Below are 71,056 nucleotides of genomic sequence, written 5' to 3'. Positions count from 1 at the left end.
CATCTTCATTTTGGCCTTGCAGGATACAGTCATAGCAATAGGTTTTAACCCTAATCATGTTTTGGCTATGTGATATCGTTATATGATAGGATTCTATCATCAATATACCAGCAATTTTATATAAACAGAGTATTCTTGATATAGTTGATTGCTAGAAATCAAATTGTAAAATTAAGTTTTGTTGTATAGTCTGCCTGTAGTTGTATCTTCATTCTCTGAAACTGGAACAGAATACTGTTACATTCCCAATGAATATGGAGAATAGAAGTTTGGTGTATTAAGACTTAAGTTGGCTCTTGTTAGTATCTTAGTAAAGCCTATTGACTTTGTGGAATTCTGTTTTCCCTATCCCTCTTGATATGTCTGGGAGTAATTGGAGACTATACTTGATGATTGGGTGAGCAATTAATATTTCTCACCATGCTTTCAAAGGAGGTCTTGATGAGTTTGATTTCCCATTGTGCTTCATTTACAAAGGTTGAAGCACATAAGAGACTTTAGAATCTCAACCCTTTCTGTATAGTTAGATTGATCTAACTACAACGAATGCTAATATGTCTCTGGCAAAGCTTTTCTAAATTTCACCCCCGCCCTTTCTCCTATTATTGTTGGTCATTCTCTCTGGTTTGTGTTTTCTGTTTCACTGTACCTTGCTCATCTTGCATGCTAGTCTGCCAGGTGCTAGGTCTTGTGCATATTGGCTTCCATAAAAAATGCTGGTGCTGCTCAAGGTGGCTGTTTTTTTTTTTTTTTTTTTTTTTTTTCTGTTTCTTGCTATTTTTTTTTTTGTTTTCATCCTACAGTATTCTTATTAGAGACCGGGCCACTATTCTCTGCCTTTACTGTGATCTTATGTAACAAACACTTCAGTACTAGTTTAAATTCTGATCCTTTCATGTATCTGATCTTTCAATGGAAGAATGAAATGTTGCTTTTATCTTTTCACTTTTATAGGAAAGTCAAATATTTTTTTAAAAAAGAGATTAACATGTATCTTGGGCTATTCTTGGCAGAGGAGTGGAAGATTATTATTCGATGTTTATGACTTGTGAGTTACGGAAGAAGAGAGATCCATCACAAAATTATATTAACAATGCTGGGATTCCTTGTAGTACCCACTTGGAGCTGTATAGTGACTATAGTCACCCTTTTTATGGATGGATGGCAGCATCCCTTGGAATTCTGGGTCCATACTTAAGGTGAGATACATCACCCATTTGTTTTTTGAAATGTTGATAAAGTTATTGACCGAGGTGTCTGATTATTTAGCTGTTAGATGGACGATTAATTCTGCACATTTTCCTTTTTCCTTTGCTTTGTCGTAATTTTAAATATATATTCATCACATATATAAAAGGAAATCTATACTTCAGAAAAAATCACAAAGCAGTATCTATGCTTCACAGTTGCTTTGTTTGTTCAAATTTCTGTAGGCATGCTCACTCGGCAAGTATGGTACTTATAGTGTGATGCTTCATCTGGCATGTGATTGAGAGTACTTTTTGTCTCCAATCCTTTCATCCTGTATTCTTGTTATTGGTCTGTTTTCTCTGTACATTCTGCTGTGCTTTATTTGCCATTTTTAAAGATAACTTTAGTTGATTTTAGAATCTCAATGAATGTTTAATAGGTATTTGGCTTCTATAAGACTATGATTCACATATTTGGTTAAACTAACGATATGAAAGATGTGTATGTCATGTATGCCACATTGACTCTTTAATCAAAATCCATGAGGATATTAGAAGTCGGGGTAAAAAAAAAAAATGCAAGAACATGTATAGAAGTTGAAGATGAAATTTATGTAAAGATATTGTGTAAGACAATTGAAAACAAATAATGAAATGTTATTTTATTTTTAATTTGATTGTTTTAAATTTATTTTTTTAATCTCTTATTTATTTCATTTAAATGCAAAATGAAAATAGCATATATTACATTACGGGGGACTAAAACCCCAAATATTATATATATATATGCTATTTCCATTTTGCGTTAAAAAGTATTGAAATAAGAGATTAAAAAAATAAATTTAAAACAATCAAATTAAAAATAAAGTAACATTTTGCCATGTTTTATTTACTTCAATACACCTTTTTCATGAGATGCTTGTGTGTGTATCTTTACTTTCAATGGAAGAGAATACAAACACTTGTTTTTAGTTTTAAAAAACACAAAGTATATTGTTATTATTGAAGTGATCAATGCTTTTATAAAAGTTAATCAAATCACATATTCAATCATATTGCATAACAAATAGGAAGTGGAGAAGGTGATAGGATGATTCTTGTAGTTTTGTATTTATTTTGGATGGAAATTAGGAATTAGGGGTTAAGGATGTCACACATAGAAAAAAAAAATTCCTGTTATAAAATACAACATAATAATTTCTATTTTCTAATTCATCCCTAATAGAATCTAAACGGGACATTAGGATCGTATTCACAGCCATATGGTTGTTCTGGCGGTCATCATTGGATATGAAAGTTCAAGTTGGACTGGCAACATGTTTCAATTGATTTTTACTTGTAATAATAGAGAAATATGTATATAAAAAAAGTAGATCTTTAAATTTTTTAGAGAACTAAGTATTTTAGGTAACTGTATTATTTGTATATAAGACACCAACTATAATTTAGGTGCATAAAATAACACCAATTAAGTTTGCTTATGTTTTCAAAAAAAAAAAAAAAAAAAATTAAGTTTGCTTATACAACAACACCACACTGGGTATGCCATTAATATGTCACCATAATTTTTGGAGTCCAAAGAATATATTTATTTTTTTGTGATGGCAAGACAGGCTCGAGGCTTCGGAAAGGGAGTGATGGAATATTATGGTCGTTGTGTAGGTGGGAATTTATTTGAATTCATAGCGATATGCAGTTGTGTGTATCGAAATAATTATTGGTGTAGCCGGTAGCCCTATACACCTATCTTAGTTGGTGTTATTTCGGGCACTGAAACTGTAGTTGATACTTGATGTGAGAACTAATAAGGCGAGTATTTTGATATACATGTGCGAGGCATGATTCTATTGAGGTGAGATTCAAATAGATCACTACTTTATTCTCTATTAAATGTTTTGAATTTTTAGAGCATTCTAACAAAGTACACTTACATTTTGGAAAAACTCTAAGATTCCATAATAAATTGGACACTTCATAGCTCACATATGGATTTTCACCAAAGATGGTAAAAGTCTAATATATTCTATGGAACTTTTGGAATCATGCTCCTGACCGCAGGTATTAGTCAATTTCGGCTTGCTCATTGTTAACCATCCATTCTATTGGACATTCTTTCTCAATTGTTTAGGTTTGATACCACTGTACTGTGATGTGAAATCTTTGTTAGCACATTTGTGAAGATTGTATTTATTCTTATACCATGTTGTCTCATATTCACCATGTCTCTAAATGAAAACCTTATTTCTACCAAAAATTGTCCCTAGCCTTATTTTTCATTTGAGCGGAGTCCATCATCCAGCCATACACCAACTTTTTAAATTTTTTTTTAATTTTTTTTTTAAAAATATTTATATACTAATAATCATTTTGAGACTAAGGCTTGTTGCTATTGTATATACTATGAAGTATTAATTAACAAACCCCTCGAACTTCACCATATGTTTTTTACATCCCCAAAAGTAAATTTCTTTCCACTACATCCCTTTTAACATATGTCAATAATACATTAATACCTCACATTTCCACTTTAGAAATTGTGCACCCAAAAGATATGTCTTTTATTTAGGGACAATGATTATTAATTTTCATCTGTTTTGTAAGCCGTAAAATTATGTATGTAGTGTTACAACACAATTTACATGGGAATGTCCATGATAATGCTTCTTCATTTGATATATGTGCTTTGGCTATGAGTATCCACCCGTTTTTTGTAAGGAGTACAATTACAACAAAACTTACATGTAAATGTCCATGGTAATGCTTCTTCATTTTATGTATGTGCATGGCGATGTGTATCCACTGTTTAACGTTGAAATCCCTGTTCTTTCCTTTCCAGCGTTTGTGGTGCTTTCGTTCTTGGTGCATATAATGAATGATACCTGTACTATTAATCATGTTATAGTCGACCAAAAGTCTAGTCAAAATCACCAAAGTTATGGGGGTCCCGACCACTACTCGTCATGGCATGATGTATATTATTTACATTTGATTTATGTTAGTCCAATGGAGCAAATTTGGACTTCTTGAAGATCCTTGATTTCCTGTGATCTTTCTGTTTCCCTTGGGAATAATTAAGATAGAGATTTTTGCAGTGGGGACAGGGGTTGGCTTTTCCTCAGGTTTAGGAATTTTCTCATCAGTTTTTGATATGGTTTAATAATAATCATGCAAAGGGACGGCTCTTCACAGTAGTTGAAAAGGTGCAATAACATAATATAGTAACATCGCCGCTTGGATTTTTTTTGGTACTAGGATATTGTGCTAACCATTACTAATTTGGTAGGCTATAGTGTATTTTGAGGTTAGTGCATCACATCAACCTTTTGAGGTGCTTATGTGGTGGCAACTTTCTGCCACAGACATTATCTTGTGCTTTAGTAAGTGACAATTTTTATGTTGATTTACTCCACCTGTTTCATAATGTACTTTATACCTATATAGTTATAATGGACTTTATCAAGAAAAAATGTCACATTTTCAAATTATATTAAAAATCAAAACCGAATTGTTACCGTTTCCAGTTTTTCATTCCATCTATGTTTTTCTCTTTTTCATACCTCAATCTCATTTCTTTTATCTATAAGTTCATTTATTAAAACACACTTGTTTGTGCCCAACCCATATGTGCAATTTACTCTGGAGCAAAGGCGGTATGCTTTTACCTTACGCATACTTTATTGTTTTCATCTGCTGTTAAACTCCGGTGGTAAATGCATATAGCCCATGTGAATAACTCCCATTATTCTTAATGATCCTATGAATTCTGAAGAGGGTGAAATACGAACCAGTAAATCAAGAAGACAATGATACATCTATTTATTGCATGATAAGGAAGCATGGTGAAGCTTTATTTTGTCTTGATCTACCAAACCGTCCAAAATACATCCTTATAAGCTTTTTCTGATTTTATGGAAAGGTTTTTCTTGTGAGATAAGCTTCCTCTTTGTTTTCAGGAATTTACAGCAAGTAAATTTACAAAGCATTTTGAATGTTTCGCCAGATCCACTCCTGCCAAAATTGTAAATGGGGACTCAGTAAGTTGTCACTATTCACAATATCGTTTCAGTTACTGCTGTAAGGTAAAAAAACCTGCCTATATGTTGCATCTTACAAACTCATAACAATATCTTTAATGCACTATTATTTCTGCTGTGAATATATTTTGAAGATGATTATGGTGAACTAAAATTTTCTGAGATTTATAAAGACACTTTAGAATAGGGGCCGATTTCATCGTTGTGATAAAAATGTTTTCCTCGGTTGATTGTAAACAAATGTTTAGGTATTTGGTAAAAGATAATGGAAGTAGTTATCTGTAAATGCCGTATATATTGAGTGTATAGTGAGGTACATGTTCCCTTAGATGTTTAATTTGAATTGTACCATATTGAAGAGAATATATACCACTATGTGAGAGGGAGTGTTATGATTAGAAGAATCATCTTCTGTGGACAAATATTAGCAAAAAAGATGGCATTGGCTAGGAAGGATTCTTTGCTTGTTTTGCTTATTTTAACCATAATTTGCTGTCAAACCTTGTTAACTAGTATCCACTGTACTCGATTATAACAAGTATCCACATAACTATGTATATATTTTTTATGTATAAATCAATGGTTAAAGTGGATTATGTAAATAGTACAAAAAGTCTTAATGGGGCATATATTAAAAACGAAGGGAGTACGTTTATTTATACACTTACCCACTCCATCTCTTTTACTTTATCCTTCTTTTTCTTATACTTACTTTTGTATATTTATGTAGAACAAGAGTGTATAACTGTATAATAAGTGAGTCAAACTTTTAGGGAGGGATTTAAGTGAGTATATCTTATTGTGACATAACTGACATTTCAACATCCAAAATCTAAAAATTTAAACATTAGCGTGCGCACACTCACACACACACACACAAAAAAAAAAAAAAAAAAAAAAAAAAAAAAAAAAAAAAAAGAGGTATTCCCTTAATTAAAGTAGTCGAACGTAATATGATTACCAATTTTGTCAACTCAAGAATCAAGGCCATTGCTACTAAGCTTTCTATCTCTTGAATCTTGATTGATACTTTCAATGTCAATTTTTTTTATAAAAAACTAGAATCTTACAAACTTCCCAGATTATAGATGGACCATAATTGGAATTCTAGTAATCAAAGGTTTAGCGATAATATTATGTACCCCAAATTCTCTAACATTATGAATGGCACCATAAGTACTCTAGTTGCATTCAAAACAAGGCAAAGAAGGGATTATGAAAGTTACTTAAAAGCCAAATCTTGCAACATTTCTGTAAGACCTTGAGAGGATGAAATAAGGTTTCCTAAATTAGCCCATCCACTAAATAATGGAAGGATTCTTTTTTAGCTTTTTCCTGGAGAATTAAATGATACACTTGTGAGTGAGACTAAGAGAGATGATAGTCTAAAGTTTGGGATGTATGATTGTCCTCTAGATGTATTTCAACCATATTTAGGCATTCTAAACATGCTCAGTTGATGCTTGGGTTTTATTTGGTTTGTTTGGAGGAGAAAAAGGGGGGGCGAGAAGAGAGGAGGGGGGGGGGGGGGGGGGGTTGAACATGATAACTAGAGCTTATCCTTTTGAGCATATTGCATAGTCTCGAAAAACGGATATATACCACCGGCATGCCCAAGCCCAAATAAATTAGTAAAAAACGCATGAATAATGTGTTGACTTTACAATTTAAGCCAGTAGTAACTAGTAAAAACTAAAAAGCCGAGAAGGCCTTGAATGATAAGGCAGGCCTCCAGCTTTTGTCCTATTGGAGAAGCGATATTGTACTTGGAATGCTAGGCTTAATCATCCAGGAAATTATCAATATTATGTACGGTATAATTATGGAGCAAATGTTGAACTTGTTCTCTTTGAATCTTTGACCTTCAGTAGGCGGATACTTGTGAAGGTGTCACAGCCTCACAAGTTATGTACTCAGTCTTAGTTTTTCTCTGGCATTAGGAAATTATCTTTTACTTTCTCTATGTAGTTGAGGTAAGTAAGGAGCTTATTATGACTTCATGTTATCGGCGTAGGAGTGCAGTCAACTTGATATAGTTATTCACCTGCAAGCCCTGCTTTTATGCGATCTGTTCTTCCACTCAGTGAAATACTATCGCACTGTTCAAAGCCTGAACATGTTTTGTGGTAAAAGTTTCTTGGAGCTTTTTTTTTTTTTGAAAAACCATGTGCTCTTTGAAGTTTGACAATGTTTCAAACTAAAGTAATTTAATTGATTGTGTTCTTTACCATGCATAATTGTTAGTGCTCCATTTGTTCTGCAAATTTGTAGTTAAGTACATGTGGTTTGGCTTAAATTATCATCACTATATGTTGTGAATGACCAGTTCAATGTAAAAAAAGGGTTCATTCTAGTCAGGAACCTGATGAAGTGAGCTCTAGAGGGGTAAATCGTAGCTGTATTATCATTAAATTTTTTCTAAATTATATTTGTGATGTAGATTGAAGTTATTATTGGTAATCTTTAGTGAAATAAGTTTATGATCTGAGATTGATTTATTCAACCAATAAAAGACTCAGATTAGTAATATCTCTTTCTATTGTGGTCAAGCATAAGAGCATTGCAGTAGTGTAGAAATTTTCTAGTGGTGATTTTCAGAAATTTCTTAATACTAACTCATCTACTCGTGTTTTAGGTGTGTTCGGAAAATTTATAATGGTGAGTAATTCAAATTTTTGGATCATCAAGTTGCCGTGAAACTGTTATATTAACTTTGTGGGGAGATTGGAAGCTTGTTGCTCAAAACTTTCACTCAATTTTTATCTTTTTAGAAGTGGATGGTAAAGTACTATGATATGCAACTATACTTTGTATTTTAGCTAAATCTGTCGAGTCTTATGGTTGCCCCGAGCTGGAGATATTGGCGGATAAGGAAATAGACTTGGAAAATGGATGGAGTCCCATATTGCATGCATGCATAGTATCTTGACATAAGTATTGCATAAAATAAACGCAAATGGGTGAACATAGAATAGAAGTAAAGAACTGACTTCATAGATCAAATGCATGTTAGAGGCGCTTGAACATGCAAGTATACAATTATTCTGGCATGTAAATGACCTAGTTGTGGAGTAAATGTCCAGCACCAGGGCTGCGACCTGGGGCTGTGGGTCTAAAATCATCTAAGCGGCCAGGGGATGACGGTGGACCTGGCGGTAACTGAGATTCATCAGTGACTTGAACTGGAACTGTATGTTGGAGCTCATAAGCTTCTGTTTCGCTATCTGGTTTGTCATCATGCATGTTTATGTGTTTTTTTATGGTTTCCTTTGTTTCTTGGTGAATATGAAACTTTTGGAAATCTTTGGTATTCCCTAATCTCAGTTGCCTGCCTAGGACAAACTGAATTTTTTGGTGGAAAAGCATTGCCAGAATGAGCCAAACAACTATCAACTTACTGCAGCCCATTTCAAGCTTGAAGTTAGGGAGGAGGAAAAGGAAGGTTTAGGCTCTTAAGTGTCTAAGCAGAGCAAGATGCTCTTACCTCTCAACTTCTAGTCATATTTATAGTACTTGAACACTAACCCTTGAGAGTTGAGACCATCATACCAGTTCCAGCCACCTTGGAGATTCGTTTACGTATATTTTTTATATGTTTGAGTGGTTAGGGGTGGGGGCCATGATTTGATTAATGCATGCGTGATGCACTTTGTTCAATGCTTGACTCTGGCTATTAATATATGTGATGTTTCATACTAAGTTGTATATGTAATGAATATTGTCATTTCTCGTCCATTTAAACAAAGCTTGAAGAGTCACTATGCAGACGTGACAACTTCCACTATGATGTTTACTTTTAGTTCCTAGCTGTTTGGAATTAATTAGTTAAACAATTACCTTTCCGATCATCGGAAAAACTACTACTGGTTTATTCTGCTTGGGGGTAAGGATTGTATATAATGTTATTGGGATTGTTGGGAATTGGGATCCATGGTAACTTAGTAACTCAGTGACTGCTTTGCAGCAGCTTCATTTGAAGTGCCAAGATTAAGGTGTGGTAATAAGTATCGCCTTGTCCATGACTAGGAAAAGCAAATGGGAAGAGTCGTGTGATGGAAAAGTCGTTACCTAGTAGTAGTTAGTTTGCAGGGTTAGTGAGTAACAATTGTGGGAGGTGAAATAGTAAATTAGATTTGCGTTTTTTATTCCCTCCGTTTCATATTATCTAGAGACTTGACCAACTCTTTTAATTCCATACTGTCTTTTTATAATACAATACCTTTACAGTACGATTTGTCCTTGCAGATTACCTATGCAGTAATACTTGAGGAATATATACCAATTTGATAACTACTTAATTGTATGGGTCTTTGGTTGCTCTTGAAAGATGTATAGTGTAAGGGGTCTTTGGTTTTTATGGTGGCTATAAGTGGTTTTTATGGTCTTTGGGCCAACACATGGTGGTATTTGTTTCCACCTTCATTTTTTAAAGCCGAACCTTTCCCTGGGAGAAAAATCTGTCAGTCTGCCAGACTTCTCAACTTCTTAGAAACGTTCCCAGTAAGCATGATGCCTCAATTCCACACACCCATTACTCCATTACTCTACATTACTACCAGGCGAGTTGTTAAAGGTGAAGTAAGAGGGTATTATCTTTGGAGATTTGATATATTTTTCAGATGAACTGAAGTCGATTTTTAATGATTTTGGTATATATGAAAGGTCTTTGTAAGTCTTATCATTACTACATTACATATTTTGAAGTACAAAGTATAAATTTTTGTGCTCTATTAAACATTTATGCTCTAGCTCACACCTTGTTAAGATACAATGAAGCCATTCTTCATTTCACTATTGATGCATATACTTGGTGCTGTTTGCAAATTTCGATGACATCACAATCTGAAACCTTTTGAACTTATGCAGGATAGATTTTCGGAAGAGAGACATTGGTGTTGCATGTATCACAGTACTGGGACTGATGATATACTTACTTGGTGCCTTTAGACAGCTGAACAAACTTTCTAGTCAGGCTTCCAGCTTTCCAACTAAAAGTTGTCTGAGGATGTTGAAAGTGTCTTAAATTTAAAGTCGACTTTGGCGTTAAACCGGCTGCTGTATCCAGCCGCAAAAACTCCCCATATGGTAAAAGGTATCATTTTCTCTGTTAAGCACAAATATTGAGTCGAATTTTGTCCTGGTCTTTTGTTTATTCGGTTGAATATGCTATATGCTTCTGTACTGTCGGATATATTATAAAGCTGGCAACTTGCGTTTTACAAGTACAATTTTGGGAGTTCACATGGATCCTTAGAGCCTGCTTCACAGAATACATTACTCTGTAATTTGTTGGTTGAGCGTGTAAAATAATACGAACCGTCAAGTAGTGTGTAGAGAAACATATAATATGTTTGTTGAGGTGGCGGGAGTGTTTTATTAGTCATCAAAGTTCAATATTTATTTATTTGTTTGTTTTTTAATATTCTTGTGATTTTTTTCACTTTCTGTTGGCTGATTTTACCACTTCTAGGAGCTGCAGGTGAATTCAAGTTGACAAGAAAGTAGAATGAATCACTTGTCATGTGACCATGATTTGCTGATGTATTGTTGAGGAGTTGCTAACTTTCCCTGATATTTGGAGTGCTTAGCATCTTCAGCATCATAGCTGGTTTTGTGCACTTCCCTGCTTTACCATCATGTGTTTGCACATTCTCGAAAGTAGTTTCATTGCACGAGCTTATAGTAGCTTTGCAACTACATTGAGTATCTTGTTTTAGACCCAGTCCGTCCTCAGAGTTGTTCATTTATTCTAATTATCGGGTTCAAGTCAAGTTGGATGAATCTTGTGGTCCATTAGGTAGTCGGTAGTAAATTATGCTATGGAGTACTTGTTTTGAACTTGTGTAATTTTGGGGGAGTTCTCGTGTCATTGTAAATGCATGTTTTGATATTCGTTGAATAATTATGAAATTTCTTCCTAATACTTTAAATTCTCTACACAATTGTGCTTGTTTGAGCATGGAAAAAAGTTCAGTTTAGAATTTATAAAAAAAAAAAAAAAAAAAAAAAAAAAAAATCCTTACAAATGTCCTAGAATACTGTAAATTCGTAATGTATGATAGTGTTCAACTATATTCTATTCTATGGTACAGAATTTTCACGTAACAACGCAATAAATTAGGTTGATTTTTTTTTTTTTGGCTTGCATTCATTTTTCAGGTTCAAAACAATTGGCAATCTGTAATTTACGGAATTGTCTACAAAATACAACAGAAGTTTATACAATTCTGATTTTCACAGTAAAAACCTATGAAATTATGTGGTCAAAATTTCAGAATACTTGCATGAAACTATAATCCTAGGTCCTAACTACATAGTTAAAATACAAGGGGCCTTTACACTGTTGTACACATTCTACACGCTAATGGACTGCTACAAAATAACAGAAACAGGAGGCAATCAAAAGACTACTTAACTGGTTACAGTAAGTCGGACAGTTCAATCAACAAGGAAGCTTCATGCCTTCGGTCTCAGCTTCCGGGCTCACTCTATAAATCAACATTATGTACACTATCACTTGTTAGCTGATAACAACCGTTCAATAGTCAAGTTGAAGGAATTTCACATAAGCTGTCCCATTGAGGGTCTTATTGACATCATCCCAATTCTTGATATGCTCTCTCAGATGACCTTTGTGTATCTTTACTTGCCGGCTTGTTAGGTTCATATGTGGTATCCCAAGAAAGTCCTGAACGTCCACTAGTTTCTGCAAAAGATGAAGTAAAAAGAACACTTCAGAAGCGGCAAAGCATAAAAGTGAGAAATTACACAGTAAACCTCAAGTTTTACCAATTACATATCGTACCATTCGTACTCAAAAAGACTAATTGTAAACTCTTTTCACATGGTACCCTCAAGATTTGCAGTAAGAATGATCATATGACATTAGGTTGAAATAATCAACTTAATATTACCATCCACCCTATACCCAAGAGCACCTTGCCATCACCTGTTTACCATTTGATCGTCCGTGTATCAGTTAATTTAGCTTATGGCAGTTTTGACCATTGTACTGACTACTGAAAAGGTGAAGACATTAAGATCCAGCCATATGATCCTCTTAGAAGATATTGTAATTCATGACAGCAAGTCCTTAAGTCACTCCCATTGCAAACGAGGAAGGTACCTGTTATGCCTTATTATCCAACAGGCAAGCTAACAGTGATGAATGATAATGTCCATTGCAACTAAGTTGTTTTACCTTCTTCACAAGGAAATTCATTGATTAATGATGGTCACAAGTGTATAAGATGGGAACCACAAAAACCAATAAAATTTGACTTTGATGATACAAGCATTTTATGTCAAGGTTTTTCCTGATTCTCAATTGCAACAAAAAAAAAAAAAAAATGGGGGTGTGTGTGCGTGTGTCGGGGGGGGGGGGGGGGGGGACCACAAAAACCAACAAAATGCTAACACTGTGAACTTCATAATTATTGCATTCATTTGAATTCTTGTTACACAGAAAACACTCGGTTTAGTTCTTACAGTGTGGTTCTTGATAAGATCTTCGTAATATAGAGTAATATGCCTAGTGCTGTTGAAGTTGGCTAAAGCCTGGGCCATTGTGAACTCTGCTTCCTTCAGAGCAGATAATAGTGATGTTGAATTGATGAGAGGTTTGTATTTTGAAAGAGTCTCAGCCTACAAAATTATCAGCTGCAGCAGATAAGCTTTACATAACTCGGACAAACGGAAAAAAAAGAAGGATCAAGGTTCATACCTCTTCTGGAGAATGCACATGAGACTTGTGGGTTCCATTTAATATCTTAGCATAGCGGTCAAAGGAATTTGCAAGTACTGAAATATACCGGCGCAGTAGATTTCTTCGGAAGAGAAATACAGCAGACACACCTCTTCTGTTAAAATATTCAACTATCTCTTCTGGATAATCCATCAGCCCCTGTAAATTTAGAGCTGAAAATCTGAGTCAGTATGAACTAACCAATATCTATTTGATGAAAATCAAATCACCAAAAAGCATCATAGCTACAGATGGGCCAATATTTTCCAATTAGACAATGCAAAAGAAAGATAGGCAACAATTAACAAAATGCTTCAGCTACCATTACAAACACCAGTACACCACCACCATTTAGGCATCTCAAGATGGGAGTAAATTATGCACAATTATTCTAGTAAGCAAGTACACATTGGGTTCATTCGCTTGGTAGGTACATCTTAAACTAACTACTGCAAAAGTGAGAGTGAAAACATCCGCAAATGCTTAAAACAATATCTTGGCATCAAGCCCATGGAGATGAAAACAATATCTTGACAAGGACACAAGAATACAAGACCTATCACTTTTTTTACAAAAATGAGTTGAGATTCATATGAATTGATGTTTCTTTCTCAAAGTTTCAGTAGTTACATGAAAGAAAGGATGCATTATCTTCATATAAAAACAATTCAATCAGCCATATTGATGATTTCATGCATTATCTGGAGGCATATTGATATTGATGACTTCATGCATTATCATCATATAAAAACGATTCAATCAGCCATATTCATGACTTCATGAGTATTGAATGATCTTCATTAGTACAAGTTAATCAGTTACATATGCCACCAGATCTGCAGCCCACCATCTTTCATTCTTTCCAATGAATCTCTCTTTTTCTCATCAAGCTTAGAGCTCTAAAGATCTTTTACATAATTTAATCCATTAAATGCAACAATATGCGAGAATGCACAAAAGCATCTCGACCTGCAATTTGTCAATATGCAGATTTCCGCATTCCAAGTGGATTAACAGCTCATTTGACAGACATTGATATTCGACTGTAATGAATTTATATACAAATCTGTCAAGATAGTCTCAAGTCAATGTTCATGATAATGCTTGTCCATCCAAACATGTATGTTTCATAATAAATTCTTATTGCACTCAATACCACCACACTAAAGTGGTAATGGATTGTATTGAGAATATATGAAGAATAACATAACATTGAAGCTGGACAAGCATTGCCATGGACATTGGCATGAAACTTCCTTCACAAAATTCAAAATAAATTTATTACCATTACCAACATTCATCACAAGTTCACAACCTACCAAACAAGCCGTAAGCTTACTTGTTCTACATCCATTAGTACAATAAATTCTCAAATTCCATCAATATTCTTCTCTTAAACTTGTGCCAGCTGTATCTGATACCCATCAGAATTCAGAAACCCACTGTCATATGAAATAGCCTAGCAGGGGAGTGTTATGTTTCATTACACATGACATATCACGAACTAAGCTCCTCTCAAAGAACTAAGCCTGTGCCTCTTAGTCATTGCAGACTGGCAATGAAACTGTATCCAATAAACTGTTGACCAGCTTAATAGTTGTGGTTTACTGAGAAGCCCTACACCTTGTTCTTCTGTTCTCAACCTGAAATGCAGCCGACAACTGCCAAATTTCACTTCCCAAGTGATGGAAGCTTCACCCACAAGGGTGTTCACAGAGTACACAATACATCATGTCCATCATTCTCTCCCTCCTTCCTCCCACTGTTTTACTCTGTCTTTCCATCTTTCGATCCATATTTTTAGCTGAGCACTTTACTTGTTTCGTTACATAAACAAATTTGTAAAATGGTAATTGACAACTCAATCCCTGACTTGGTTGATTAGGTGATGAAACCGGTTTGTAGATGATATATGTGAAATTTTTTTGTTCATTCTTTCTCAAGGTGTTTTTAGAAGTAGTGTACTTACCAAAATCATTTACCAACATTTAGCCTACACTACAATTCAGGAAAACAGGAAGTGTTTCTGATGCTGCTTAAGACTACTGATTCTAGAACCTTAACCCCATGGAATCATTGCATAGGATAACTAGATCTTCACATGTTACAGTCTGACTTAGCTGCAAGATCAATGGCCAAATTGGCACTTTTGTAGCCCAAAATTTCAAATGTAATAATTTAAAATGTCCAACTTACAAAATTAACTTGAAGTTCTAAAGATACAAGTCATACTATTGTAACCTTTTAATGGCAAGCACTTAGCTTCATGACCGCAACATAGTATGAAAGAATATATGTAACTGACATTAGGCCATCAACAAAACACAATAGAAATCAGAATCATTTACCTGATTCAACATCCACTTGAAGCCAACAGCAGCTGAGCATTCATTCTTGGAAGCACTATTGAACCAATCTAAATTGTAAACCTTATCAAGAGTCCGAATAATAGAGGAGATATTGTCTCTCCTTTCCTTATTAGAGAATAGCTCACCATTGGAAGTGAAATTCATATGACTATTTAACAACGTCTCAAACCATCCACTCCCTGATCTCTGCATTGTTATTATCACAAAGAACCGGACTGGATTCCGGGCACATTCAGCCCTAAAACACAAGAAAATCAACAATCACAATCCAATTCAAACACACACAAAAACGATTATCGACTTAAGGTAACACTGCATTACCTGCTAAAGGTTTCGGGCTGTGGGTAATGCAGATATGGATAATCTAAATGGTTGGCCTCACAACTAATGCCCAGTCTCTCAATAACTTCAATACTAGACTTGGTTTGGGTGTTTATCTGCTTCAGACAGACTGAACATATATATACTCCACATACTGTAGCAATCACTAGCATTATCATCCTTACTATCAGAGAAGACATCTTTGAAGGCCGAAGAACAAAAGTATCCTGCATGACAAAAAATGCAGATTAAATATCACTAAAGAAGACATCAACTGTGAATTACAATTTACACTGATTAGCAACACAAAATTAAAAATACATTTAACCGGATAGCGCGTAAATTACATAAGAACATGTAATAACAAATGCAAACTAGTCAATTAGGATGACAATGTGGTTCTAATTTACAAACCAAACAACAATTTCACCTAACACAATCCACCAAAATTAAGCTCAAAAACATAAAATTCCATGATTAAAAAGGAACTAATTACATTATACTCAATAGCAATAACAGTACAAATGATTTTAAAAAAAAATAAGAAAAAAATATTTACAAAACTTTATTATTAACTCATTACTTCTAAACCACATTCGTTACAAGAGAAAAGCATATCCCATCAATCACTCTTGTTTTCTTCCCCATTTTCTCTACATCTCTTGACAAATTAACTACTCACCAACTTTTTAGCAGCTAATTACAAGCCTTAAAACTCATACCTTACTAAAAATAGAATCTTGTTTGCTGATGATAAAGACTACCAAAAAACAACTTTTTTCCCAGCAATCCCCAAAAACCCACAATTTCTACTGCAGCATCTTATAGTCAAATTAAGGAAAATAATACCAACACTTAAGAAAATGTCAAAATCTTACAACTACCCACAAGATTATTTCAACATAAAATAATTCAATAAGTAAAAATAAAATAAAAAAAAACAGAAAATTAGAAATTAAAGATGGAGCATACCTTATAGAAAGAACGCAAATCTCCCACCATTTTTCTCCAACAAAAAATCAAAAAAAGGGAATGGTATAAAACAAACCCAGATTTCAAATTGTTTTAAACTTATTAATAATAATGAAAGATTAAGAGGGTTAATGATGATTAAGTTAAAGCTGTAACGAAGTAGAGAAGGGATTAACGGGAAGAAAGTTCTGGCATTTTTTTTGTTTAAGAGTGCAGCAGAGTCCTGAGTCTGTTGACCCCTCCACCACCACCCCGCTTTTTTCAAGGAAATTTGGGTTTTTTAAAAAAAATGTTTTTGTTTGCTACCAACTTTTATTTATTTAATTTTTTTTTTTTTTTTTTTTTTTTTGGGGAGAAAACATTTGTGCACTCATGTTTCAGAAATTAGACGTGGCAATTGCAAATTTGCAATCGTTGTCGTCGAGGTGAATGAGTCTGTGTTTTTGACCGTTTACTTTTTTTTTGTTTAAGAAATTAAGAGTACTCTAATTTTTTTTTTTAAGGTAAAAAGAATTGTCAATTGTTTGGGAGCTCTTAAAGTCAACTCGGCCTCAATTAATGTAAACATTGTTATATATACCCGAGTGTAAGGTACATCCAAGTATATTTTGCTCATTTGATATTATTTTTTGGATTTTTTTGTAAATTACTATCCCAAAATGTACCATGTATTGAAATAACCATCCATATTTTTCTAACTAAAAAAAAAAAAAAAAAAAACCACCCATATTTTTTGAAATTAAAAATAACCACTCATATTTTACAAAACATGTAGGTTTTGCCACCAGACCTATACTCCAACCAGCTTTCCGAGCATGGACCCCACATAACGGCTGTTTATTGATTTTTATAAAAGTTGTTTCTCGATTTATTTTCTCCCTTGTTTCACAAACTAATCCCAAACTTAAAATTCTACATTTTTTCCACAAATTCTACCAATTTTTACACCAAGTTTTGCAAATTGACAAGCGAATCCTTTGAAGAACGCACTTAAATTTTTTTACACCAATTTGTACAGCAAGGTAATTAAATAACGCACTTAATTTTTATTTTTATTTGGTTATTTTGCAATGTTTTATGAAGTAGAATTCAAGTTATATGATATTTGTTATTTGTAATGTGTTTTATTAGGAATTTAATGATGTAATCGTTGTTTGATTCATTCAATTTGACTTGAATTGGAAATTAGGGTTCTTCATAATGAAATTGTGGGGCATATGTTCGAAAAATTGGCCGGAATATAGGTTGGGGTGGTAAAACCTACAAGTTTGTAAAATATGGGTGGTTTTTTTTTAATTTCAACAAAAATGAGTGGTTATTTCAACACATGGTACATTTTAGGGTGGTAATTTACAAAAAATCCTTATTTTTTTTGTTCATTTTAAAATCTAAAATGAATAAAATTATACGTACCTCTATGTGCACCCGAATGTTTATAAAAGGTTGTCGAATTAATGGATTAGATACTTTAATATAATGTGCATTAGATAAGTAATAGGTAATGTTTCGGGTGAAACAATGGGACCTTGCCGAAGGTCCTAAGAAGTAGTGAAGACTGGGCTCGGTCCAAGTGATGTTGGGCCGAGGATTTCCTGCACAGCAAACACACGTAAACTAGCCTCGGGGGGTGTTGCCGAGGAAGGCCCCTCCGATGCTAAAGTTAGTACAATGCGTGGAGAAAGAAAGCTATGCAAGAGAATTAATTGCTTGAGGCTTTATGTCCATGAATGTAAAATGGTGGAATTGATGGCTTTTATACCTTTGCACATATTGGAAGAGGGGGCCTAAGCCCAATTGACTTGCCACGTTTGACTTACCTTGACTTTAGCACATATGGAGAGTTGAACCTTGACCTTGGGCTTTTAATTGGATCATTTATGGACTGGGCCCAATTAGACTAAATTGGACCCAAACAACTTGCCCCCCAGACCCGATTTAGAAGGATGACGGGTCGGGTTTAATTAATCCAGAAAAAAGGAGGGAAGTAAATGATTTAATTAATCCAAAAAATTTGAATTTAAACCGCAATTAATGAAGTAACTGCCGTTGAACGGATAATTGAGGAAGTTGGACGGATAATGGGTAGTTAATTAGAAGGGAATGTGTTTAACGGTTACTTAATGAGGGATTTAAGAGAAAATTAAAGCGCGGACTCCCAAAATTCCCATTTCTAGAAATAAAACGAACGGGGCGCACTAATTCTCCTCATTTCTTCACAAACACGAACTCAAACTCGCGAAAAACCCCAAAACCCGCATCAAAACTTCACTGATTCCCCGAGAATTGAGCTTTGAAACTGAAATTCGTCTCTCCGAACTTGTAGATCGACAAATTCCGCCTCAGATTAAGGTAATTTTCCTTGATTTTTGTTTGATTTTCTTAAAATTTGAACACATCCCCCTTTTCTCGACTTTTCTCTTCGAAAATCTGACAATGGTGAGAGGTGGATCATGCCAGCCACGGCGAGCGCGACAAATTCCGGATCCGAGGGACCGGATTGAGACATGGAATGGGGAAAGGGCAAGACCTGACCCTGCTGAGGGGATTAGAGCAACCCCGATTTCTTCGGCGCCTCCTGAGGGAACAGAGGAGCCGAACGTCGCTGGGCAGGATGAAGAAGTCCCTGCCATGCTTTGGGATATACTCCCCGGCTTTGAGGAGTGGGAGAACCCCGAAGTGATCTCGGCGATGATGAGGAACAGGCCTTACTTTTGGTGGGTTAGGCACACCGAAGTGTATCGGTTCGCCGAGCAAATTGAGTTGCACTACGGCATTCTTGAAGCCGATGGGTACTAGTGCCGAATGCCTACGGCATCAGACAGGATTCATCGTCCACCCCCTGGGTATGTGGGGGTGTACACAAGGCAGCTTCAGTACGAGCTGCGTTTTCCTTTGGACGAGTTCGTCAGAGATCTTCTGATTCACTACAGGATTTCTCTATGCCAATTGACCTTTGTCAGCATTCGAAGGGTGATGGCTTACTTATGGGTTTGTAAGTTCTTCAGATACACGCCGAACCTGCACTGCTTTAAAAAGCTTCATCGGCTGGTGCCGAATACTCAAAGCAGGTATGGCGAGCATGGTGCTGGGTGGTATTGGATCGAGTCCCACCCCCAGTACCTAACAATGTGGCCGAATGACTCTTCAGACAACGACTGGAGAGGGCAATGAATTTGGGTTAGGGCACCCACAGATCTAGGCCACCCCTTCGTCTTCAGCGCTCCTCGATATCTCTCCGAGCCTGACCCAGACATGTCGAGTCTAGGCCCTTTGGAAAATGATGGCCAAAGAGACTTTCATCCCAATCAGGCTAACATCTTCGGGAAGAGGGATAACCCTGGAGGGGTCGGTCGAATGAGATTTGTCTCGGAGACTTGGCTCCCGGACAACCATTATGTCTTCCAAGAGAATATGCTTGCTGCTGTCGGCCTCAGCCGAAAGTTTAGAGACGGTAAGATCCTTTGGCTGGGGCCGAGGCCTTCTCCTTTCTCTTTTTCTGTTTTTTGATTTGTACTTTTTCTTTGGAGTTGTCCAGCATTTTTATTTTGTTGAACTAACTTCTGCTCATTTGGGTGTTCAGAGCTGAACGAGGCCACCGCAAGAGTCAACTACAGGCGTCTCAGCGTCAACGTTGAGAGGACCATCACCAACTCGGTTCCTCCCATCGCTGATCCGAAAGACAGGGAGGCGCACCTGGACCATTCTCATCTCCAGATTGAGGCTGCTGCCCTCTATCAGAGGCAGAAACCCTGGTGGAAGAAGCGCGACCCTTGGTATCGCTTACTTCCTGAAGAGGAGGAGGCTGCTCGGACAGCTGAAGAGGTTGCCCGCGCCATCGAATCCTGCGAAGGAGGTGAGGGGACCTTCAAAGCGGCTGAAGACAAAGCAGCTGCCAGAGCCGAGGCAGAAGACGAGGCCTTGGTAAGTTTTTTTTTTTTTTTTTTTTTTATTTTTTTATTTTTTTATACTTTTCAGCTTCCTTTTAACTCAATCCTTTCTCGCCCCCCAATTCTGCAGCCTGGAGGAGGCAGAAGAAGAGAAGGCAAAGCTCCAGCCCGTCCCGAAGACCTTTCGGACTGTGAATCTTTGGACTCAGAGGACATGGACGATCAGCCTTTCGTCCGTCGAAAGAGAAGAAGGACGGGTCCCGCTGTAGTGGGTCCCGGGGACTTCGAGCTGAGGCCTATGCCGGGGGTTGTTATTAGGGACCCTACCCCTGGCCGAGGCGGGGCTCAAGGTGTAAGAAGCTCAAGGGTTCCTCCACCCCCAGTTCAGCCACCACCGAGAGTCCCATCTCCACCAAAAACTCCCCCTCCAGAAACACGAGAGATGGAGGTGGATCAAAGGACTCCTGAGCCGAAGGAGGCGGTTCAGGGGGAGGTGCTGAATCAGGAGAGCGCTTCCGAGCTCTCCACTGAGAAGGAGCCAGCTACTACAGGGGTAGCTAAAGAGACAGTGGCAACCAAGAACATAACAAATGCTGCCACTGCTGAAGAATTTGCTGCGGAGATTCAGCAGGTTGCTGACGCTCTTCTGACGCAGCCAGAGGAACACCCAGTGGTTGAAACAGTCAACCTGGAAGAATCTGCTGAAGAGACGGAGGACCAGAATGCTGAGGTGCCTTCGTCTTCAATTCCCTCATTTCAGACATTCAGGTCTAAAGAAATGGGGTTCTCGGCCCCCCGCATCTCAATTCCCGAGCACATCTGGGACATCATTTGGGGCCAGAACAGAGAGGGAGCTGCTGCCTACTTCGGTAATTTTGCCGGCATGTCTGAAGTAGACAGAGAAAGGTTGTGGTCGTTAAAGGCCACTGCTGGGATGGGGGAATCCAGCAAAAGGGTTCCTGACCCTGCTAGATCCAACCAACTGCTGATGATGCAGGTAAATTCTTTTGTTTTGCCTTTACTTTCTTCTCTCTTCTCTATTTTATTATATATACATTTTTTTTACTGACTTGTGCCTCTGTTTCCAGTTTGTGCACAATCAGACTCTCACTGTAGAGCTGATAGATGATCTCCAGGACAAGCTGGAGATTGCTCAGGATGAAGCATCCTTAGCCGAGGAGAAGGTGAAGGTTGCTGAAGAGAGGCAGGCTGAAACTCAGAAATATGATGAACAGGCTGTTGAGGCCCTCAAAAATTTCTGCGATGCTATGCAGAATGAGATCTTCCCCACCCTTCTTGAAGGGGAGCAGCTGATCAATGAGTATGGGGCCGTTAACATTCCCAGCTTCAGGGCGGCTGTTGAGCGCCGAATTTCTGAGGAGGTTAACAACAGAGCTGCCCTTCAGATTCAAGAGTTGCAGTCAAGGGTTGAGGTCTTTGAGGCTAAAGAAAATAATGCCGAAGAGGCAATGCAAGCCAAGGACGCTCAGATTTCTCAGGCTAACACTACTACTGAATATCAAAGCCTGAGAATTGAAGATTTGGAGTTCAGCTGAAGGCCAAGGTTGAAGAGCTGTCTCAAGCAGAGACTACTATTGGCTTAATTCAGAACCAACTGAACAACACCAACGCTGCTGCAAGCTGAGTTCAGCTGGATTTGGACGAAGCCAAACAAAAGTTGGTCGATCAGCAAGCCGCTTCTCAGCAAGCCCTTGAAGGTGTCCAGAAGCAGCTCGCTGATGCTGAGGGGCTGTTGGCCGTGAGGAAGTACACTGAAGATCAGTATGCCACGACCTTCCACCAAGGGTACTAAGTGGCCCGAAGATTGGCTCTTCATCTGGCGCCTGAGCTAGACTTTTATCAGTGCGAGCTTTGGGCTGAAGATCCAAAGCATCCTCATATGCTGTTTGCCAGTCAGGCTGAAGTGGACTTGGAGAATCGTCTCCAAGCTGAGGATCTTGAGGCTGCTGAGGCTGAAGAAGCCGAGAACCAAGAGAGAGAAGCCCAAGCTCAGACTCAGCCTGCACATTCAACAGCTGGAACTGAAGCCAGCACAGAGCCCAGCGCCACTGAGAAGCGTGATCCTTCAGCTGAATCCTAGGGACTTGGGCAGTCGTCTTCAGAATCTTGCGGATCAACTTGTGCTTAATTTCTGACTTGCCGCTTCTGAATTTTTTCCTTTGTTTTGCTTCAGCTTGCCTTGATGTACAAATTGTTAGTTTTTGAATTTGTACGTACTTCGGCAGCTGTAATTTTCCGCTTGTGGGCGGCTGCCGATGTTTTACTTTATGTTTTAGAACACTCGAACTTGTAGCTCGTTTTCCGAGCACTTTTCTCATTTATCCAATGCTTTTTCTCCAATTTCTTTGCCTTAATTTGCGTGCTTGTTTTTCTGAATTTTGAAATTTTTCGCAAAATTTGCTAAGTACAAAGCTTTCGGCTTGAAGATTAGCTGAAGACAGTCTGCACTTGTAGTGCCTCTTGCCCCCCCAGAAATCTGAAGACTTTGTCTTTGGATTTCTAAGTTGGGTTTTGTTTTCTTTTGCTTTCAGACGAAGCTAAGTAAAAATTTATAACAGTTTTGCTATTTATTCTTGGTTTCCTGTCTATCTGAAAGAATGGATATCTGAAACACAAGGCCAACTTAAGGCAATGTTTCAGATAATGGCCCTCTGCGACACAAAGCTCAGCTAAGGCAATATCCCAGATTTGTCCATGGACTCATTGTCTTGGAGAACAAGTCTTGCTGAAGTTTTCACTTCAGCTGAAAGACCAGAGTTCTTTAAAAGACGAGTTTGTCAGCAATCTGAAACCCGGTGCCCTGAAGGCGAAGGTTTCAGACAAGGCTAAATAAAAACCCTTAAAGAGTAGATAGAATAAGGAAAAATTGAAAAAACAAAAAATTTGCAAATATTTATAGAAATGGTGGCTCTGAGGCCTTTCATTAATAACTCAAAATGTACTTACAAATATTGCTCTGCCCCGAAGGGTTTACACAAGATATTTCTTAAGTACATCAGCATTCTAGTGATTTTTCAGCTCAGTTCCATCTAACTGCCGAAGTCGGTATGTCCCTAACTGAAGCTCATCATAAATTTCATAAGGTCCCTCCCAAGCAGCTGAGAGTTTCCCATGGATTCGACTTTTCTGAACTGCAACAGCATTCCGAAGGACGAGGTCTCCAATTTTGAGAGGCCTCGCATGGACTCTTCGGTTGTAAAACTTGCCGATTCTCTGCTTGTAAACAGCCATCCTATCTCGAGCCGAGTCTCTTACTTCGTCAAGGAAATCAAGAGATTCCTTCATAAGCTGCTCATTCTCAGCCGAGAAGTGGTGCACTCGTAAACTTTCAGAGCCGATTTCTACCGGAAGAACTGCTTCGGCACCATACACCAACTCAAAAGGTGAATAGCCCGTTGCCTCTTTTTCGGTCGTCCGAAGTGACCAGAGAGTTCCTGGGAGTTCCTCTATCCACTTGGACTTTTGATCTTCAACCCTTTTCTTCAAAGCATTGAGGATTTTTTTATTTGCAACTTCGGGTTGGCCATTACTTTGTGGATGACACACTGCTGAATATGCCAACTTAATGCCGAACTGATCTGTATACCGCCTCAGCGGTAAATTATCAAATTGCCTCCCATGATCGAAGACAAAAACCTTCGGAATACCGAAGCGAGTAATGATGTTCTGCTAGATAAATTTTCTGACAGTTTGCTCTGTGATATTCGAAGCTGCTTCAGCCTCAATCCATTTGCTGAAATAGTCGATACCGACTATCAACCATCTTTTTTGGTACGGTGCATCTAGAAAGGGTCCTAAAATATCCAATCCCCATTGAGCAAATGGAAGTGGATTAAGGATTGGCTAAAGGTCTCTGGCTGGCCGATGGATAACTGGCGCGAATTTTTGACATTTTTCACATTTTCTGACCAGCTCCTTAGCATCCGAGATCATGGTGGGCCAGTAATATCCAGCCCTCAGTGCCTTGTGGACTAAGGCCCTTCCCCCAATGTGGTTCCCACAGATACCGAGGTGGATCCCCCGAAGGATGTAATCTGCATCAGTTGGGCCCACACATTTCAGTAATGGGGCTGAGAAGGATTTTTTCAGAAGCTCTCCGCTGAAGACGATGAACCTTGAGCTGGTTCGCTTCAGTTTGGAGGCCAAAATTTTGTCTTCGGGAACTTCCCCCCGAAGCTTGTAAGTTAGGATGGGATCCATCCAGCTGGGTTCTGGGTCGGCGCAACACACCTCAGGTGCTTCGTCGACACTTCTTTCTTGGCGCACTTCCGCATACACAGATCTGTTCAGCTCAGTGAGAGTTGAACTGACAAGTTTGGAGAGTGCGTCGGCTTGAGCATTCTGACCCCTTGGGATCAGCTGAACTTCAAAAGTTCTCAGCTTTGCAATGACTGATTTGATCTTGGCGAGATAGGCTATCATTGAGGGCTCTTTGGCCTCGTAGCTGCCACCGATCTGATATGCAACTAGCTGAGAATCTGTCTACAGACAGACATGTTCGGCTTCCAAAGAGATGCACAGTTCTAGGCCAGCGATTGCTGCTTCATATTCAGCTTCGTTGTTCGAAGCCTTGAATGAAAATTCCAGTGCATACTCAAAGGATTTGCCTTCGGGAGAGGTTATTACTACCCCTGCCCCCGAACCACTTATGGTGGAGGATCCATCCGTAAATACAGTCCAGATTTTCTTTTCATCGTCTAGCGTCTCCTGGTACGAGCATTCGGCCAGGAAGTCCGCTAGAGCTTGAGCCTTGATGGCTGCTCTCGGCTGGTAGCTGATGCTGAACTCAGTGAGCTCAAAAGCCCACTTGGCCAACCTACCAGATTTTTCAACTTTGCCGAGAACTTTTTCTAGCGGCTGATCAGTTAAGACCACAATTTGATGGCAATCAAAATAGGGCCTCAGCTTCCGAGCAGCTACCACTACTGCAAAGGCAACTTTTTCGAGCAGAGGGTAGCGGGTCTCGGCATCCGTCAGAGTGTGGCTGACGAAGTAGATCGGTTGCTGAATTTTATTTTCTTCCCTCAGCAGCACTGCACTGATGGTGGCTGGGCTAACAACCACGTACAGGTACAAAGATTCTCCCTCTACTGGACTAGCCAGTGTTGGGAGTTGAGCCAGATGCTCCCGAAGCTGCTTGAAGGCTTCTTTTTGCTCGTCTTCCCAGACGAGCTCTTTTGTCTTTGGGAAGGGCTTTGAAGAAAGGTAACCCCTTATTCGAGGCTCTAGAGATGAATCTCGAGAGGGCTGCCATTCTTCCGGTGAGCCGCTGAACGTCCCTCTTTGTTTTTGGCTCGAGAAGATCGAGCGTTGCCTAGACTTTGGCGGGATTGGCATCAATCCCCCTTTTGCTGACCATGAAACCAAGGAATTTCCATGACTTCACACTGAAGACACACTTCTTCGGATTCAGCTTCATTTGATGTTTTCTTAAGGTGGCGAAGGTTTCGGCCAGGTCCTTAACATGGTCTTCATCTTTTTTGCTTTTGACGATTGAATCGTCAACATAGACTTCCATGTTTCGGCCTTTTTGATCGGCAAAAACCTGATCCACCAGCCTTTGATAAGTTGCCCCCGCATTTTTCAATCCGAAGGGCATCATTTTGTAATTGTACACCCCGGCGTTCGTGACGAATGCCGTCTTTGCTCGGTCGTCGGGGTGCATGAAGATCTGATGGTATCCCGAGAATGCGTCCATGAAACTAAGCAAGGCATGGCCACTTGTCGAGTCGACTAGCTGATCGATCCTGGGCAAGGGATAAAAATCCTTCGGACAAGCCTTATTTAGGTCCGTGAAGTCAACGCACATTCTCCAGGCGCCATTGGCCTTCTGAATCATCACCACATTTGCCAGCCATTCTGGATACTGACAGGGTTCGATGAAGCCTGCATCCAGCAACTTTTTGACCTCGGCTGCGATGTCTCGGTTCTTATTTACAAAGTAATTCTGCTTCTTTTGCTTAACTGGCCGACACGTTGGGTCGACGTTAAGCTTATGAAAGATGAGGTCTGGACTTATCCCGGGCATGTCAGTTGCCGAGAAAGCAAATACATCTCGGTTGTCCCGAAGGACCTGGATAAGTTCAACGCGGGTGTTCGGATCGAGATCCATCCCGATTGTAGCACATTTTCCAGCATCCCCTTCGGTCAACTCAATAGTTTTAGTCTGCTGGTCCAGTTCCATTGTTGTTGGGCTGGACTCTTCATAATCTGGCCTGTTGTCTATGTCAGCAGGCATCCCAGACTTTCTCTTCTTCGGCTGGCCCTCTGAGTCTTTCAGCTCGGATGAAGAGCTAGCCTTTTCTTTTTCCGGCCCTTTTTCTTTGGGCACAGACCCTTGGGCCGAAGCACTTAGGCCTTTTGGCTTCTTCGCACTTGGCTCCCTTTCTTTCTCCTCCTCATCCTCATCGTCGTCCTCCGAACGACTAGTGGATGGCTTGAGGTAGTTGCACCTTCGGGCTTCCTTTTGGCTGCCCTCAATCCTTTCGAGGTAGCCGACGTCTGAAACGTAAATCATCAGCTGATGATATGTTGAGACTACCCCTTGGATCTCGTGAATGATGGGTCTCCCCATGATCACATCGTACACTGAAGGAGCATCGATGACCAAAAATTCAGTCATGACGTTCCTAGCTGCTTCGTCGCAACCGATGGTGACAGGAAGGGTCACCTTCCTATCTGGGTAAGTTAAAGCGCCGTTGAATCCGGATACCGGGTAGGGTACCGGCTTGAGGTGCTTGGGTTTCAGCTTGATTTGATTGTAGGCCTTTCGGAACAAAATATTTGCTCCGCTACCACCGTCAACCAGAACTTTGCTGACGTCGTGGTTGGCCACCGTGGCGATGATCACCAACGAGTCCTCGTGAGGGTACGTCACCCCCCGGCAATTAGCGGAAGTTAACGTCATGTTCGGCACCGGTGACTGGGGTGGCTGAATATCAGCATGATTCACCTGATGAGTCAAAGCCCTAAGGTGACGCTTGTGCTCCCTCCGAGAACATACTCCTCCCGAGATAGCATAAATTGGAGGGAATTTTCCCTCCGCAGTTTTGCTGTTCTTTCGGGGGAAGTCAATTTCCTACCGAGAATCCTTTTCGGATTTCTCAGCCTCTTTTTTCTCGCGGTGATCCGCGATATATTTTTTCAAGTACCCCCTCCGGACCATGTCCTCTATTTGGTTCTTCAACTGGATACACTCCTCAGTGTTGTGTCCCGGTGATTCATGGAACTCACACCACTGATTCTTATTTTTTCGTTGATACCACTCTGGAAGTGGTCTCGGCCTTCTGTAACTCTGCTCCCCTTCGTCACGCTGTAAATCTCCGCTCGCGGAAGAGCGAGCGGAGTGTAGGACTCGTATCTGCCCGTGAACGGAGCAGATTTTTCCTTCTTCGACTCGTTGGCCGAAGATTGTTCCGAGGCTTTCTTCTGAAGGCCAGAAGGCGATTGTTGTTTTTGTTTCCCTCCCCCAGATTGAGGTTGGGTTTTTTTTTTGTTCCACTCTTCAGCTCGGATGAACTTATCCGAGGCATTCAAAGCTTCCTCTAAGGTTCGAGGTGAGTTCATGACCATGAAGTCGGAGAACGGTCCAGTTCTGAGTCCAGCTGGGAAATGCTGGATGACTCGTTGCTGAAGCGAGTCATATAGTCGCGGAGGCTTTCAGCCACCCCTTGCTGCAGGCCCATAAGTTCTGCAGTAGTCTTCTCCCGGCGATTTGCCGTAGAAAACTTGCTCTTGAACTTGGCGGACAGATCGTCCCACCCAGTTATCGAGCCCTCCTTTACCCCCTTGGAGATCCACGCTTGCGCGACCCCCTTGAGAGTGGTGGGAAAATATTTGCACCAGGTCGTTTCGGATCTGGGGCAGAGGTGCATGTGTGCCTCGTATAAGGCAATATGGTCCTTCGGATCCGAAGTCCCATCATAGGTAATGTGCGACGGGATTTTAACCGTCGGCACATGGTCTTCCAATATCCATTGCTCGAATGGAGAACTGGAAGGAAGAATCACGGCCTTGCCTTTATTCCTAGCCGAAGGGACCGCGCTCCGCCCTCTCAGAGAGGTAGAAGTGGTTTTTGTCCCTGGCTGGGAAGTCTGGGCTTCGGCTGCAGGAAAGGAGAGGCGGTTGTGCACACTCCGCTCCTTGTCGCCGAGACGGTCAAGAGCGCTTCGGCGAACAGTTTCTGGCCGAGAGGCAGAACTGCTGCTCCTGTTTGTTTTGCTCAAGGTGAGCTGGGTAGTAGGTTCCTTGAAGAAATGAGAGTTCCTGTTTCTTTCCCTCTCGGTTCTCCAGGTTTCCTCTTCCCATTCTGCCAATTCCCTGAAGATTGAGGGTTTCCCCCCTTCCTGACCGAGTGTTCTCCGCCGATGCCTGGTTTGCGGAGGAGTTCGATCCCGTTGAGGTGGCATGTTCTGGGCCTTCATGGCATCCATGAGGTCCGCTAGGGCTCTCACTACCTCCTCCGAGTTGGGCCCTGCCTGGGGTGTTCTCGGCTGAGAGCGAGAATGAATACTCCGAGGTTGACTCCGAGTATGAGAATGAGTCCTATGAGTAGACTGATTGTCCTCATTCGACCGATGTGGACTCGTTTGATGATTGGACCGAATTATGGGAGAAAGGGTTCTCTCCCTTGATTGCCCCCCAGAACCAGGCTCCCCGGAGGGGCTCCGGTCCCGCGGAGGAGATGGACTAGGAGTAGGGTGGTCCAATGGCCCCCCACCAAGTGACTTTCGGCGCTTCTTTGAAGGAGAAGCACCGTCGTTCTTGTTCTTGCGGTTCTTAGCCATTGACACTGAGAGTACGGCAGAATGAATGAGATTGGCTTAAAGATTTTTTGAAAGTCCTCCCCGCAGACGGCGCCAAATTGTTTCGGGTGAAACAATGGGACCTTGCCGAAGGTCCTAAGAAGTAGTGAAGACTGGGCTCGGTCCAAGTGATGTTGGGCCGAGGATTTCCTGCACAGCAAACACACGTAAACTAGCCTCGGGGGGTGTTGCCGAGGAAGGCCCCTCCGATGCTAAAGTTAGTACAATGCGTGGAGAAAGAAAGCTATGCAAGATAATTAATTGCTTGAGGCTTTATGTCCATGAATGTAAAATGGTGGAATTGATGGCTTTTATACCTTTGCACATATTGGAAGAGTGGGCCTAAGCCCAATTGACTTGCCACGTTTGACTGACCTTGACCTTAGCACAAATGGAGAGTTGAACCTTGACCTTGGGCTTTTAATTGGATCATTTATGGACTGAACCCAATTGGACTAAATTAGACCCAAACAGGTAATAATGATGTCATAATATGAGTAATCTTATCTCATAGGAGTAATACAATATTTTAAATCTATTTTACTGATGTAAGACACCTCACATATATAGATTTTGATGGATGCATATAACACACCATCAAAACGTTAATAAGAACTTTAATCAAGACAGAGGAAGCATTTAACATAGATTGAGCATTAGATTGTGTTTTTGAAAGCATGGAATACTATTAATCAGTGACTAATGTAGTTGCCTTGTTTAGTTTATTTGATATGACTGGTGTGACACGTAATTGAAATGGAGTTTCATTACTGTAAATTATGATCAGAAGAACAATCATCTTTGTAAAACGAAAGAAGACGCACGACTTTAGAAATCATTGTGCTGAATCATGATTGTGACTTTTTTTTTAACCCTTCTCTTTTTTGTTAATTAGACAATTGATTGTCGGTAGTTTTACTTAATTAGTTAAGCCAATCAAGTAGCTGCTTGTGAGTTGTACATTATATAATTTGTTGTTTAGCTATTATTAGCTGTTCTAATTAGCAAATTCGGAACGGAGGAAGTAAGAAACCACGAAAACACATGTACGTAGCACTATGAGCCTGTTCTTTTCATCTTAATTTCAGTTCAGTTCAGTTTCAATCAGTTCAATTCAGATCAGTTCAGTTCCTAATTTCCTTCTCTTATAAACAATTCAGTTCAGCTCAGCTCAGCTTTATCATCAATCAATTCAATTCAATTCAATTCAATTCGGTTCAATTCAGCTTAGTTCAGTATATCATAACAAGCTTTATATAGGCAATCCACTACATTCTAAAGATGATAACCTCATAAATTATGCTCTTGTTTAGATTAATAAGCCTTATACATTTCCTTAAATAATACGTAATTTAGCTTGAGTTTTCCTAATTTTATTAATCACAACATTATTGATAGAGTATAAAACATATTCCTGAGCCTTAACCATCAGCCTGAGCTTTTGGTTGAGTTATTCCTTTAACAATTAATAATAATAATAAAAGGAAGATTAGCGTGTATGGGATAGATTACGGAAATTGAATTGAAATTAAAAGGATGATTACCATTATAAAAAAAAATGGTAACGTAAATGTACCTGATTACGGAAATTGTATTAGTATTAATTGGTCAAATAATCGAAAACGTGTCCACCTCTTATTCTAAATATTAAAAAACTTTCTAGTAATAGCCTAATAAGCAGAATAATAAAGTGCATGACATTATCCTAATCCTATGCGAAGTATCATACTCCAATATACATGTACGAGTATTTATATTTTTATTAAATAAAATAAAAACAGTAATAACTAAAAAGTAAAACAAGGAGTGTTCACTTGTTTTTACCTCGGTTATACTCTGTACATTATAAATCCTCCAAACAACCACACCATACCAAAGAGTTAAGCTAAAATGCGGTCTCTCAATTTTAGTATTTGTAGCATTTTGGTTCCTCATCTTTTAAACGAAGCAAATTGGTCCCTCAACCACCCATAACTTATAGTTCCGGTGGAGAAAAGATGAGTCATCAAAGTTTAAGGACCAAAGTGCCCATGTGGCAAAAATAAAATAATATTTTAAAAAAAGTTTAGGGACTTATCCTACTTAGCAAAAGTTTAGGGACCATGATTTATTATTTTTTTTTTTATTTTTTTTGTCAATTTTAATTTTAAAAGGAATCTTTTAACTGACATTAATTTTTTTTTTTCATCAACATTAATATTTTGGTTATGATTTGCATTAATAAAACTATAGAATTTCTGAAAAAAAAAACCTATAGGATTTTCCACCTTTTCTCACCCCACATCACCAACAACCTGCCACAAACACACAACCTCATCTCCACCAGTCTGCAGCCTCACTACCGTCATTAATCAACCACGCAACCCAAATCTTCGGTTCGCATGAGCTTGTATAGAATTAATAAAATCAGGAGGCCAAGATTAAATCACAAAATAAAACAAAGGCTGGAATTAAAAGATGGTGATTGCTGATGATCGTTAATGAGGTGAAAAGTAGGGGATTGTTTCCCCCATTAGAGCAGCCAAACCGAAAGAGAAGTAGAGAGGGCTGACCCTTTTTTTTTTTAATTTTAATTTTCTTTATTTTTTCTTTTCCTATTCCCTTCTTTCTTTATTTTTCCTTTTCCTATTTCTAATTCGAAGTATTTAATTTTTTTTTTGAAAGAAAGTCGAAGTATTTAATTTTTTAAGTCATATTTAATTTTTTTCTTTTATTCTTTAAGACATATTTTTTTAAAAAAAATCATTTAATTTTTTAAAAACGCAAAAAATTTGGGTATGTTTTCTTACATTTTAATCAAAGTTTGTACATAATAAATAATACAGGGTAAATATTAGTAGCTGACCAAAAAAAAAAAAAATTAATGATTTATAATCCCTAAACAAATGTTAACTAGGATAAGTCCCTTAACTTTTGCTTAGTTGGCAGCACACATCCCCACACTTTGCTGACTCATAAGTTCCTCCACCAGAAATGGTGAGGCAAGGGTGGTAGAGGGACCAATTTGCTTCATTTGAAAGATGAGGGACCAAATATGCAACTAATGCTTCAAGGACCGTATTTTAGCTTATCTCCCGTGCCAAACTACCACATGTCCACATCAATACGACGTGGAAACTTTTTTTTTTTCCTAAAATAACTCTGAAAAAATACAGTATAATTTGGATTCTTAAAGCAACACTTTAATTTTTTATCACTCGTAAATGCCGATAATATGGTTAATATGTATCCAAACGACCCTATATATGAACGGAAGGTTTTAAGAGAATTAATTCAATGGCCTTCCTTTACTTCATATTCATATTCATTTTCACATGATTTTAAATAATTAAGTGAAAAAGTATAGAAAAATGCTTCGATTCTTATAACGAAATGAGACAAGTTATAAAACGAAATACCTCAAATTAGGTCATGTTATATTCGTAAAAAATAAGTTTAGATAAGTGTAAATAAAACTATTACGTACAATATATGCATAATTAGATGGTCAGTTTTAAGAGTAATAATGACTAGAACATTTTGTATATTTATTTCATCTATTTTGTCCAAGCTATTAATCAAAACTTCTTCAAAGGCCTTGCTGGCTAAGTTAGCTCACACTTTTACAAATGATCGAGAAAGCTGATCAAACAGAATTCTTAAACTTAAAAGAACAAGATTAAGTCGAAGTTAGTATAATATTAGCATACGTGCCTGATTGTATTATTATCGATAAGCTAAGGCAAGAACTTGGAAGGAGCTAAATCATACAAGTATAATATAATGTTGGATAAACCTGAATTTAGTCAAGTCAATTTCCCTGAAATGAAGAATTAGAATCTTATATTATTGTATTATTTTTAATACAATTTTTATTTTTCAAGTGGGCATTACACTCCTGCCACTATAAATAATCGTTACATGAGTTACATCACTTCTGCAATTATGCAAGCAAACCAGAATTACACGAAGTATATATAATTTATAGCTTAAAACATAAATGGAGAAAAATACGAGCCATCTTCTTTGCCCTAGGCCTCCAAATCGCGGTAAGCTCATAACAATTCTAAGTATCGACGGAGGAGGGATTAGGGGTATCATCCCCGCGGTCATGCTTGATTTCCTTGAATTAGAACTCCAAGTATGTACGCGTTACTAATTACTTTATGTTCATAATTTTTTTTTGGAAACGTAGTGTTGTTCATAATCATATAACTTAAACTTGAAGTTGAACATGGTAATGTGGAAATCATGTAAAGCTATAATTTATTAATTTTGCATGCTAACGGTTATAACTTATTAATATGAATGCTTACAATAGAAATTAGATGGTAAGGAAGCAAGACTGGCAGATTATTTTGATGTCATTTCTGGAACAAGCACCGGTGGCCTCATAACCGCCATGTTAACTGCCCCTAATGAGAAAAATCGGCCTCTCTACGATGCTAAGGATATAATTCCTTTTTACCTTGAACATTTTCCAAAGATCTTCCATCAACCAAGGTAATTCCTTTTTATCTTGAAAATTTAATATAAAGATAATATGCCTGTCGTCAAGATAATGAAAGGTGCATAATGTAATCTTGTACGTAACAATTTTATAATTCGCTATTGTGAGCCAAGACTTTAGTTAAGGGTACATTTATCACATAAAACCTCGTTTTTTTTTTTTATTATGATCACCCGATATGTATGATCATTCCATGCATCCTTAAGCCTTTGGAAACACCCAGTCCACCACCACCTTTCCCTAGTAATCACAAGGCTCATACTATTCACATCACCTAAGAAGAGTAATAAGAAGTACAAAAGGCATGCACGATGTTCTGGTAAAAGGCTATTGGATATCCAATAAGGCCAAAAACACGTTGATCAATTTAATTTATAATTGTATTGTACAATTTGACAAATAATACTCCGTAAATGGCCTGTTACATCAAAATAAATCATTACTATATATAGACAATAATATAGAACTTCTAGCTTTTTTTTGGCTGTATTTAGTTAATACTTTCAACTAAGCAAGCCGAATAATATGCTTTCAACAAATTGTTCATAATTTCATATAATTTAAATTTAAAAATAATGCTATGCTTTGAATAATTCGAACCATTGACATAGATGCACAAGATGATCTATGCTCAATTTCTGGTAGAATCTTTTGGAATATTGCAACATAACTTTATACTTTTAGATAAAACAATTTATAATTAAAGAGCTCACGGCAAAAAGTGAAAAAAAAAAAAAAAAAAAAAGTTGAGAACATCAAAATGTATACTTTTGTTACTATTTAATTAGCACACTTTGACTTTTAACACAAGTTTAACCTTTAATATCTTTGAACTTTATTTATACGTACATTTGTACAAAAATACGTATGAACAACTATATAAAGACAGAGTAGTGAGCAAATCACAATCAAATGAGATAATTGGAAATCTATGGTGTATGATCTACGCCAAGGCACCTTAAACAAACTCCCCAAGTAAGACCAATAATGTGTGGAACTTGATGAAGAATAAAGTTAATGGCACTTTCAGAGATATATGACTCGCAAAATAAATTTGTTTTATAAATCTTGAGTAATAAGACACCCCAGCATGCAAATACTACTCCTGCTTGCACAAGTTACTTATATAAACATGCTTCCATGATTTAGGTGTACAATTATTGTTCACCTCTTTTCTTTTTGTGTGTGTGTGTGTGTGTGTGTGTGTGTGTGTGTGTGTGTGTGTGTGTGTGTGTGTGTGTGTGTGTGTGTGTGTGTGTGTGAATAATATTTTCTATTTTTACAAATATTTTTATTATTGTCAAATTAGAAATAAAGTATGTACCAGTATTTCATAAAATTGCACTAGCTAAAACTTGAGGTAAAATTGTTTTGCTCATATATATTGCTTGTATTATTCAAAGTAAAATTCAGATATGATATGAGTTAAGTTTCAAATATCATCCATTATTTGAATTATTTTTCACTAATATTCATATTAATTTAAATATGTCCTAAATTGATACTCCGTAGATTGGATATAAGAAGTGGAACTGATGCAACTATTATAAAGTCTAATTAGGGTGCTAACGTACGTGCATGTTTTGTTATTGTTCGCGTATTAATCGTTGGGGGTGTAGTGGGATATTAGGATCGATGGGGACTCTAATGAAGATGCTAAATGGACCAAAATACGATGGAAAATACCTACACAAGCTTGTGAAAGGCATACTAGGTGATACAAGGTTGCATCAAGCACTAACTAATGTGGTTATTCCCACTTTTGATATCAAAAATCTTCAGCCTGTTCTCTTTTCTTCTTATATGGTATGTTAGCCAATTCTCAATGTATTAATTCATCCGTGACTTATGTATTTAATTTGATGTATCATTTATACATAATTTATTAATTGAATATGTAAAGGTTATGCTCTCATCAAAAAATTTGGAGTAACTAACATTATGGTAAGATATATAATAAGCTTATAAGGAGAATTAAGAGTTTAACTTCAATTATTCAAAATATATGGACACCAACTAGATTCATTAGTTAATAAAGATTTGAGGGGCATGGTATGCATCATTTAAGGCCGAATTCTGTCTATATCATATGTTCTTAACATTAAGGAAAAAATACACATTGTAGGTTCCAAATTATAAAGAAATAGACGCTTTGATGTCAGACATATGCTTAGGCACGTCGGCTGCTCCAACTCTCCTACCAGCGTATTACTTCGAAAACAAAGATGATAAAGACAATCTCAGAGAATTCAACCTCATTGATGGAGGTGTTGCTGCCAATAACCCTGTAAGATTATTCTTTATTACCATACTCTTGTTATTTGAACTTGATTTCGATAAAATTGTGCTAAGCACGCAATTGTACATGGTAGCATTTAACTATATTTGCTTAGCAGCTTAGAAGTAGGGGGATTCTCTTACCCCTTTTCTACTCTTAAGTATTGACCTGTGTAACTAGACTGATTTAAATTTTGAGAGGTGTTGATTCAGTAAGATCTTTCATCTTACCAAGAAAATAAAAAAGTGTACATGGTTATACTACATACTACCTCCGTTTTTTTATTAGTTGACACATTTTGACTTTATCACTATTCACATACCTCCCTTTGACCATATAAGGAAAAATATAGTCAAGTGGGATTTTGTTAGATTCGTCACAATGTATATTTTCAAAATATCAACTTTTTATAATTTTTGCTTATCGGTAATTAAAAATATTAATGATTTAATTTGTGCATTGGTAAACGTGACTAAAGAAACGTGTCAACTAAAAAGTGGAGGAAGTAGTTTTTATTTAATTTATTCAATATATGCATGGTTAGTTTTAGGACAAAATCTATTGTGCACTCAATGCAAAATGGACTGAATTGACTAATTGTACTGTGCCTAAGAGTTTTAACAATATAAATTTGGTCATCTACAGACACTGGTTGCATTAACCGAAGTGACAAAACAAGTAGTGAGGGAAAACCCGAATTTCTTCCCGATTAAGCCCACGGATCGGGAGCGGTTGCTAGTAATATCGTTAGGGACTGGATCCGACAAGTTAGACCGGAAATACAATGCTCATACCGCAGCAAAGTGGGGTATAATTTCATGGTTATTTGACAATGGTTCAACTCCAATACTTGATGCTTACAATCAATCTAAGACTGATATGATCGATTTCCATAACGCTGTCGCTTTTGAAGCTTATGGCTCCGTTGATAATTACCTTCGTATCCAAGTAAGTTCCTACACACTTTTTTCTAATTTGAACCATTTTAGCATTAATTAGGGGAGCTGCATAAAGTGAAAATGATACAACTATTTTTTAACGGAGAAAGTATTTCATTTCATAGATGAAATCAAGATCAATAAAACAGTTCAATCTTATTTTGTTTGTATTTGTACATTTATTATGGATAGTTATCGTACACGTATTGCAATTATTCGCATATGCAAGGTACCCTAACAACATTCTAAATTGGGAAATTGTAGGATGATACGCTAACAGGATTAGCAACAAAAGCGGATGCAGCAACCAAGAAAAATTTGGAAAACCTTGTGAAAATAGGAAAGGCACTCTTGAAGAAACCTGTTTCAAGGATTAATTTTGATACGGGTATTTATCAACCTATTCCTAATGGTGGAACTAATGAGGAGGCCTTGATAAGGTATTATCATTTTTAATCGTTGATAAACATAAATTAAACTTTGTTGATAAATATATGGCTAAAACTTTTTTAATACGGAGTATTAATTAATGATACTTGTTAATATGTATGTATCACGAATAATAAATGAACACTCCATGCAAGTTTAGTTAGGCCTCATAAAATTACTAATCATTTAGTTAATTACATTTATTTAACAGGTTTGCAGAACAACTTTCCGACGAAAAGAGAAGGCGGGAACAACCTGAGATTTGCCGAAATGAGTGATACATTTCACATTTGTATTCCCTTATATTATACACCATTTGTGATTTAGATACAGTATGAAAAACTAAGGTTATTATATTATCAATAGGTTTGTTAATATACACTGTCAACACTCAACAGTCAAGTTCTGTAATACTTTGTAAAAGACTAAAAGAGTTTACCGGTGTGGATCATTATATCTCTTATCCCCAAAACAAAAAAATGTATGAATACAGTTTATTTATTTTTTTTTCAAATTTTAATTTGTTAGCTAAAGTACGAGTTCATGTTTTGTTGTATGTATGTTCCTGTCATCCTGTGAATGTTTGTAGCCAAGAGTTGCATGGGTTCAAATTAAACATAAAGGTGTGTAGAAATATTGTGACAATATAATCAATAGGAATCGTTATAATGTAACGTCTATCTAAAAATATCAAAATTTTAAGAAAAATTTGTTGAAAACCATCTTATAAATACCAAATTTTATTGAAAATCATCTTATAAATTTTTTTTGTCAAAGCACACCTGTTTTAAATTTTTTTTTCTTGAATCCCACCACTTTTCGGATTTCGACTATTAATTGACATTTCCGACGTTGATTAACATGTGCACCTCACGTGACCCACTTAACCCCATTTTTCTATTATTTTTCCCCCCTTTCCCTCCATTCATTTCTTGAATCCCACCACTTTTCGGATTTCGACTATTTTTTTTTCTCCTTGTCGTTTCCCTTTACTTTAAAATGAATATTCTATATATGATCAAGAATCTCCATATTTGAAAAGGCCTATGACACCAGCTGTGTGGGATAAGCATATACTTGTATTATCCATAATTTAGTCATAAACCCTCTGTATATAGCATAGTTGCATCCAATAACCCCTCTTATTAAACTTAATTACTTGTATAATTTAATTAGCATACCAGTCTAGTACATTAAATAAATAGGAATAAAAGAATGTAAGAGGCAATAATATGTCAATATAAAACTCTTACGATCCAATTAAGGTCTTTCTAAAAAGAAAAATACATTTCAGAGGTGTTACTACGTTGTGTCTGCCTTCTCTCAAGCTCTCTTCTTCGAATTGGAATGGCGGATCTAGAAGGATCTCCTCCATCCTTCAGTTATTACAATAGGAAGAAATTGGTGACTATTCTTAGCATCGATGGTGGTGGCATTCGAGGGATTATTCCTGCTGTCATTCTTTCTTTCCTCGAACAACTTCTTCAGGTATGTACATACATTTCATACATAGCTACTTCTCGACTAGTCATCCATCGATCTATTTTTCCATTTATTACTGTAACACATATCCGCTAATTAATTCAAGTTCACACACATTGTCTACCAAATATACACGCGTCAATTAACTTGAACTAGCTGGCTAAAATGTTGTATAATAATAAAATCTTGTAAACTTGGAGAATAATATTTATAGAAGCATATGTACTACGTACAATATACATTGATATGGTGAAATAAAATGTGAATATGTGATGCGTGGTTTTAATTAAAATGTATTAGGAGTCGGATGGAAAGGATGCAAGGCTAGCAGATTATTTTGATGTGATAGCAGGAACGAGCACGGGTGGGTTAATAACGGCCATGTTAACTGCACCAGATGACTATAATCGTCCTCTTTATGCTGCCGAAGATATTACAACTTTCTATCTAGAGCATGGTCCTAAAATATTTCCACAAGAAAGGTATAACAACTTTTGTGCAGAAATGTGAATGAACATCAATTGCTATTTGTTAGTTTGTTACAAATTGTACTTTGAAATAGATGTATGCTCAACAACTTGCATTGTCTACTTGCATTACCACAGAAGTTAAGTTGGTAAGGAGTAAAATTTTAGGAGATACTTGACATGATCGAGATCGAATTTCATCAATATCACTGACTTCCCTATAATATGTATACTCTCACTGAAAAAAAAAAGAAGGAATGTTTGAGATATAGTAATGACTGAATATTTGACTGAGTTTGGATTCGTTATACAGCTAAGAGGCCAACATATTGAAGGTGTAATTCTTGTTCGTTTTTTCCACTTTGAATTGGCTCCTTCTTCACATTGATTTTCTAAGTATTTCTTGCTGGAACATCTTTGTCGTACAGTGCGTTGCTTGGACTGTGTATATGAATCTTATTTATATTTTATACAAGTAATATGCAATAACATCCTGTTTGCACAACCACATCCTTAAAAGATTTGTTTATTATTTGTATATAATAGTTCGTACTGTATGTAGTATTACTCCTACATTATTAATTAAAAGATATTGACAATATAAAAATAAATCAAAATAATAACTTAAGGTATGTCCTTTATTAGATAGGCAAAAAGTTTAAATAGTACGGGCGTGTTTACATTTACTGAATTGAACTGAACTGAACTAATTTGAGCTGAACTGAATTGAATATTTTATGAGAGAAGAAAATTAGGAATTAAAATGAACTGATTGGAGCTGAACGGAACTGAAATTAAACTGAAGTGAACAGGCCCTACATTTGTAAATAAAGAAACGAAGATGATACAAGCAAGTACGGAGTACTCTATAGTCTATACTGCTATACAATATTACGTGTCTTTAACCTCTTTTTAGTTTGTAGAAATTACACTTGCTGTCAACAAGATTAATAGTTTCAAAACTGTAATTCTATCATACCCTAATTTTCTCCATATAATGGATGTAGGGGGCCACTCGCTAAGGTTACAAGCTTTGTCAAAGCTATGACAGGGCCTAAATACAATGGCAAGCATCTACACCAAACAATGAGGGAGAAATTGAGAGCGACAAGGTTGCATCACACATTAACAAACGTTGTCATTCCTACTTTTGACATCAAAATGCTCCAACCTGTTATATTTTCTTCCTACAAGGTTAATACTAGTAAACTATCAACTTTACTTCAATAATATGTCTTTGCTAATGAACATTTTCGATCAATTCATTGCCCTTTGTTCCACAAAAATCTTTCAGCTTACGGAAGTATAAAGTAAAGTAAAAAGAACTTTAAAAAAACAATTTGAAATGAAAGTAAAGAATATTAGCAGTAAAATGTTAGGTTAAAGTTAAGAACTTGGTCACTTATTCAAAGACAAATCAAGTTTTCCGTTAATGCATTTAACAAGAAATGGATGATGAAAAGACTCAAAAATTAAAGCATTCAAACCCTTTCATTCATCATTGAATTATGCAGGTTCCGAGTTACCCAGAATTGGATGCAAAACTATCAGATGTATGTTTAGGAACGTCAGCTGCTCCAACTGTTCTTCCACCCTATTATTTCCAAAACGTATATGAAGACGGAAAGACTAGGGACTTCAACCTCATCGATGGAGGAATTGTGAGCACTAATCCGGTAATGTTCAGCAACCAAAAACTAGCTATTCTCTTCATTCCAAACTAAAATGTCAACGAACTTAAATCATATTGCAAGGAAGAATCAATCAATTTTTTGAGTGGAAAATAAACCTCAAGACTAGCTCGTTACCAAACAAATAACGAAGGGAAATCCTATTTGTTCTGTTTTTGTTGGACAGACATTCCTAGCAATTAACGAAGTTACGAAGCAGATGATGAAGGAAAATCCAGGCTGTGGAAGCATCCATGATAGATTACTGGTTTTATCGATTGGAACAGGATCAGGAAGGAGTGAGCAAAAGTACAACGCTAAAACAACTGCAAAGTGGGGGCTTTTGTCTTGGCTATTTGACAAAGGATCATCTCCTATTATACAAGCTTTTTATGAAGCTGGAGCTGACATGGTTGATTACCAGAACAGTACTGTTTTCCAATCCTTTCGTTCTCAGGACAACTACCTTCGTCTTCAAGTAAGTCTCCAGTAATCTCCTCCATTATTATATGATTAGTGTAACATACTAGTATCATTTGATATATAGATGTAAATGTAAACTGTAGTACTCTGTTTATAATGAACTGGTGTATTTTAATTTGGGAATCAAACAGGATGACAGCTTAACAGGAGCAGCTGCTTCAATGGACGTATCGACAGAAAAGAACATGGGAAATCTTGTGAAAATTGCTCAACAGTTACTCTGCAAACCAGCCAGCCGGGTAGATCCGGAAACTGGACAGCTGAAAGCAGTTCCACACCTGGGCACCAATGCAGCTGCTCTCCAAAGGTTGGTTCCTTCAATAATACCTGGTGTACAACTACTTATAAATTGTCAATGAAAATAATTTTCTATTCTACAAGATGACTGTGTCCTAATCACTCATAATCCAAAAACAGGTTCGCAAAACAACTCTCAGACGAAAGAAAATATCGCTTGGGCAAAGTCTCCACCTGATGGAAGAAATACCAATACACTGAAGGCATTCAAATCAAGAATTTTGGTCTGCAATTCATACCTGTGTGCATAGTCAACTAAGTGCAACCCTGAATATAAGTGTTTCCTTGTCTTTTTCATTACATTTATATGTATGTTGGTATACTAACATAAATAAACTCGAGAGCATTATACTTGCATTAAGAAGAAGAAAAACTTGGAGACTACAGTCAAATACCTTATTGGATATTCATTTTATTTGATTAACATTAGAATAGATTATTTATTTTTCCTATCCCTAGACAATTAGAGATTTATGTAGGCATCATATCTTTAATTTCTTATTGTCAGATTATGCTTCCATCAGAAGATCAGTTCCATTTGCTAACAAAAGGCTCACCACATGACTTTGAACACCGTTTGGATCATATTGTCACAATGAACCCAGAAGTAACATACTTCGTAGTTTCATACCATGTGATGTTTACTGAAAACACATAAATAATCAAATATCGCACATAGAAGCCAGAGTTTAACTTAGTTGGAGAGGCAAAGAGAGGAGTTACCAAAGCTAGGCATCCTTTGATTTCCAGCAACCCAATATTATGACATTGCTAACCAATTTAATAAAATCTGTCAAGACTATAAATAATGGTTCAACTAGAGCAGTATATGGACATGAAAGAATTGAAGGAACGAATAAATAAATTAGAAAAACCCACCAAGGGTAGGGATATACAGAAGAAACCACCGTGTATCTACAAGATGCAAACTCAAGAAACCACCAATGCTGCAAGCAACAAATAAATACCATTGATGTCACACTGATGGTTATAACTCTCATCAACTTTCTCCGAATATATGTTGAATAGCAGTCTCAGCATTTCCATTACATTGTGCCAACAAATGGATGGCATCAGCCCTAGGGAGAGCAAGAAATTCCTGCATAAAAATTGGAATATTGATTAGAAACTACTCATACATCATGCAACACCTAATTGGTGAGTCAGAAACAGGTTAATTACAGGTACAATGAAATGACGCAAAATATGAATTCATACCAAAAGTACTTTAATTTCTTACAGCAGGAATTATGACTCACCATGACTTTGAGGATTGCACCTTCATCGCAAACTTCTCGAGATGAGACTTGAGTTGGACTGTTACTATCTTCCGGGATCGCACTACTAGATGAAATTGTAATTTGGGAAGATCCATAAGTCTGTGCACATAAATGGGATTTAGAAACAGTATCAGCCAGCAACAGGCTATTGACTTCTTTCAAGGCATCAATCTTCAAAAATGATTCAAAGCGGTCTTTGCACATTTGAAGATTAAACCACTCAGTATGTGAATGCAGGGTTGCTTGCATAACTTTCATAAGCTGTGGTTCTTCAATGCCAAGCCTCCTACCAATTGCAACCTAAATTGAAACATCAGTCTTACATCAGTGCATGTCTCAATGAAAATAAATTATGATTTTGAGTCTTCCAAAGCTCAAAAACCAAATCTTTACAAGATTGGAATTTATATTTTTAGATTTGCAGACAAAGTAAGAATGTTAGCAATAAATAATCAGTCAGAAGTTTCAATTATGACCCAAATAACAGTAATCAATTAACGACAAAAGATGAACATTGACAAAAAGCTCCGGTCAAACTACTGCAATATTAAGAAAACAGAGGATGTACATAAGGTCAGTAGGTCACCTTTATCTACTAAAAAATTTACACATTGTATTAAATTTAAAATTGACCAATCGCCTGAAGCTAAAAACTAGTTTATTAATAAAATAAATAAATAAAAAGTGCATCTACCTGAAGGGAACTAGCCAAAACATGCAATGGTAAGTCTCTCTTGAAATCAACTTCATTAGGCCTGAGCAAAGCTAATAGTGTCTCTTTCAAGGGTTTTAGCAAGTCATGATTGTTGGCTGCTAAAGGCCCCAAATGAGAACAAGCAACTTTCAGAGCACCAGAATAATCTCCAGAATCAACTAGTTTCAGAAACTCAACCTGAATACAGCAAGAAGCCAAGTGAGTAATCTCTCTTGAAGAAAGAAAGCTTTGGCATCAACAGCACATTCATGAGAAAAAAAGAAGTATCATTACCTGCTTCAGTTGGAAAAGCAACAAAGAATTATGCCCAAAAAATTCAGGGTCCAACGCTTCCACTTCTTTGACAACCTCAGCGGCCATACCTCGATCAGCTAAATCTTTAATGCTCAAAACAGTCTCACATCTATCCTCCTTATATGTAGAGTCAGAAGGGCTATTTTTTTCAGAGCCCTACAATATCATCACTTTTAATAATTAGCTACAGGAATAGGCAATAGCTACCAAAGATGTGTTCATATCTCCTTCAAAAGGACTTTACTAACCTCGCGCTTATTGCTCTCATTAGACAGTATGCCAGCAGGAAAATAAGGATTGTCACTTTTTTCCCTCCATCTTTTGCGTCTTCTCCCTCCGCCAACTGCATGACTTTTATTTCTCTGGCAAACCTTGACGTTCATAGTTGGATGAGTGTTGCTAGTACTACAATCATCATGGTTACTTGTACTCTCACAAGGGAATCGCATCTCCACATCAGTATCTTGCATCCTAATCATGACTGTGCTTATTTCAGCACCATCAACATGAGCATTAACAATGGAAGATCCATCATCTGAACTTTTACTATTTCCGCAATCCAGATCATGGGAACCATCTAATGACAAACCAGTAGCATTTAGTTGATTAGCTTTCAAATGACCAGTGTCAACCGGCAATGTAGAACCTGCCCAAGAAAAGAGGATGGGAAAAAAATTGAAATGAATATAAAGATACTCACATTTGAAAGTAGGGAGGAGAAACTGAAATATTGTAAAGGGTGAGCATACCAGAGGAAGGCACGCCAGGAGCAACAATACCCCTGTAAACACAATATTCCCGGACGAGCTCATCCAGAATAGATTCATTTAATCTCATGCGGCATAATTCATTCTACATAAAATAAATAAATATAATATTTAGCTGATTATATACTGATAATACATCACAATTTCAACTATCATACAAATCAGTATGATATAACAAGCAAAGCCATTAATAATACAATATATTGAATAATAATATTTACTAATGAAAACTTGAAGAATGGATCAGCATGCCTAACCATCATGCTACTTACCCCTACTACATTAACTTGTTTGGACATGAACAAGAATTTTTATAGCAGGTCTGAAGGGTAGATGTGTTCATTATTGTTAAGAAATGAACAAGGAAATTTTCAAATAATGTAAACATGTGGTAAAAAAATACAACTTTTTGAACGATAGTGCAAAAGGCTAAAAATTCTGAAGCTAAGAGAAAAGTTAGATCAAGCACTTTCATAAAGTGAATTCACAATAATCATATCTTAACAGTTCTAGATTATAGAATCTAAACATCCAAGATCATGCATCAATTATTACATATATAACCTGCTATCTTTTTTCTAAGGATAAGTATAATATGGTATATACATGGTCATACAGTTGAAACTCGAAAGTTAGAAATGAGTACCCTCAGACCTAATCCTAAAGATAACAGGAAAAAAAAAATGAATGCCATTTAATGTAAACATATCAAACATAAGAACAGAATATGTATAGAGAGAGTAAAGGCTAATGAGTTTTTATTTTTATTTTTTTGATAAGAAGTAAAGGCTAATGAGTTATGATAACCTTTAAAGCCTGAACTAAGTCACCCTTTGTGAATTTCAAGCTTTCAACTGCCCCCTGTCTGGTAAGCTGAACTGCATGAGCTAGGGCCTGTACATCCTCCTGAAATGAAAGGTGCAACAAGAAAAACCAATGATTATTGAAGGTGTTTCATCAAATATCCTTTTAGTTTCAGTGTATTTTTTAACCACTTGACCACATCATCACTATATTCAGCACACCGCAATAGGAAAAATGATAGCTTGAGAATCTCACTTCCTGTAATATAGGAACTCCAGAAGCCGACTCTTGAAGTGTTGCTGGGGCATCTCTTTCCTCAAGAAGCAACCTTTCAGTCAGGTCCGAGATTGGTGAGGGGACTCCTTGTCGAAGACAGAACTCCTTGTGTAAGCTGATCTCAATTATTATGAAAGGACCAAGAATATTAGCAACAGACACAAACAATTAATGAATTCACTAACTTTTATGAGAGCACAAAAAATCAATGTAAAAGAACCAGAAAAGGATGGGAAGGGAGAAATACCTTATGAGATATCTCAATGTCATTGAGAACAAGGGATCATGTGCCTGAAGGTGTGCTCTAAGAATAGAGGACATCAATCCAGCAATTTCAAATCTTCGTCTTTCAGACCACTGCAGCACAGAACGCCAAGGCAAGGACTATTATGCATGTATTACAAGATGAACAAGAACTTGACTTAGAAAGAAGTAGAAACCTAAAGCTGTTTTATGAAATTAATTATCTCAGAAAAAACAGAATTACATGTCGATTCAACCCAATATGGTAAGTAGGGGCCGAAGGGTGCAGAACCCTGAATGGTAATTTGCATGAACTTCTGAGCAAAATTACGGAGTTGCTCATTTTCTTATTGGTTCTATGCTAGGAGAAAATGGGCAGATTGAGCTTCGTGATGCAATAACATATTAGCTGGAGGATGGTGACTGGTGAGCATATATACAGAAATAAATATAGTGAGCAAGATTCTTTAAGAGGGAAAGTTGAAAAGGGTACCAAATGTTAAAAAAAAAAATGGAGCATAGTAATCCGACAAAAATAATTAAACATATACACAGCGAACACAGGTTTTAAAAACAACCAGAAGGCAGAAGCCAAATCCTGAAGTAAATTTTTGGAATTAATCAAAGCCATTCCACGACAAATAGGGCACTTCACAAAAATAAAATTATTAACTTGTTCATCAAAAAATCCATTTCATGACGTGTCTATATTTATGCCAAATTGCCACGACATGCAGAAGCTACTTGTGGTACTATATAGCATAAAACTAAAATTCACATTTACGAAAACTCAAATTTCATATTTTAGTCTATATAAGGTTTAGAATCTTTCACGCCTCCGCAAAATAACAAAATAAGGTGCTGCAAAACTTTCAAGAAATTTTCAAAAGGTTATAATAAATCACCAGATTAAATTGGGCATTCCAAATTGACAATTTACATGTGAAAGCTGTGCTATAAGCCTATTACGAGTATTACCCTCCAGATACATCCACAGCCCTGCAACATCTTATCATAATCAAAGTCACTCAAATATGTTCAATGGGAAATATTCCCAGCTGCAAGACTGTATACCTTATGCATACGTTGAATGACCATTACTACTCCCTAGGCAAGCTTTACGTACTTCATCATTGGTTCAAACATCAAGAAGTCAGATAAACTGACAAACTTTTGTCATTTAACATTGTGTGTGCTTCGATTGTGTGTGCTTTGACAAATTACTAGGAAGTAGGATTGACCTGTAATACAAAACACAAAGGTGTAACCTTTCGTTCAATACAAAAATCTATAAATGAAGCTATAGTATTTGAGGTTGCATCAATCGGGGATACACGACGGAAGGAATCGTTCTATTTGTAAACTTCACCTTCAAGAAGCGTAGGTTTGTTTCTATAATATGGAATAAGAATATTTGTTCTTTACTATCCCGAAGTGTGTGCTTTTCTCATAAGACTAAGAGCAGTAAAAAGAAACTAAATAATAAAGAAAATCAAATCACACCATCTCTGTAATAAGTAAATATTGTGTGTGCTTCGAGAACTTCCACTCCTCATACCAATTATATCAAGCTTAACTTATTTCATAAATTTATCCACTTGTCTTGTACTCGCTTCCTTGCTCCTCCTGTCCTAAAATAAATATACAGGTACCCCACACTAATCGATTCTGATAGTTTCACTCACAGGCTCAACTTTAAGGACACAAGTTATCTGCGTCACAGGTACAGGAACAGGAATATGGTAAATTTAAAAAAAAAATATACAGTAAACCATTGTAGCTCTGCTTGGCTTTGTATGTATCTCAAGATTGATACGAAGTATATTCTAATGCGATACGCAGAGTTTTTCATATCAGTGTTACTACCCAACCCAGTGGCCACTACCAACATCAATACGGTTTTTTTTTTTTTTTTTTTGTCTCCTGGTACAGAATGCTTAGCTCGAACTGCACATTAACTTAAGAAAAGTCTCCACTCCACTCCTTCCTGGTAATAAACTCATGGCATCATTCTCAAACTATTCAATGTTACACAGCTTCCAATCACTTACCACAGTTCATATTTCACATCACTTCCTCTAACTTACTGTTACTAATCACATAAATATTAAGAAGATTGGAAAAATCAGAGTGCAAATATTCACTAAATTCGATATAGATATACTAAACAATACCAGAAAATATATTGCAAATCAAAATCAACTATATCAATTAACATTAGAGACTGATAATCGACTACATTAATCAATATTAAAGAATGATGAGCTAAAGTACCTCACTAGCAATAGGTGAATTGACGTCATCTTTATCATAAATTAGGGCTAGAAGAATATGCTTAAACTCCTCATATGCTTCCTTCAAAACAACAAACAATCTCACCGTCAATAAATTCACAGCAAAAATAAATAAAATAATAAAATAAAAATAATGCGGTTCACAGTTCATACAGGATAAGCATCAAGTGCGCAAGGAGCGAGAGAAGTGCGCAAGCATTCAATAGCAGAATCGCGATCCTCTGGAGTTCCTCTTCTCAACAACTCAATAAATTTCTTCAAATTGAAAAACAAAAATCAAAATCAATCAAAATTCCAGCAAAAACCTAATAATTTGATAAATTACAAATTAAAACAAACAAAAAAGGAATAATAATGAAACCTGCTTTTGAAGGCAAAAAAGGAGGCGAAGATCATGTAATATGGAAGGAGTATGAAGACGAAGAAGATCCAAAGCGGAGTCAATATCACCAGACTCTAACAGGCGGCGAATCCGACGAATCAGGAGGCGTGATCGGTACGACTCAGATGAAGATGAAGACGAAGGAGGTGGAGGAGAGAGAGAGGAAGAAGAAGGAGAAGAAGGAGGAGAGAGAGTAGAAGAGTCTTCGTTGTCGAAGAAGAGGTTTTCGGATTTGGCGAATTCGATGACTAGAGAATCCAAAGCTTCCCAGTTTAATGGTGATGAATCCATGGCGTCTGTGTTTGATTTTCCAGATTGTGATAGAAAAGAAGGTACCAGAGAGAGAGGAAGAAGATAGAGAGGGTTTTTTTTTTTTCTTTTTTTTTTTTTTTTGGAGGAATGAGATTAAAGTCGGCGACTGTAACTGTTTGTGATCGTAATGGGATTTGACACACTATGAATTGATTTCGTATCCTGGTATCGGAAATTTTTGACACACTATGAATTGATTTTGACTCCTTTTATGATATCGGAAAATTTTGACACTTTGAATTAATTTTGACTTTTATCATGATATCGGTAAAACTTATCACTCTATAAATTGATTTTTAACTCCTTTTGTGATATCGGAAAATATTTGACACTTGTTAAAAAATGGTATTGAATTTATAAAGTTGAGCTTAGTGGAATCTGACAAAATCTAACTAAAGAGAGTTAAAATTAGGCTTTCTATTGTGAGATTTAAAATTTAAAAAAATAAAATTGATTTAGGGTGCACGTTAAGATTGTAAGTACTATATAATCTAGACCTGGCAATCCTGACTCAGACCCGATGACCCGACCCATGACCCAAAATCGACCAGAAATCAGTGACCCGAAATTGACCCAAAACCCGAATCAACCCGACCCGACCCATACCCGACCCGAAGTGGAAATGACCCGACCTAAACCCGAAACGACCCGACCCGAAGTTGACCCGAGACCCGAAACGACCCGACCCGAAGTTGACCCGAGACCCGAAGTTGACCCGATCTTTAACTTGAATTAATTGACCCAAATAGACTCGAAACCTAGAGTAACCTAAACCAAAATTATCTTATACCTGAAATGACCAGAATCTATTTAAGTTAAAGACTTGACCTTAGCAAACCGAAATAGAAAAAAACCGCAATTAAATTGAATTAATTGACCCAAATCTATTTAAGCTAAAGGATTTTTTTATCTTCCTATTTTTTTACTTTTATTTTTGTTTTTCTGTATTTTAGAATTTAGTCACTTTACCTTTTACTTATGGAAATTTGGAGGGAGTATTCCCGCTCATAATTTACTTCTTGTCCTTATAATGAAATACTTTTGGAGTTTTAGCCATTTGGGGGGAAGAATTTCCCACAATTTTAACCAAGTTAAAAGTTTTATTTTGTTTCCCTCTTGAATTTTCACTTTTAAGTTGTAACTTTGTTAAAATTGAAATTTTGAAAATTTTTAATTGATCAACAAGTGTATCCGTAATCTTACATCTGAATATGAGAATATTTCGCTTAATTAATAATACCTCCGTTTTTTTAGTTGACCGTTTGACTTTATTCACACACTTCTCTTTGACCGTATTTTGTGTTTTATATGTAATGAAAAATATAGTCATGTAGGATCTTGAGTTCTTTAATTGGATAGTAGACTGGTAGATAGATACAAGCATAGTTACATAACTGCAATAGTTCATAAGTCATTAGTTCATTATATACTAATAATGATGAGACATCCTATGAAGTAATTTAAACCGGAGAGTCGGAGACTGAGCTATTAAGTAGCCCAGAAAAAGTTTAATCTAATCCTATCAAGTTTGAATTTGAGATCAAATTACCTTGAATAAGAAAAACCTTATTATGAGTTTCGTTTGAAAAAACTTGAACAAGAAAAACCTAATTATGAGGTATAAGTCGTATAACTCAATTTGTTAGAGCATCCCTCTTAGTTTCAGGAGATCCTGAAATTGATTCTCAATCTAAACACAAAAAAAATAAAAAATAAAAATAAAAAAATAACAAAGTCAATAAAAGTCAAATAATTACTATATTTCATGAAAAAAGTAGCTTAATAAATGTAGTGAGTTTTTCGTCTAAAAATAAATAAATATATATACTGAGTTGAATTTAACTCAATGCATTGACCCGACTCGAAGTTGACCCGACCCGAAGTTGACCCAAAAATTGGACCCGAAAATTGACCCGACCCGAACTGACCTGACCCGACCCAAACTCGACCCGAAGTGTCGACCCGATACCCGACCCGACCATCAGTCGACCCGAAATCAACCTGAAACCCGAAATGACCCGACCCGAACATGACCCGATAACTTTTTGACCCGAACTTGACCCGACCCATACCCGACCTGAATGACCCATTTGCCAGGTCTAATATAATCCGGTGGCTCGGAGTACTATATGGTCCGATGACTCGGAGTATTTACGGTGCACGTCAAGCTTGTGAGTCAATAAACTGTAAGATTGTTTCTACTCTACACCGCTTACAGTTTATAGACTCCACACAAAATCAATAATGTTTTTTAACTACTCTCACATGAGTCATTAAACGTTTAAAAATTCTCTCATCATTTATTGTTCTCCCCAACTAATGCCTTACTTATCCTACATTACAGTCCTACAAAGTGCATTAGCCTAATTTCAAAAAAAAAAAAAGTGCATTAGCTTAGATAAAGGTTAAAAGAGTCCTGGAAATTTTTATACTGTATTCAACTTATTCTAAATTACTAGATAAATCATAATTTTGTTGCAAATTTTGCTGCATAACTCAAAACGTGACGTGACAAATATAAACTCAATATGTCTGCAAAATATATCCTCAGTTTTCTCCTTCAATCCAACTACTTCCTTTTGCTTTCATCAATCCTCTACTTTCCATCAACCTTCTTACCTTCATTGCATCATCCCATCTTCCATCATCTGTGTATATATTCGACAGTGTTACATAATGTCCAGCATTTTCGGGTTCTAAGCTAACAAGATTTTCCGCAGCCAACTTAGCAACCTCCAGATTCTGCTGCAATTGACCAGCAGCTAAAAGAGTCCCCCATATATGCTTGTCAGGCATGATTGGCATTTTCATGACAATATCAAGGGCCTCATTGAGCTGACCAGCACGAGCTAGCATATCAACAAGACAAGCGAAATGCTCCATTTTAGGAATCAAACCAAAGTCTCTACTGATGCCATAAAAGGCCTCAAGCCCTTCATTAATAAGACCAGAGTGATTACAAGCTGACAGAACTGACGTTAAGGTTACAGAGTTAGGGGAAAGACCGGAAGATATCATTTCGTTAAGTATTTGAAGAGCAGCCTCTCCTTTTCCGTGCATTGCAAACCCTCCAATCATCGTGTTCCGTGTAACTAAATCTTTCATGGTCATGTTGGAGAAAATGAGTTTAGCAGAATGTATAGATCCGCATTGACAGTACATGCTGATCAAAGCATTCAAAACAGGAACCACTGAACCAAAGTTGTTCCTAAGAATGTAGGCATGAATTTGTTTGCCAGGCTTCAGATCACAAATGGGCAAGATTGTTGATATCGTGGTCTGGTCGTTCTTGACACCAATAATTTGCATCATACTGAAGGTTTCAAGTGCTGAATGTCCCATTGCAAGATCAACCAGGCCAAGTATCATCGCATTCCAAGTGACTACGTCAGATTTGTCCATCAACAAAAACACATTTCTCATATCATGAACTCGATTGCACTTAGAGTACATCGTTAACATTGCAGGTCCACAAGACTCGTAGAATAGGGGATGAGAATGAGTTTTAATTCCATATACATGAATTTCTTGGCCATTTCTTAGAGCCCTTAAATGTCGACAAGATACCATTGCACTAGACAGAGAATCTAAGTCAGGTATATCCACCATAAACTTCATCATATCTCTAAACATGCCCAAGGACGCCTCATGATTTCCAATCCTTGAATAGCCGGACATTAATGTTGTCCAAGAGACAACACTCGGTCGTGCAATCTGCCCAAAAACCTCAAGAGCTTCATCACATAAACCCATTCGACAATAAGCATCCATTACAGAATTCAATGTGACTAAATCAGGTTCAGTACCCTTCACTCTCATTGACCCATATAACTCCAATGCCAACTCTAGAAACCCATTAGCCACATATCCAGAGATCATTGCATTCCAAGACAGCAACTCTCTTACGGCCAAACTATCGAAAACCCGCCTAGCATTATCAACCTCCCCACATTTCGAGTACATGTCAATCAATGAACTACAAACCTGCAAATTTAACTCAACTCCACATACAATAACCTCTTTATGAATCATGACCCCTGTTTTAAGTGTTGACAATTGAGCACATGCCCTCAAAATCTTAGGAAAAATATACTGATCAGGCAACACACCCATAAATCTCATTGCACCATAAACCTGCAAACACTCGATAAAAAGTCCATTTCTTGAGTAAAATGCAAGGAGAGCAGTCCAAGCAAATACATTTGGTTCAGGCAATTTATCGAACAGCTTCTGGGCATACCCCAGATGATCACATTCTGCATATGTTTGAACCAATTTGGTGGTAACATAAGGTTGATGATGCAGTCCATGTTGTATGATTTGCAGGTGGGTTTGTTTGGCTTGAGCTAATGCTCTTGAGTTGCTGCAAACCTGGAGAAGATGAGTGAGTTTTGAAGAAGAGAGATTGGATGTTGAAAAAGATGAAAAATGTCTTACAATAAGCCATATTCTCATCTAAATTGAGATTTCTCAAACAGGATAGTGGGTAACTGGGTTTGGCCAAGATTGAAGATGAAATACCATTAAATCTTTGATGGTGCTAAATAAGGATGAGTTCTTCTAAAGTGAGGTGTAATTACTACAAATTTTATGTCTCTTTTACATTTGAACAAAATAGAATGCTATAGCTAAGTAATGAAAAGAGTTGTAAGGAATTGGGTGTGAATTTTAAATTACCTTTAATAGACCTCACAAAACTGACCCGACTTGATTTTCTAACATCAATCTTAAACTTCATTAAAAAATCACTTGTCATATGCTTAAAAAAAAACCACTTGTCATAAATTGGACCCAATCGAGTTGATTTGGCAATTAGTGTGACCAATAAAAATCACATTATTATAATAAGTTTATGAGCAATAGATTTGAATATGACCCAACTTAAACCGAAAGTCAATCCAAACGATTCTTCACCTAAACATAACCTGATTTTAACTCTATCCAATTTACGTGATTGTCACCTTTACATTCTGACAAATTTAGTAAATTTTCAAGTGCATGTAGCATTATATCATTATAACTCACTTTTGTAGACAATGTAGAAACATAATTTCATCTCACTTGACCTTCATGATATAAGTCCATATAACACAAGATTATCCAAATGTATGCATCTAACTCTCCTTGCAAAGCTGTTTAGTGTTAAATGTTTGTGAGAAATAATCAATGAGTGCATACGAGGTATAGGAAATTAGGAATCATGCATTTGGAATTGGGAAGAGTACTCTCATTCTATTCTCTAGCTTACGCTTCTCCTTTAAATAATCCATCGGAAGAACCTTATATTGCCGATTTGTGTTACAAAACAAAGAAAAGTGGTGTATGATATGAGACGGGGTACACATATTAAACAAATGCAGTAACATAAGGTAGAGATTGAAGAGAAACTATGCTACTAATCCCTAATCTATACAAGAATGTTGACTATAGAATCAATTACCAACAAAAATCGGTCACAATTTTGGGGGTAAAGTAATAAGCTCCTTGAAATTTTCTACCAAAAAATAATACAGCTCTTTAAATTTTTCAGAAGCAGTACTAATATAATGAATTCAATACTTCGTATTTAATAGTGAAAAAAAAAAAAAAAAAAAAACTATCCAGGGGTAAGAAGCAATGAGAAGGGTAGTAGATCAATAGGATCTCTCTTTTTTTCTTGTCAAAGAAATTCTTTCCCGTCTTGTCCTGTTGCTCTTTTCTCACTTTGCTGCAGGATCATAGCCAATGAGCGAGGAGGAAGATGTCATCAGCTACAGTATTACCGATTTGGCTAGATCAACACTGAGTCAAAATCTCAGCTCCGTCTTTTGTAATTAAAATTGTGTGCTCAAACTGTGCTGAGAGGCTTCCATCTTCAGTGACCACCGTCCAGTTATCGTCCCACATAATTGGATTATAACTACCCATTGTAAGCATAGGTTCTGCAATAAAACATAACGCATGAAAAAATTGAATGACGAAGGTTCAACTTCAGTAAGAAAACTTCGAAGTGAGGAAAACTTAATTGAAATACAAAGACAAACATGATCAACTAGTGCACCGAGCAACCAACAGTTCTTATTCAAACCAAAATGAGATGGTTATACCAGTAAATCATTCTACTTTGGGATAAGCCATTGGGTTATTCCACCTTGACCAGTACAAGTTTTCATGGTCCAGGCCAGGTGTACCTATAATCCTAGACAAGTATCCCAAAAGGCCTTAAGGAACTCTTCATGCTAAAGCTGGTTTTGTCATGACCCACCAGCAGGCTTAACCAATGAGCTGGTCCCAGGCCAGGACCATTAACCAAGCTAGGGCATACCCAGTCTATCTATTTATATCTGTGAAATTGCAAGTAAATTTACAAGAGCAATGAGAAAGTACCAATAGTGAAAGTTTGGTTCAATATCATGCGCCCTCCATCATTGTTCCCTGCAGCACAAAAAAGATATCACTTCTTCCAATTGTTAAATGTTAATCTAATTAATAATCCCTCGAAAGCTGAAAACTAAAATGATAGGAGGAGTTCAAGATGATTACTGCAGTGCAAAACAACAGGATCGGCATGGAAAACACGACCAACACCATGGCCAACAAACTGACGTACAACACCATATCCATATTTATCTGCATGGTCACTACAGTGAAAAGATGCCAATTTGAGAAATATAGATACACATTTGCACTATCAAGTTATACCGGACAAAATTTGACAGATCCATAATAGCTTTTGACCTCAAAAAGGAGATCCATACCAAGAGAAACTCATAGTTAATGAAGCAAACTTTTAGAAATTTCCCCATGCATTCATTAGAGTGAGGACTAGGAAAGCAAAGTAGCAAACTTCTGCCTAAGTAAACATAACTCAAGATGCATGATGGAACATGGTAATTTTGACAAGAAATAAGTCTTACTGTATTGTTCTGCCAATTCTTTTGTACTCTACTCCTGGTCCACATATTGCAATTGCCTTGTCCAAGCATTCTTTGGTTACCTAAGAAATGAGCAATATTAAAAGTGTTGCAAGTTAGTCCATACCTTTGTTAGAATGGCACAGAATTCAGAAATCTATGCTCAGATACTACCTGAACCAATTTTTTTGCTTCATCATCAACCTCCCCACAGAAGAAAGTAGCAGAGGTATCACCATGATAACCCTGCTTGACCAAGAGCAAGAATTAAATTAAAATATATAATATTGCAGTGAATACATATAATCCTCAACCATTGCACAGCCATACTCAAATATTTGTGCCAAGAGGCATAAACACATTGAAATATCATAAAAGTCCAAAAAAAAGAAAAAAATAAAGCATGCCCCCGATCTCCCAGTAAGAATTTCAGAAAAGGAAGCTTTAGTATAAGGCATGTTGTGAATTATAAAGAGCAGGTAGCCTTAGCATGTGACACAATTAACAGAAAAACCATTCTGCAGTTCCGTGAATTTTGGCTTTATGTTAAAATAAACAACAGTATGTGAACAGCTAGAAGAATAAAAGAGAACTAGGTTGCTTACATTCAGGTAGGCCGTGACATCAATATTTATTATATCACCATCCTGAAATATGCACATTTGTCACTACTTGATATAAGGGAAAAGGTTGGGACAATGTTTATAGCATTTCATACAGAACAAACCTCAAGTGGCCTTGAATCTGGTATACCATGGCAAATACATTCATTAACTGATGTGCAGACACTTTTAGGAAATCCGCCATAGCCAAGAGGTGAAGGATACCCTCCATTGTCAATAATCATTCGATGAACTGCTTCATCAATTTCATCAGTTTTCACGCCTGGCTGTGGATAAGAATTATAAGTACCATGCATTGGGGAGCAATCATCTAGAAAACAGATTCACCTACGACATTAACGAAGTTTTGAGAAGGCAAATTTTGTAAGTAACATGCACCAACGCTGTAGTTACTATCTTTTTAAATCCATAGAATAACCCAGTAACATGAGTGTCATCTTATATTTCTTCGTTTACTTTGGAAGATAGGGCGACGGGAATGTCTAAAAGAGGGATCTGAAAGAAACAGAAATAGGGGCAGCAACAGATACTCAGAGAGAGTGCATGCATGAGCACTTTTAAGTCCTACACATAAATACCAATCACTTGATGAGATAAGAGCAATTAATCAATTATTGGATATGACTCCTTCCCTTTTTTCTGTTTTTTTTTTTTTTTTTTCCAGCTCACCCTGCCTATCTAGTCTCCATAGAATAAATCTTGGAGGGAAAACTGCCAGTTTAAAACGTCCAATTCGGTCCAGATATGTTGCAGCTAATCAGGATAGACGGATAAGACAATAAGCTCAAGTGCCTAACACAATCCTTTGATTGTGATAAAATAATCCGCCCACAAAGTTTCACAGAAATCAGAAGAGTATGCACAACGCAGAAAGAAGAAAAAGTAACACTAGAATTTAAAAGACCGAAAGCCTTGCATTAATACCTTGACTAAGGTGCCTGCGTATTCAAGAACTTGAGCTGCCAATCTCCCAGAGGCTCTCATACATTCTATCCCCCTCTCATCATGCACCTCAGGTCCACTTGCTATTCCCGGAGAACTCCCAGTTTTTACATAAGGTGGTCTCTTTATATGGGATGGAACAGGTCTAGGAGGAGACACCTTACCAGGCCTCAAAGGTTTACGTTCTCTTGTTGACACTTGATCAAGATTTCTGTAAGTGTACCGGTGAGATAGTCACCAAAAAAAATAAAAATAAATATAATAAATAAATAAAAGCATTTGCATGGGCACATGGAAAGAAATAAAGAGAAGGAAGCACACCTTCTGTTGAATAAGAGATTGGTCAAGCCAGAGAGAGATTTTGGCAACTGCATAGAGACATGATTTCTTCCTATAAAAAATAACTTTCCAATAAGATAAAAATCCAAGACCAACAGCAATATAATCCAGCAAGTACCAGCATGCAGTATCAAGGGAATTAAGCAAGGGCCTCAAAATTTATGTATTGCTGTTTACAACAGTCATCTAATTTTCACAGAATGTAACAAAATACCTAACCCAAAATCTAATCCGTTTGCAACCAAACCAAAAATAAACATTAGATCACTTGTGACACCTTCTTCCACATTTCAATTGTGCCTTTGGCTTCTCCGAAAGATATTCATTGAAGGCCACAAAGAGTGATACAGCTCCTCATCAAATAAAAATCTTACAATCCTGAAAGTCCTCTCTTCTATTAAATTCAACTACAAAAAAACATGGGAAGCTGCTACATTCCCAAGCCAATGTTATACCACCCACTTTCACACCCTTGACCTTAATGAAATCTAAATCACAATAAAACAATGGGTAACTAAACTTGTAATTAGAAACTATGCTACCTCATTAGTCATTAACAATAATGATATAGAATCATTCAAAACCCAAGCATCTAAGGAAATTGTCCACTCGTTCCCGATAAACGACATGTTCCTCCCAAACATTTGGACTTATACCTGATACTCAACAAACTAGGGTCAAACTCCCCAAACCTAAGACCATATGCACAAACTCACAAATTGCCACATCTCAAGATATACTCCACAGTCTACATACAACTCCCTTGCTTGGCATTTCACCCAACAACCAATTAACCATCAAAAGTTGTATACATAACTAAGAAAATACAATGCCAGATTTTAACAATCTATTAACTCTCTCGAACTGAATAATCAAACATTGCAAAATTGTATCAAAATAAATAGTACTCCGTATATACTAAAATTAATTTAGCAATCATATTTATACCATATATGCATGGCGAATTACTGATTAAACTAATTCAAGAAAATCAATCAACAATTAAGCACAAACAGTAAAATAAATCATATCAAATATTCGAAATTAAAGTTGAAATATAAGAATTGAAGTAGTCAATCAGTAATTAGGTTTAGCAATGAACAATGGAAGCAAAAGACAAAGAGTAGGAGAGAGAGGGACCTGGAGAAGAGCGGAAAAGGTGGTGAAGAGGGTGTTGAGAAGGGTGGATTAAACGGTCGCCGCCGACGAAAGAGGAGAGTAGCCGTGACTGTAAACATATGCTCCCCGCCATTCTCTCTCTTTCACACTCGCGTTATCTGTACGACTCTACTCTTGTCTTGTTCAAATGAGAGATTAAGGAAATTTTGGATTAATTTATATTTTCACCCATTTTTGCAAATTCAGTCCGCTAAAATTTTGAAATACATCACTTACTCTTTAGTGTGTTTTGTATACAGCTGGCCTTTAAAAACAAGGTAATCCGTATAATATTATCGGCTTTGTTTCAAGCGATTTACCATTATCCTCTCATCGATGAACACAGAAACAAGTCCAATAGTCTAAAAAGGTATGATTTTACGCTCATTGTTGGTGTTGATTTTCATTGTGAAATTTTGTACATCAAAATGTGCATTTTATAAAGCATTTTAATTTACTATCGCTATTTGGACTTTAAATATTTGATGTTATGTTAATATTTTGTTTTGAAGAATAATTCATGAGTAGATTTCGTTAAATACCATTACTTGAGTACAAGTGCTATAGATAATACAAGCAATTAAAGTTGTTGACACATTTAGATATGTTAATACTCTCGTAGAGTAATTTTATGAACAAAACAAATTCGCTCATTTGTGCAAATAATTTGAGTGAAAGTTATGACTATTGTTTCTTAACAAGGGCGAAGCCAGGATTTTTAAGTCCTGGGTGCCGGACTTGTTAAACGACGCTACGGTTCAAAAAATTTAAATTTATTAAGCATGTATTCTATTCGCCTAATTTTCACCTATTTGAACCTATCTGAACCTATTTGAACTTATCAAAACTTATTTTAGTTGTAATTTATACTTGGGTAGTTGGGTGACCCTTATCAAAACTTATTTTAGTTGTAATTTTTACGTGAATTGGGTGACCCTTATCAAAACTTTTTTTTTATGAACATAACTTATCTAAATTAGTCAAACCTAACAAAAGTGAAAATAAGATGAACAAAAATTAGTTTAATCTTACTTTACGAATTGAAGTAGTAGATTTTTTTGCCCCATATTTGTGTTTTTGCTCATTATCATCATTCAAATTACTTTTCGGATCCAAATTTTTCTAACTATAGAAGATTATTTAATAAAATAAACAAGTAAAACTACAAATCATAATAATCATATAAATCACATAAAAGAATCTATTAATTTAATGAAATTACAAAAAATTAAAAATTAAAATTTTAAATTTTTTAAAAAAAAAAAAAAAAAAAAAAAAAAAAAAAAAAAAAAAAACTGTACGAAGAACTTCATACTTTGTTGAACTTGAACTCCCACTTTTATTTAAAAAAAAAATTAGGGCATGTTTGGCATCAATTTTGGTTTTCAGTTTTCTGTTTTTTTGAAAACCAAAAACAGGAAACAAGAAAAAGGTGTTTTCACTTTTCTGTTGTCGGTTTTCAAAATTATCATGATTTTAATAAATTTAAATAATTTTTTATTCATTATGGGACAAATATCATATACTTTTATAAAATAAAAAACCAAAAAACAGAAAACCCTAGCAATGCCAAACAAACCCTTAATTGTCGGATTATGTTTTTAGGTTTATTTGGGCCATACCATCAGGCCAACAACAACCCACATTAATAACCATGTGGTTGTAAAAATACTATGTTAAGGAAGGACTTGATCCCGGATCTGTTGGGTAAGAGCTTTAAGTTTTAACCAATGTGACAGACATTGGAATATCTAATTTATTTAATTTTAATGTTATATGTAATATTTTTATGGGCACCAGTCCCCCCTCCCCCCGTCCCTTCACCCCTGTTTCTAAATCATCTAAGGAGAAGAGAGTGTGATTTTTTTTTTTTTTTAAAAAAAATACAGTATATGAATGATGGACAAATTTAGTAGCAGATGCTGACAGCAAGCATTCCATCGATCAAACACCCCATGCTTGGGAAGTCTATCCTTTCTTTCTCTTACCTAGAATTGGAAATAGACTTCAAACTAGTAGCTCGTGGAACATCCCCCCTTTTTCTCAATCAACCATCTCGAACTACGTCATGATCCGGCAGCCATGCAATGTATTTCACTCCGGATCAGCGCAACATGTACACAGGCGCAAAAGCCCAGACCTATAAAAGACATAGTCTATACTATATATACGACTTATGTAGGTGCTTAAAGCCCTTAAAAAGGTTTAATGACCATGACCAGCTAAAGATCACTGCCATCTCACGGATTGGATTCGAACCAATCAATCTCCGATACCTTTAGTAGATCGTGAGTGGGTCTGTTGTCCTCTTCATTATAGTCCTTCTAGAATCAATAGTATTTTGTCGGAATACATTCTGTCTTTCACCTTGATTTAAAAAAAAAACACTCATCAAATCTAAACCAAACAAATTGAAAAATGGGCACGTCGGATTTACTCATATAATTTGCATTTGAACACAATTTTCTTACAGACAAATATTTGTAATCATAGTGTGATCCTCATCTGTATGGGAATAAATACAAAGTAGATGATTACATGATAAAAACAAGGATTAATAAATTCTACCCTTGTCATTTTATAATTAACAGACATTTTCGGACCCGTAATCTGAAAAGCAAGCAAGGGCTCACAACCTTTATTAGTCAACAACTTTTTATCTGAAACCTAAAAAGCAACAACGAACACAACCCAAATAATTCAGGCCTATGGCCCAGCTTCTAGCAGCAGTCCCCATTGCATTGCCAAAGGTTTTGTATCTACCAGGCCCTTTGCCCATCCTTTTCACGCCCAAATAAATAAATAAATAAATAATTTAAATTTAAATACCAAAATCCGCTATCACAAGTTTGGATTCGGTAAGAGAGTTGTTCTCACTTAATCAGCTGTATAGGGCTTGTCGATCTAACAACTAAAAAATGATAACATTGTTCATTTTTCCCTCGACAGCTTAATTACGAAGTAGTTGTAATTTAGATGGCTTTAAATGTTGAAAGTTTTGTTCATTATAAAAAAGGAAATCATAATGACCTTCTATGGTAGATTAGTATTGCCATACATTTATGCCTTAATTACGATAGTACAAAAAACAATAATTTAAGAATGTTATTGAGATGTTGTACTAAGAACTTGGATTCATCAACTATCAAAGAGCAAATGTGTTAATATGTCAATTATTTTTACAACAGCCTTCCGTAGTTTAGGCCTTTAGGGAATTAGGGGAGTCAAATTTATGATTTAAGACCGGCCAAGTAACATTCTTCAATTCAAGGATTTCAAGCACATTCTAAATTAGAGCTGCTAGCAGCTGTCATGACAATATAGTACGTAAATATAAATGGTGACAAAAAGCCCGACATAGTACAATACATTTGATATATATCCCACGTGATTTTGAACCCTTCTCATGCTATATAAATCATCTTTATTAATTTGGCATGTTTTGAGTAAACTTTTAAATCATCATCATGCAATCTTGTACTCCCTCCTACATGGTTACTGCACACTCATATGTGTGTTAACGAACTATTCAGTGTATCTCTATGATCAATTCGAAAGATGGTAAACCACATATTATCCACACCAAATATGAGTTGTCGTATATTAAACAACGAGTATGTAAGAACTTATTAGATGCGATAGCGGAATTTCAGAAACGTTTCCTAAACATCTAAACAGGATCTCATGCATATAATCAATATGAATCACATAATAGGAGTTAGATATACCTTTGATGCGTGTACTCCCTTTTAGCCTTTGATAGCCCTCCTTTGGAGATCAAGAACCTCAATTGTGATTCCTCTATGCGATCCACAAACCCGAGAAAGATCCCCACGTATGCTAGTACGGAAGAAGGAGGAAGAAACTCTTACACTCTCTTACTTTTATGGGAAGCGTTGATAGTAGTCTTTTGGAATTCTACTAATGAGTTATACAGTATCTTATTACACTAGTCAATCCTTGTTTATCATATAAATAAGGTCATTAGAAGATAATTCCCAAAACCCTAATACTACTACTTAAGCCCATCACCATGCCCCGCTTTGGGCCTAGTGAATATATGACCCAACCCCAGTTTATATGTTTGACCTTATAGGATCCGATTATAATTAGTAGCAAACCCATTACACAATATGCCTACAGACCGTAGTTGGTTTCTAGAAAAACACTACAACCCCAAAAATTACCGAACTAATAATCTCTTTAATTAATCCTATTTTATATTTAGTAATTGCTATGCTTGATCGAGGACACTTCCTTCAATCTCCCACTTGTCCGAGAACAAGTGGAGCAATATTGAATTCTCTTAAGTCTCTTAGTGTCCAATTTGATGATATGATAACATCATATGTAATCCATATTAAAGGTTCAAATTGTTTCTTGAAACCTGAGTTTTAAACTGTCGAAACAAGTGATTAAATCTTTAATCCACTCGAGCACAGCCATGCATTTTCAGCTCTAACTCTTCAAGAGGCCAAGACACCATTCCTATTTAAAATAGGAGAACTTATCCAATCTTGTCCAACCAAGACTCCCACTAAACTTTTAGCATTCTTAATTACTGCATTTATTACCTCCTTTTAAGGCGCGGCGTTTGACAGTATCAAAGACATATTAATCGTTATATGGAAATAATGTTGTTCTCATGTCTAAGGAATCCACTAAATATAATTTGAAATTTGTATTTCAATTTGGTCTGTTCAATACACACTTAAAATGTCTATCCATGTGATTGACTAAACATCTCCATGTCCCTATAGCCTATGAAACTGCACTATCAATCAATCCACATACTAGCCATTTGGTTAAGCCATTTATGTCCATTAATGACTTAGACTAAGAACATAAGTAATCTATAATTTCTGTTCACCTTACAGGGTTTCATTTATCAAATCACGTATTTGACAAACCTATAGAAATAATAAATACTTTGGACATTTTATTTAATTCTAAACCGTAATTAAATAAGAGCAATTTTATTGATAAACTTAACAAAACATAATTCAATGTCTTTACAATTGTGATCTAAAATAAGTACACAATCTAAAGCCATTCTCCAATATGCTTAATTCCCATAGCTCTAGCATGAACTTCATGCTTTGGTTGTGGTAGGGGTTTAGTCAATGGATCGGCGATGTGATCATCAGTGTGAACTTTGCAAACTCTCACATCCTTTCTAGCCACAATTTCTCGGATGAGGTAGAAATTTCTTTCCACGTGCTTGGATTTATGGTGTGATCTTGGTTCCTTTGCCTGGGAAATGGCACCATTATTATCACAGTACAAGTCAACTCCATTCACAATGCTAGGTACAACTCCCAAACTCTGTGAGGAATTTCTTAATCCAAATGGCTTCTTTAGCTGCATCAACTGCTGTTAAATATTCAGCTTCTGTTGTAAAATCTGCTACAGTGCTTTGCTTTGAACTTTTCTAGCTCACTGCACCTCCATTTAGACAAAATATGAAACCAGATTGTGAACAAAAGTCATCTTTGTCGGTTTGGAAGCTTGCATCAATGTAACCTTTCACAACTAAATCACTTTCTCCTCCATATACTAGGAAACTATCCTTAGTTCTTCTTAAGTACTTAAGGATGTTCTTAGCAGCATTCTAGTGCACGTCACCTGGATCTGATTGGTATCTGCTACATACACTCAAGGCATAAGAGACATCCGGCCTTGTCTAAATCATAGCATACATAATGGATCCTATAGCAGATGCATAAGGAACATTACTCATTCGCCTAATCTCATCAGGTTTATTAGGACACTGATTCTTGCTTAGCGATATGCCATGTTGCATGGGAATGAATCCTCTCTTAGAGTTTTCCATTTTGAACCTTGTAAGAACCTTATCTATATAAGTTTCTTGACTTAGTCCAATCATCCTTTGAGACCTATCTCTATGGATCTTAATTCCCAAAATGTATTCAGCCTCTCCTAGGTCTTTCATAGAGAAACAACTTTTCAACCATTCCGTGACAGATTCAAGCATTGGTATGTCATTTCCTATGAGAAGTATGTCATCTACATACAAGACCAAGAAGACTACGCTACTCCCACTGACCTTCTTATAGACACAAAATTCTTCTTCGCTTCTAAGAAAATCAAACTTTTTGATCGCCTCATCAAATCGAAGATTCCAACTACAGGATGCTTGCTTAAGTCCATAAATAGACGTCTTAAGCTTACATACCTTTCTAGGATTTTCAGGATCTACAAAACCTTCTGGTTGTGTCATGTACACATCCTCTTGCAAGAACCCATTCAAGAAAGCGGTTTTGACATCCATTTGCCAAATTTCATAATCATAAAATGCAGCAATCGCTAGAAGTATCCGAACGGATTTAAGCATAGCTACAGGTGAAAAGGTTTCATCATAGTCAATACCACGAATTTGTTTGAAACCTTTAGTAACCAGTCTTGCTTTAAAAACAATAATGTTTCCATCTTTGTCAGTTTTCAATTTGAAAACCCATTTGCAACCGATGGGTGTTACCCTATCCAGCAAATCGACCAAATTCCATACTTGGTTTTCTGACATGGATTCCATTTCAGACTTCATGGCTTCAAGCCATTTTTCGGAGTCTTGACTCGCCAAAGCTTGTTTGTAGCTAATAGGCTCTCCACTTTCCAAAATCATAATTTCATAATTTCCATCAGCAAGAAATCAACATATTTCTTGGGTGGTCTAGTGGGTCTACTAGATCTACGTACGGGCTCAGCAACATGAGAAATGTTCTTCGCAACTATTTGAGAATTTTCACACGAATTAGATTCGAGTGGGACGACAGGAGGTTCTTGCGTTAAATGCAATTCCTCCATCATATTATTAGCAGTGAGGGGGGGATCGTGTTATTGAGGCACTACCCCTTCCTCATTTACTAACGGCTTCATCGGTAAGACATAGCCTTGTGATCTCGTCTCTGACGCGGTGTTATCCACATCCATTTGTCGATCTTCTCGAATTTCTTCGAGAAATATACTACTCCCACTTGTCCTTTTGGAAATAAAATCTTTTTCCAAAAAGACACTATCTCGAGCAACAAACACTTTGTTCTCATTTCGGTTGTTAAAGTAGTAGCCCTTTGTTCCTTTAGGATAACCTACGAAGAAACATTTGTCAGATTTGGGTGCTAGCTTATCAGAAAGTAAATGTTTTACATAAGTTTCGCATCCCCAAATTTATAGATAAGACAATTTTGGAACTTTTCCAGTCCACAACTAATATGGGGTCCTCTCTAATGCCTTTGACAGAGTCCTATTTAGTGTAAAAGCAGCGGTTTCGAGAGCATGTCCCTAGAAGGATATTGGAAGATCTGCAAGACTCATCATTGATCGAGACCATATCTAGTAAAGTGCGATTCCTCCTTTCAGATACACCATTTAATTGTGGTGTCCCCGGTGGAGTTAGCTGTGAAAGAATTCCACAACCCTTTAGATGATCATCAAACTCTTGGCTCAAATATTCTCCACCACGATCTGATCGTAGCGCCTTTATTGTCTTGCCAAGTTGATTCTCTACCTCATTCTGAAATTGTTTGAACTTTTCAAACAATTCAGACTTATGCCTCATTAAGTAAACATAACCATATCTACTTAAATCATCAGTAAAAGTTATGAAGTAACTAAACCCTCCCCTGGCTGTAGTGCTTATTGGTCCACACACATCTGTATGTATGAGTCCCAAAAGATCACTAGCTCTTTCTCCTTTTCCCGTAAAAGGATATTTTGTCATTTTACCCATCAAACACCCTTCGCAAACATCATAGGATTCATAATCAAACGATGTCAGAATGCCATCCTTTTGCAATTTCTGGATGCGTTTTGAGTTGATATGTCCTAAACGACAGTGCCATAAGTAGGGTTTGAATCACTTGATTTGTTTTACTTGCAATCTATCTTATAGACGTGTTTATCAAAATCTAACACATACAAATCATTTATTAATTTAGCACTGGCATAATACATCTCTTCAAAATAAACTGAACAACTGTTGTTCTTTATTTCAAACTTAAAACCTTCGGCGTCTAACACCGATACAGAAATGATGTTTTTAGTAATAGCAGGAACGTAATAACAATTATTCAATTCTAAAACTAAACCAGAAGCTAAAGGTAACTATATGTTCCAATTGCTAAAGCAACAACTCTTGCTCTATTTCCGACGCGCAGTTCTACCTCTCCCTTAGCCAGCTTTCTACTTCTTTTTAGTCCCTACACATTCGAAACAATGTGAGTACCACAACCGGTATCAAATACCCAAGAAGCAGAAGTTGCTAAATTTACTTCTATAACATAGATACCTAAAGAAGAAGAAGCGCCTGTCTTCTTATCATCCAAGTACTTTGTGCAGTTTCTCTTCCAATGGCCTACACCATCACAATAGAAACACTTGACTTCAACTTTTGCATCGCCTTTGGGTTTTTCAGGGGCTTTGGTTTGAGCAACTTGTTTGCCCTTACCTTTTCCCTTTTGTTTACCCTTTCCATTCTTCTTGAACCCTTTTCCTTTCTGAACCATAAGAACTTCTTTCTTTGGTTTTGGAATGTCTAGCTCAGCAGTGACAAGCATTCCATGCAGTTCTTCCAAGGTATTCACTTTATCTTGCATGTTAACGTTCTATCTGTATTGTTGGAACCCATCATGCAGAGATATCATGATAATGTCAGTAGCCATCTCTTGGCTATAGGTAAGACCCAGTCTAGACATTCTTTGGAATAAATCCATTATCTTGAGAACATGGTCTCCCACTGGTTCATGAACCTTTTATCGACATTCGAGAAGCTCTTTATGAATCTCGTATCTCTCAGTCCTTGCTTGTTTCTGAAACATCTTTTTCAGTTGCAGGATAATGCTATAAGCATCCATACCATCAAACTTCTTTTGAAGGTTTGGTTCCATGGAAGCTAGCATGAGACATGTGACAAAAACTGAATTATCTTTAATAACCTTTTGAGCAGCTTTTTCAGCATCTGATGCTGTTTCTGCCAGAACTGGGATAGGGGTGTAAAGGACATCCTCTCTTCCTTCGACCCTAAGAACAATTCTTAGGTTCCTTTCCCAATCAAGGAAGTTTGTGTTGTTCAATTTGTCCTTCTCAAGGTATGAACGTAAGTCGTGATTATTGTTGTTGTTACCATACATGATATCTACAATAGAAATATAGCAAAGTTCAATTACGTTTATCATAGTAGCATACAAATATTTTATCATACAAGCTACTAATCACATCATTTAATTTACGTTGTCCCTTTTTAAACAATGTGAAATCCAAGATCCTTAAACACAAGATTCCAAGCGGACTTTGGCCCTATCATTAAAATCTAGTGTCTATGGTATGTAAACAACCTTTACTAATTATATCTCATATAATTCTTGGTCGGTAGGTGACAACTCTTGTTCCTATCTCTATGTTTCAAAACCCAAAACTTTATCTTTTGACAGTTTAGTTGAGCAAAAACCAAACTTTAACATGTAAACTTCATAAGTTCACCCTAACATCCAACGATTACGTGCAACGCCCCGTTTTGGCGGAACCTATTACTTATGATTGAGAGCTTTATAGGTGTAGTTTGGAAAAACATTTATCTCAATATTACTTTTAGGGACCTAAGTTTACTATGTTGGTTTATTTATTAGGAAACTCATACCATAAATAAAAGCAACAGGCACAAACTTAAAATTAAGCATAATATAATGCGAAATTAAAATTGTGATCCTAGTATGGCCCTTAATACTATGAAAAACTAGTCTTCATAGACTCCATCCTTGATTCATCATGGATCTCCATCCTTGATTCACCTTGGATCATCTTTTGATAGTCTTTTGCTTGCATTTGTATTTTAAATTTATATAAAAATAAATAAATTGCAAAAATATAAACGGTGCGCAGACCGTATTTAATTACAAAAATACATTAACGATACGCAGATCGTATTTACTATCCTAGTTTGGGCCATACTAGTCACCTTGGGCAACAATAATAATATCATATATTCAAAATTGTCATCCAAAATATATGCCATATAAATAAATATCATATAAACTGAATAAGGAAAATATTAATCATTCATAGTAAGTAAATGATTCAGTAATAATCAAAATTATATTCTTTAATTTAGTCAACTAATTATCCTAGGAAAAAGTAGTAACGCTTACTAAAAGGCCACCTTCCATTATAATGATTCAATTAGAATTAAAATATGGAATTAATGTATAATTAACTACTATTAATTTGCAAAATTGGAATATAGTGAATCATATCATCTTATAACGCATGCCATAATTGACAAACAATAACGGCAAGGTCGGCAACCACACAAGCTCCATTACTCACGTGTGGCTACCTCCCATGATCGTACTCACTGCCGGCAATAACATACGCCCAGCCACATAGCGGAATTTCAGGAACGTTTCCTAAACATCTAAACAGGATCTCATGCATATAATCAATATGAATCACATAATAGGAGTTAGATATACCTTTGATGCGTGTACTCCCTTTTAGCCTTTGATAGCCCTCCTTTGGAGATCAAGAACCTCAATTGTGATTCCTCTATGCGATCCACAAACCCGAGAAAGATCCCCACGTATGCTAGTACGGAAGAAGGAGGAAGAAACTCTTACACTCTCTTACTTTTATGGGAAGCGTTGATAGTAGTCTTTTGGAATTCTACTAATGAGTTATACAGTATCTTATTACACTAGTCAATCCTTGTTTATCATATAAATAAGGTCATTAGAAGATAATTCCCAAAACCCTAATACTACTACTTAAGCCCATCACCATGCCCCGCTTTGGGCCTAGTGAATATATGACCCAACCCCAGTTTATATGTTTGACCTTATAGGATCCGATTATAATTAGTAGCAAACCCATTACACAATATGCCTACAGACCGTAGTTGGTTTCTAGAAAAACACTACAACCCCAAAAATTACCGAACTAATAATCTCTTTAATTAATCCTATTTTATATTTAGTAATTGCTATGCTTGATCGAGGACACTTCCTTCAGAGTAGTGATTTGAGATCTTAACAACCTTGTATTTATTTGAAAAGTTAATTATTACTAATCTCTTCACAATATAAATTGGTTATGAAATGAAATTTTATTGTCTCAAACTCTCCTCCTTCATGTTAGATTTCTCAACCCGACCCTATACACTTTCTCAAAAGAGTTTACAAGCAATGTGCAAACTGAATCATAGTCTAATCATTTAAATTACACATGAGTTTTTAATTCTCGAAATGAAATTTGCATAGATGTCCTAATAATTTGGGAGCGAATATCTAAGAGACTAGCTAAATGATTGAACCCTAAAGAAATTGATGTAGTTCCAAACGTTTATGTTTGAATGGAATCAAATAAGGACATACATGAGTAGGGATCTTATAGGATATAATTTTTGTGTAGGCCATCTTTAATAATGCAAACCACTTTTGTAATCATATACAATTATACAGTCCAATTTAACACAGGGGGGGGGGGGGGGGGGGAAGGAAAAAGTAAGGAGAAAAAACAAAATTAAAAAGTAAACAGAGAAAAGTAAGAAAGTCCAAATTTTAAAATCTTAATTTTTCAAAAAAGCATTTTTTGGATATAAAGTATTAAAGGCTTGTTGCCGCCAAAATTGTATTGATATGTTAATGTTTAAGGTCTCATCACTAACTCTAGTTTTCCGAGCTTAATTAGTTAATTAACAATGGGACACTAAGGTACGGTCCATGTGATCTTGTTTATTGCACTTTTACATAATTTAATTAGTTTTAACCTTACCTCGGATTGGAATCTCGTGCTTTTCTTATTTCGCTTGATTGATAATTTTAAGCCAATCATCTTTTGGTTATGTTATTG

The 71,056-nt window shown here is 36.6% G+C and overlaps 6 protein-coding genes, 1 long non-coding RNA gene and 1 pseudogene across 12 annotated transcripts in view; 4 read left to right on the top strand and 4 right to left on the bottom strand.

Moving 5' to 3' along the window:
• Window positions 1-11,124, top strand: part of LOC145563106 (uncharacterized) — a 15,633-nt gene extending 4,509 nt beyond the window's left edge. The window contains exons 2-6 of the long non-coding RNA XR_014094511.1: window positions 1,014-1,199; window positions 5,144-5,224; window positions 7,860-7,882; window positions 10,091-10,316; window positions 10,695-11,124. This is a non-coding gene — a long non-coding RNA (uncharacterized LOC145563106). The remainder of the gene's footprint in view (window positions 1-1,013; window positions 1,200-5,143; window positions 5,225-7,859; window positions 7,883-10,090; window positions 10,317-10,694) is intronic.
• Window positions 11,125-11,549: 425 nt separating this feature from the next.
• LOC145563105 (uncharacterized) lies at window positions 11,550-16,883 on the bottom strand. The gene is made up of 6 exons (XM_081623515.1): window positions 16,631-16,883; window positions 15,659-15,885; window positions 15,317-15,575; window positions 12,948-13,127; window positions 12,713-12,868; window positions 11,550-11,930 (listed from the first exon to the last, which is right to left on the bottom strand). The coding sequence occupies exons 1-6, from the start codon at window positions 16,658-16,660 to the stop codon at window positions 11,763-11,765; spliced, it is 1,020 nt and encodes a 339-aa protein (XP_081479641.1). The 5' UTR covers window positions 16,661-16,883; the 3' UTR covers window positions 11,550-11,762.
• Window positions 16,884-33,321: 16,438 nt separating this feature from the next.
• Window positions 33,322-37,863, top strand: LOC145562947 (patatin-like protein 1). Its single transcript, XM_081623362.1, has 7 exons — window positions 33,322-33,462; window positions 33,643-33,824; window positions 35,451-35,637; window positions 35,957-36,118; window positions 36,755-37,057; window positions 37,312-37,487; window positions 37,688-37,863. The coding sequence occupies exons 1-7, from the start codon at window positions 33,322-33,324 to the stop codon at window positions 37,752-37,754; spliced, it is 1,218 nt and encodes a 405-aa protein (XP_081479488.1). The 3' UTR covers window positions 37,755-37,863.
• Window positions 37,864-38,823: 960 nt separating this feature from the next.
• LOC145562946 (patatin-like protein 2 pseudogene) lies at window positions 38,824-39,468 on the top strand (annotated as a pseudogene).
• A 1,408-nt stretch (window positions 39,469-40,876) lies between these two features.
• On the top strand, window positions 40,877-42,211 carry LOC145561940 (patatin-like protein 3). Its single transcript, XM_081622075.1, has 4 exons — window positions 40,877-41,101; window positions 41,283-41,573; window positions 41,710-41,885; window positions 41,996-42,211. The coding sequence occupies exons 1-4, from the start codon at window positions 40,934-40,936 to the stop codon at window positions 42,051-42,053; spliced, it is 693 nt and encodes a 230-aa protein (XP_081478201.1). The 5' UTR covers window positions 40,877-40,933; the 3' UTR covers window positions 42,054-42,211.
• LOC145561939 (uncharacterized) lies at window positions 41,766-49,348 on the bottom strand. Of its 6 annotated transcripts, XR_014094241.1 has the most exons (14): window positions 48,910-49,348; window positions 48,702-48,803; window positions 48,529-48,609; window positions 46,259-46,368; window positions 45,991-46,126; window positions 45,739-45,837; window positions 44,914-45,016; window positions 44,413-44,810; window positions 44,144-44,320; window positions 43,850-44,047; window positions 43,135-43,455; window positions 42,755-42,974; window positions 42,599-42,674; window positions 41,786-41,916 (listed from the first exon to the last, which is right to left on the bottom strand). XR_014094241.1 is itself a non-coding variant. In XM_081622074.1 (12 exons), exons 1-12 carry the CDS (start codon window positions 49,219-49,221, stop codon window positions 42,876-42,878), a joined length of 2,136 nt encoding a protein of 711 aa, XP_081478200.1. In that variant the 5' UTR covers window positions 49,222-49,348; the 3' UTR covers window positions 42,341-42,875. The 6 variants fall into 6 exon arrangements, 1 of the variants encoding a protein (XP_081478200.1); XR_014094243.1 differs by lacking the exon at window positions 42,599-42,674 and having other exon boundaries at window positions 41,766-41,905; XR_014094239.1 differs by having other exon boundaries at window positions 42,599-42,974.
• Window positions 49,349-51,789: 2,441 nt separating this feature from the next.
• On the bottom strand, window positions 51,790-53,697 carry LOC145562945 (pentatricopeptide repeat-containing protein At5g39350-like). The gene has a single exon (XM_081623361.1). It carries the CDS (start codon window positions 53,695-53,697, stop codon window positions 51,790-51,792), a length of 1,908 nt encoding a protein of 635 aa, XP_081479487.1.
• Window positions 53,698-54,586: 889 nt separating this feature from the next.
• Window positions 54,587-59,346, bottom strand: LOC145561938 (methionine aminopeptidase 1D, chloroplastic/mitochondrial-like). The gene is made up of 10 exons (XM_081622073.1): window positions 59,180-59,346; window positions 58,022-58,091; window positions 57,683-57,911; window positions 56,863-57,024; window positions 56,741-56,782; window positions 56,310-56,381; window positions 56,139-56,218; window positions 55,765-55,862; window positions 55,609-55,656; window positions 54,587-55,163 (listed from the first exon to the last, which is right to left on the bottom strand). The coding sequence occupies exons 1-10, from the start codon at window positions 59,289-59,291 to the stop codon at window positions 55,018-55,020; spliced, it is 1,059 nt and encodes a 352-aa protein (XP_081478199.1). The 5' UTR covers window positions 59,292-59,346; the 3' UTR covers window positions 54,587-55,017.
• Between the last annotated feature and the right edge of the window lie 11,710 nt (window positions 59,347-71,056).

The sequence above is a fragment of the Chenopodium album genome, chromosome 10 (assembly GCF_948465745.1).
Source record: "Chenopodium album chromosome 10, dcCheAlbu1.1, whole genome shotgun sequence".
NCBI classification, from domain to species: Eukaryota; Viridiplantae; Streptophyta; class Magnoliopsida; order Caryophyllales; family Amaranthaceae; genus Chenopodium; species Chenopodium album.
This window is presented reverse-complemented; position numbering and strand designations above follow the sequence as displayed.

What these genes read in the sequence shown, in the direction of transcription:
- LOC145561938 (XM_081622073.1), bottom strand. Translation starts at nt 59,291, where the DNA reads ATGGCGGGGAGCATATGTTTACAGTCACGGCTACTCTCCTCTTTCGTC. An exon ending in AAGCAAAAAAATTGGTTCAG is followed by an intron (nt 56,219 to 56,309) that starts GTAGTATCTGAG and finishes CTCATTTCTTAG; the next exon opens with GTAACCAAAGAATGCTTGGA. An exon ending in TCCTGTTGTTTTGCACTGCA is followed by an intron (nt 55,657 to 55,764) that starts GTAATCATCTTG and finishes TTTGTGCTGCAG; the next exon opens with GGAACAATGATGGAGGGCGC.
- LOC145561940 (XM_081622075.1), top strand. Translation starts at nt 40,934, where the DNA reads ATGCAGGTTCCGAGTTACCCAGAATTGGATGCAAAACTATCAGATGTA. An exon ending in GAATTGTGAGCACTAATCCG is followed by an intron (nt 41,102 to 41,282) that starts GTAATGTTCAGC and finishes TTTGTTGGACAG; the next exon opens with ACATTCCTAGCAATTAACGA. An exon ending in ACAACTACCTTCGTCTTCAA is followed by an intron (nt 41,574 to 41,709) that starts GTAAGTCTCCAG and finishes GGAATCAAACAG; the next exon opens with GATGACAGCTTAACAGGAGC.
- LOC145562945 (XM_081623361.1), bottom strand. Translation starts at nt 53,697, where the DNA reads ATGAGAATATGGCTTATTGTAAGACATTTTTCATCTTTTTCAACATCC.
- LOC145562947 (XM_081623362.1), top strand. Translation starts at nt 33,322, where the DNA reads ATGGAGAAAAATACGAGCCATCTTCTTTGCCCTAGGCCTCCAAATCGC. An exon ending in ATAATTACCTTCGTATCCAA is followed by an intron (nt 37,058 to 37,311) that starts GTAAGTTCCTAC and finishes GGGAAATTGTAG; the next exon opens with GATGATACGCTAACAGGATT. An exon ending in AATGAGGAGGCCTTGATAAG is followed by an intron (nt 37,488 to 37,687) that starts GTATTATCATTT and finishes TTTATTTAACAG; the next exon opens with GTTTGCAGAACAACTTTCCG.
- LOC145561939 (XM_081622074.1), bottom strand. Translation starts at nt 49,221, where the DNA reads ATGGATTCATCACCATTAAACTGGGAAGCTTTGGATTCTCTAGTCATC. An exon ending in GAGTTCCTATATTACAGGAA is followed by an intron (nt 45,838 to 45,990) that starts GTGAGATTCTCA and finishes CTTTCATTTCAG; the next exon opens with GAGGATGTACAGGCCCTAGC. An exon ending in TCCTGGCGTGCCTTCCTCTG is followed by an intron (nt 44,811 to 44,913) that starts GTATGCTCACCC and finishes TTTCTTGGGCAG; the next exon opens with GTTCTACATTGCCGGTTGAC.
- LOC145563105 (XM_081623515.1), bottom strand. Translation starts at nt 16,660, where the DNA reads ATGGTGGGAGATTTGCGTTCTTTCTATAAG. An exon ending in TCAAGTGGATGTTGAATCAG is followed by an intron (nt 13,128 to 15,316) that starts GTAAATGATTCT and finishes CTAAATTTACAG; the next exon opens with GGGCTGATGGATTATCCAGA. An exon ending in ATGTGCATTCTCCAGAAGAG is followed by an intron (nt 12,869 to 12,947) that starts GTATGAACCTTG and finishes ATAATTTTGTAG; the next exon opens with GCTGAGACTCTTTCAAAATA.